The sequence below is a fragment of the Peromyscus maniculatus genome, chromosome 19 (genome assembly GCF_049852395.1).
Source record: "Peromyscus maniculatus bairdii isolate BWxNUB_F1_BW_parent chromosome 19, HU_Pman_BW_mat_3.1, whole genome shotgun sequence".
NCBI lineage: Eukaryota > Metazoa > Chordata > Mammalia > Rodentia > Cricetidae > Peromyscus > Peromyscus maniculatus.
The window spans coordinates 11,375,863-11,447,951 of NC_134870.1; the positions used below are offsets into that span (position 1 = coordinate 11,375,863).

General features: G+C 43.4%; 1 protein-coding gene and 1 long non-coding RNA gene across 3 annotated transcripts; both read left to right on the forward strand.

Moving 5' to 3' along the window:
* The first annotated feature begins 3,339 nt into the window (after window positions 1-3,339).
* Window positions 3,340-27,411, forward strand: Mep1b (meprin A subunit beta). Its single transcript, XM_076554792.1, has 15 exons — window positions 3,340-3,474; window positions 5,936-5,954; window positions 6,543-6,593; window positions 7,259-7,299; window positions 10,026-10,104; window positions 12,912-13,029; window positions 14,784-14,962; window positions 15,924-16,142; window positions 16,780-16,932; window positions 18,207-18,422; window positions 20,699-21,142; window positions 22,669-22,848; window positions 23,704-23,863; window positions 24,887-25,088; window positions 27,239-27,411. Exons 1-15 carry the CDS (start codon window positions 3,412-3,414, stop codon window positions 27,251-27,253), a joined length of 2,139 nt encoding a protein of 712 aa, XP_076410907.1. The 5' UTR covers window positions 3,340-3,411; the 3' UTR covers window positions 27,254-27,411.
* Window positions 27,412-52,998: 25,587 nt separating this feature from the next.
* Window positions 52,999-61,960, forward strand: LOC121824036 (uncharacterized). 2 transcript variants are annotated; one of them, XR_013045983.1, is made up of 4 exons: window positions 52,999-54,396; window positions 55,385-55,490; window positions 59,936-60,181; window positions 61,642-61,960. It is a non-coding gene; the product is annotated as an uncharacterized LOC121824036 (long non-coding RNA). The 2 variants fall into 2 exon arrangements; XR_006065775.2 differs by having other exon boundaries at window positions 52,999-53,311.
* Window positions 61,961-72,089: the final 10,129 nt, after the last annotated feature.

Here is a 72,089-nt window from a genome sequence, read left to right on the forward strand (position 1 = left end):
ACATGTGTACCTGGTGCCTGCAGAGGCCAGAAGAGGGCATCAGAGTCCCTGGAATTGGAATTACACACAATTGTGATTCTGCCTGTGAGGCACCTGGGTCCTTTGAAGAGGAGCCAGTCAGTGCTCTTAACTGCCAAGCCACCTCTCTCCAGCTCCCTCACTTTATTTTTCTTTAAGAGTCATTATTACTCCACAGAGGGGGTAGAAATTTCACTGCAGCCAGTGGAAAAAAAACTATTTTTTTTTTTTTGCATATGTCGTGTTGGGGATCAAACTCAGAGCCTTGTAAATGCTTGGCAAGGGCTCGGCTGCTGAAGTCCATCTCCAACCCCAAATAAACTATTTTGTGTCCAAGCTGAAAGTCCAGAGGTATTGGTGATGTCATCTATCCTCAGGCATCCTCAGAAAATTGTTCTTCCAGTTATCAACCTATGTAGTCTTGATATGGAAACATCCTTATTTCCATGTATGGGAGCCCTCAGGGGGTGGGTACATTCTCTGACATGTATGTATTGTTTTTGGCCTCACAGGAGTTATCCTCTTCTTTCCTAATACCTGCTTCTTTCTGTAATGTGGCTCCTTATGGCTCTAACCAGGAAGCAGGCTATGTAATTCAGGACTTAATAAACAATTACTATCGTATCAGGAAGACAGTGAGAGGTTGGTTCACGTGTGTGTGTGTGTGAGAGAGAGAGAGAGAGAGAGAGAGAGAGAGAGAGAGAGAGAGAGAGAGAGAGAACACTTGGGATCTAACCCTTGTGCATTCTAGGCAAGCACCCCACCACCAAGCTCCATCCAGCTCCATCCCCACCTTTTGGTTTGTTTTCTGGTACTGGGACTGAATCTAGGGGCTTTGCATACGGTTGGCAAGTACCGAGTAAGTCCATCTTATGATTTATTGTCACTATATATGTAGCTCAGGCTGGCTTTGAACTCATCATCCTTCTGCCTCAGCATCCCGAGGACTGGGATTATAGGAATGTACGTTGCTCCCAGCCCACACCTACTGTTTTAAAGTTTTCCATTTAAGCCTTCTCTTACTCTCAGAGGGTAGGGATGGCTTGATCATATTAAAAAAGTGTCCTCCTGGGCTGGGGAAATGGCTCAGTCAGTAAAGTGTTTGTTGTGTAAACATGAGGGCCTGAACGTGAATGCCTAGTGCCTATATAGAAGTCAAGCATGGCGGTACACATCTGCACATCTGTAACCACAGCACTGAGGGGACAGAAACAGGCAGATTCTTAGAGCTCACTGAATGGCCAGGCTAGCCAAATTGATGAACTCCAGGTTCAGTGACAGATCCTGTCTCGAGAAATAAGGTGAAGAGCATCAGCACTTGAAGTCAACCTCCAACCTCGATACTCCTGTATTCACACAATCACATACTCACATGGACATGTGCATCACACACACACACACACACACACACACACACACACACACACACACACACACGCACACGCACACATGCACGCACACGCGCGCGCGCACACACACACAAAGCGTCATCCTGAGTCCTTTGTCTAGGTGACATATCTTTTTGTAGCCCCCCCCTCCTTTTTTAGATTTATTTATTTGTTATGTATACAGTGTTCTGCCTATATATATGCTTGCAGGTCAGAAGACAGCACCAGATCTCATTACAGATGGTTGTGAGCCACCATGTGGTTGCTGGGAATTGAACTCAGGACCTCTGGAAGAGCTGCCAGTGCTCTTAACCGCTGAGCCATCTCTCCAGGCCCTTTGTAGCCTTTTAATCCACACAGAATGGACAAAAAGAACAAAGTAGAAAAGAGCAATGAAGCCAGGTGGTGGTGGCGGCGGCGGCGGCGGCGGCGGCGGCGGCGGCGGCGGCGGCGGCGGCGGCGCACGCCTTTAATCCCAGCACTTGGGAGGCAGAACCAGAAGGATCTCTGTGAGTTCGAGGCCAGCCTGGTCTACAGAGTGAGATCCAGGACAGGCACCAAAGCTACACAGAGAAGCCCTGTCTTTAACCCCTGCCCTCTCGCAAAAAAGAAAAAAGGGCAATGAAAAAAATAAAAAAATAATACTTCAAAATTATTATTCTGTATCAGGCAGATGAAACCCTGAGTTAGTACGTTGTCTCCAAAGAGTAGAAGTTATTCCAGGAAGAAAAGAAACTATAAGAAAGACTTGAGAGAGGGGTTAGAAACTTTTTATTAGAAGATCATTGGGCATAGCTTTTCCTTCAGCCCATCCCCCATGTGAGTTTTTCTTTGAGAACCTTCAGGAGTGAGACACTTCACTGTTTTGCTATTCCAAATCTGAATACTGAATATGTCCATTTCTAGATATGTCAACAGATCCTAGAATTTAATAAGCTGTAGACAGTCAGTAAAGTTTTATTAAATCAATGACTGGTAAGAGTCAGTGGGCAGAACTGGCTACATCAAAGCAACATAGGCTACATGGATGGAAGGCACTTCATAAATGTTCATTATTCGAACAAAGATATTCACTTTGGTATATGTATTTATTTTCATATATTCCAGGCTGGCCTCAAACTCACTATGTAGCCAAAATGAGCTTGAACTTAAGATCCCCCTGCCTTTACCTGTGTTACAGGTGTGCACTGTAGCTAGAGTTTTCCTGCCTTGCCCACAGTCAGGACAAATCTTTGTCACCCACCAGTCCCACAGCCGCTCAGACCCAACCAAGTAAACACAGAGACTTATATTGCTTGCAAACTGTATGGCCGTGGCAGGCTTCTTGCTAACTGTTCTTATAGCTTAAATTAAACCATTTCCATAAATCTATACCTTGCCACGTGGCTGGTGGCTTACCGGCGTCTTCACATGCTGCTGGTCATGGCGGCAGCTGGCAGTGTCTCTCTCTCCGCCTTCCGCTTCCCAGAATTCTCCTCTCTCCTTGTCCCACCTACTTCCTGCCTGGCCACTGGCCAATCAGTGTTTTATTTATTGACCAATCAGAGCAATTTGTCATACAGACCATCCCACAGCAGTGCACCATCATGTCTAGTTCATATGGGGGTGGGGATTGAACCCTGTGCCTCATGCATGCCAGACAAGTACTCTACCAACTCACCCATACCTCCAACCTAGTGTGTGTGTGTGTGTGTGTGTGTGTGTGTGTGTGTGTGTGTGTTTCTTTTTGATCAAGTGGTGTTTAGCAATGTTGGGGATCAGCATGTATACATTAGAGAATACATTTCAGTGACAGGTTTTAGCAGTTCAACGCTGGCACAGCAAAGAGGCATGTTAGTGAGCCTGGACTTTCTCTCCCTGATTGGGAGTTACTACAGCAACAAAATGACCTGGGAGATGGATCATTAACATTAGGATCAAAGGCCAGAAGTTATGATGTTTAGCTTTTAAAAGTCAGCTCTGCCATGAGTGTCACAGCTTGCACGTTGCAGCTGGAAGCCACAGTATGGATGCCTGGCATCGGCCTTGGTTCCTGCTTTTTGCCACATTTCTCCTGGTTTCTGGCTTGGTAAGAAAACAATCAGAAAAATTGGGCGTCTATTGATGTCATCATTGAGTGATAACAGTTTGCTCATGTTTTGTTTTATGTATTTCAAAATGTTCACCTTAAATGAGCATTTCTTTCTGGTGGCCAGTGGCCGGCAGGATATTGAGCATAAGAAGTCTCTCTGCCAGAGAGGTCCAGAGATTGTGACAGAAAACTAATTTTTCCTTTCAGTTTCACTGTTGTGTGACAGGTTTTCTTTGGATAAGACAGAGAATGTGAGTTTTGAAAGCCATTTTTATTGCCGAGCGACATACTGATTGCTATCAGAGTAACTTGGCCTGGGTGAAGACTGACAGACATCAGAGGCAATGTCCACACTTACAAAGCTTAACGATATTGGGATGTCTCTTCTGTATCTTCATCAATCTAAACCAGTCTGCCTGCAGTGACGGGCAGTTTGTACCCCAAGCTAATTCAAGGTCCCATACAAGATTTCTAGTGGCCAAGGAAACCCTTTAATTGGAACTTAAAATGTATTATATTGAGCTGACGGTGTACAGCTAGGGACTGGAGAAATACAGATGTGAGGTGCTGTTTCACATGTTTAACTGTGGCTCAGAGTAGCTAGCTGCTCGTAAATCGCTTTCTGCGTGTGCGCCGGCATCATCTGTGAATGTGTGCTGTGTGATTCCTGTATGAGAAAACTAGGGTGCTTGCTGTCAAAATGACGGGAACCATCTGACCAGATTGTCTCCATAGCTTGTCAAACATTTCAGAGTATTCTTTATTTCAGCTGTTAGCTTGTATCTGAAGGCAATTGTACTTTACACTTGTATGACTCAAGATTACATTTTTACAGCCTGTTTTTGCATGGTACCATATGACTCATGATATTCATCCAAAGCAGGTGGTTACAATGTCACACAGATCATTTGAGACCCAGCGTGGTGAACCAAATTGACTTAAGTTAGGGAACCCAGCACAATCCACACAGACTACCAGTTCCGCCAACTTCTGCCTTGATTAAGATTAAGGGATAACTGACTAAGAAACTTCTCAGAGGGCCTGGGGGAGATAGCCTTCAGTAAAGTGCTAGCCCATGCAGCCAAGAGGACTTGAGTCTGATTCCTCAAACACATCTAAAAAGCCAAGTGTGATGGCATGTGCTTGCAATGCCGGTGCTGAGCGGGCAGACACAGGGCTTCTTGAGGACGGTTGCTCAGCCATCCCAGCCTAATTGGTGAGCCCTGGGTCCTAGTGAGAGACTCTGTGTCAAAAGTAAGGTAGATGGCCCCTGAGGAATGACTCCTGTGGTTGATTTCTGGCCTCTATAAGCACCCCCCCCCCCCCCCGCTACACACACACACACACACACACACACACACACACACACACGCACCTGTGTATAACCTACCCCCAAAATAAATTTCTGATGTTGATTTCATTTTTTCTTTACTCATTGGGTACGTAACTCAGTAATGTGATTGACCATCCATTTGAAAATATATGTATTTTAGCCATATGGTAGTGGAGTATACCTTTAATCCCAGAATTTGGGAGGTAGAAGCAAGTGAATCTCTGAGTTCGAGGCCACCTGGGTCTATAGGACAGCAAGGGTTACACAGAGAACTTGTCTCAAAAACAAACAAACAAAAACAAAAAAGGAAAAGAGAAATGTATATATATAAAAATCACAAAATCTACTCATAGGTACTTTGCTTAGATATTTGGTATTGTTTTTTGAGCGTAGAGTCCTGGGAGGGACATGAAAGGCAACATAATTTTATTGAGGTATTGAGCAAAGTTACTAATTGGGAATAAAATTTTAGCTTTTCCAAGCATTGCCCCATGAGTCTTGTAGGAGATTTTATGTAAACTGAGTACTTACATGAGGGCTGGAGTCTTGTGCTTTGTCTCCTTTTCAAGCTTTGAAATTGATTTTTTTTTGTCTCTACCTTTAAACTCATTGAACAGGAAGGTTCGGTTTCTGTATGAAGTAAGAGTAATCTGTCTGGTTAAAATGTCAGAAAACTCCACTTGCCTGTCTGGGATATATGGAAGAAAACAGTATATCATATTAATAAAAAGAGCTGTCTGGCTGTGAATTAAATAGAACCACCATGGCTCATGCTTGCCACCCCAGTACTTGGGAGGCTGAGGCAGGAGGATTGTAGCAAGTTCCAGGTTAGACACGGGCTACAATGTGAGTTCCAGCTTGACTACAGAGAAACCCTGTGTTCAAAAATAAAAACAGGACTGGGGCCAGTGAAGTGGATTAGCAGGTGCCTCAGTGATCACCAACCTTGGTGATCTGAGTTCAGCCCTAGGAACACACACAGGACAAGTTCTCCTCTGTCCATCACACACGAACACCATATAAAGGAATGAATGAATGAATGAAAAATTCTTAAACATTATTATCAAAGGAATCTGAAATTGGAACAAAAACACCATAATATGTTTTTTTGTGTTTGTTTCCCAGCCGGCTCCAGGAAACTTTGGTGAGTCCATTTTGAGTTCTGCTCTAGACTGTAGTGGGAGTTCTGCGGTGAGTCAAAGAAACAGGGCACTGAGGGTGCACTGACGCCGAGCGGAAGGAAGGAAGGCGAGTGGAAGGCGAGTGGAAGAAGGCCTGCAGCAGTGACAGGAACTCTGATCAGACACTGGCTGCTGTCATTCACCAGGGACCACCCCAGGACCCATCTGCCCATCTGAAAAAGGAAAATACAAGACAGGCTGATACAGTGGCTTTCTGGGTTGAGCAATTTTAGACATTCATTTCCCATTTAGGCCCTTAGTCCCACCTTCCAAGCTGTGTTCACTGACATACAGAGTGACCAGTGTCTTATTCCTAAAGCCGTCCGACACTCAAGGGATGTGGAGAGGACAGAGCACACATTCGAACGTCCTCTGTCTAGTCCCCAATCTGGCTCACAGGAGGCTCTCAATCAATTCGGGTCCCAATCAATTAATCAATGCAAGTTAAATTAGAATCTGAGGCAACAACTTGTTTCCTTCTGATGGTTTTATTAATGAGATTCTTTTTCCTCTCATGAACATAATGTTCAATGTGTTCTTTGTTATTTCAGTCAAAGATATAGATGAGGGGCTCGATCGAGACATATTCGATATCAATGAAGGTTTGTGGATTTTTCTTCATTCTTTTTTATAACCATACTTAAATATTTTATTGTTTTGTGTGTCTGTGTGTGGGTATGAGACACACTACATGTGTGGAGGTCAGGGGACTCATGAGGGAGTGGGTTCTCTTTTCCCACCATATGGGTTCCCAGAGGTCAAATTCAGGTTGTCAAGGCTTGGTGGCAGGTGCCTTTTAATGCCTGAGCTGTCTTACAGGCCCCTCTTAATTTGTTTTGTTATTATGTTTTACTTATATATGATGATGGCTTTCACTATGGCATTTTCATGCATGTATATAAAGTATTTGATCATACTTGCCCTCCCTACCCACCTCCGATCTTCACCCTCTTCTCTACTGGTCCCTTTTCTAAGAACTTTCAGATTTTGTTTTTCCTCTTGTGGAGTGATGAGTGCTGTTAGAGTTCCTTACTAAAGCCTGGGTGAGGGATCGTTTACATGAGCATGGGCAACTTAACAATGGCTGTACCGCTGAAGAAAGTGTCTCTCCCACTCTAAGCAACCATTAAACTACAAGGATCTACTATAGATCCTTGGGGATGGACCTTGTGAGACCCTCTCCCTTTGGAATTTTCAAAACACCATCATTTATGTAGTGTGGGAACCCAATGTAATAAAATACGGATTATCTTAATTATTCTCTTAGATTTGGGACTGGACCTTTTTGAAGGAGACATCAAGCTCGAGGTGAGTTGCAATGATGCTTGCATGATGAATCGTGAGGGTCAACTGTGAGTGGCTGAGGATGAATGGGCACGGGCTGCTTGCTGAGACTCTGTTTCTGAAGATGCAGCAGCTGGCGGCGGCACTTATTCAGTTACCATGATGTCCTGAAAGGGCTCATATCTACATCTTTATCTTCCATCACTCGAGTTTCTGTGTGGTGAAGGCCACTATCACCTTAACTCGTGCGTGGTGCTCTGATTGACTTTCATGATTGCAGTAATAAGGAGAATTTTCATTTAAAAAGAGAGCTTCACTGGTTTAGTCTAGTTGAAGTAAAAAAAAAACCCTCCAATCTTTTTATCATAAGAAATAATAATGGGGCAGTGGTGGCGCAAGCCTTTAATCCCAGCACTCAGGAGGCAGAGGCAGGCGGATCTCTGTGAGTTCGAGGCCAGCCTGGTCTACAAAGTGAGTTTCAGGAAAGGTGCAAAGCTACACAGAGAAACCCTGTCTTGAAAAAAACAACAAAAAAGAAATAACAATGTAATAATAATGTTATTATTATTTCACTCCTCCCCCACATCGGCTATAAATAGTGATGTCAAGAAGGGTTCTCTCAATCAAGTTCCAAGAGTGCTGGTCCTCACCTAGCTGTCATGACACACAGATGAACATATGTGTAGAGATGTGTATGTAGATTAAGAGGGTTTAAAACTTCAGCATCTTGCTGGACATGGTGTCCTGTCACACACTTTTAATCCCAGCACTTGGGAGGCAGAGGCAGGTGGATCTCTGAATTTAAGGCCAGCCTGGTCTACATGTTAAGTTCTGGGACATCCAGGTCTACACAGTGAGGCCCTGTCTCAAAACAAAACAGACAAACAAACAAACAAAAGTTCAGTGCCTTAGGCACTTTTAAAAAGAAAATCAAGGTACGATTTTTCATTTATCAGATTTTTAAAAATTTAAGAACTTAATGTCCTTTTGTAGGTGTTAGAGTTAAACAGAGATACTCAATAATGTGTTTGTAATTCTTATGTTGGAGAAGTTTATGTAAACTTAAAATATGGAGAAATTGACAAAATCATTCATAATTTAAGACATGTACACCCTTGGACATAGACATTATCCAGTAGAGCTTTTTGACTTGCAAAATTCCACAGTTTCCCCAACACACTTCAACCATTCCCTTATACCTTACACATCAGAGGCTCACCTCCCAAACCCTCCTTGAAGAAGCAGAGCTGTGAGCTCGGCCTAGTGCTCTGCTAGGTGCCTGAAGCAGGAGATTCACAGGTTCAAAGCCTGCCTGGGCTATAGAGGAAGAACCAAGCTCAAGATAAAAATTCAGAGAGAAGCTGGGGGTACAGTGTAATACTGAGGCTCTTGCTGGGTTTGATCCCAATAGCACAAGAAGAAAGGGGGCAGAAGAGGAAGAGGAGAAGGGAGGGAAGGTGGAGGAAGAGAAGGGAGAGGAAGAGAAAAAAGAAGGAAGAGAAGAGGAAAAGAGAGAGAGAGGGTGGGAAGGAACCCGGAGGGGTGAAGGAAGGAGAAAGAGGGTGAAGGAGTCTGGGGTCGGGGAAGGAGAGAGAAAAGGAGAGGTGAAGAGGGAGGATGAGGAGAAGTGGGAGGCGGGGAGACAATAAGAGAATAGGAAGGGGGGAAGAGGAAACGGGGAGGGAGTTGCCATCGAAGGCTTTCTCCTGGTCCTGGACCTCTTCTCTCTCTGCTTCTCCATCTCACCCAGCCCGGGCTTCACACACCTCCTCGGTACCAAGGACTGGCAGTGGGTGACTCTAGTCCTGCCTTGGCCTAGGCCCGGGTTCCATTTGTACGCTGCATGTGAATGTCTCCAAGACGCTACAAATCTAAGGTGTCCTCCGACCCTCCCCACGAGAGCCCTCCCCTAGAGCCTTCCTCTCCAGCTGCCCAAAATTCCTTCATTTATTTTGCCTCAAGGAAATGCATAAAAACTTCAGGAGTCACCTTTGTGTCTAATCCATCCCCAACCTTTCCCAGCCCATTAGGAAGGAAACGCAATATTGGAAGGCTATTGGAACATACAAAGAACCAAATGGCAGGGCTTGAATTATGATTTGGTTTCGTTATCACTTTCCTTCTGTGTTTGTTTGTTTGTTTGTTTATTTATTTATTTATTTATTTATTTATTTATTTATTTATATGTGTGCGTGCATGTGCGCGCGCGCGCGCGCGCGCGTGTGTGTGTGTGTGTGTGTGTGTGTGTGTGTGTGTGTGTGCCTGCATGAGTTTATGTGTACTACATGCATGCAGTTGCCCACGGAAGCCAGAAGAGGTAACTGTATCCTCTAGAGTTACAGGCAGTTATGAGCTGCTGATGTGGGTGCTGGGAACTGAACTTAGATCATCTTAAAGGGCAGCAAGCAGTCTTAACTCTGGAGGTATCAACAGCCTATTCTTATCTGTTTTTAATATCTAAACATCTACCAGTATTTATAGTGTAGTTTCCAGCAACCTTTTATTAAGTATCATTTCTTCTTTAGCTTCATGTTAATTATAAAAATTAGTTACTTCTCTCTGTAAACTTTATTAAATTATGGTCAAAATCCAGACACATGCCCCATTGGTGTGAGTTAGCAAGAAGAACTGTAAACTCCACCTATTTCCAGATTGATTGTCGATTAGCTTTGTCTAGTTCGTTTATTTTATTGATTGTTGATTAGCTTTGTCTAGTTCATTTATTTTTTATTTATTTATTTTTTTGACAGGAACAAGGGAAGAATTCCATCATTGGAGACAACTATAGATGGCCACATACCATTCCATATGTTCTAGAAGATAGCTTGGGTTAGTACACACTTTGGAGCATCCACAGCTACTGTGTGTTCCTGAGATGATATATTAACGTCTGCCAGAATATGGCCTTGTGTGGTGTGAAGGCTTCTTGTTGTTGTTTCTCTGTGTGGCTATGCACATTTACTTAAAAAAATGAAGAATTAAAAGATCTTAAATAATTCAATCTGAATATATGTTGGGTTTTGACTAACATAAGATCAACTCAGTCAACCTTTATGGAGAGCTTACTTTGTGTGGAATGCTAAGGACATAAAGAATAGGGAGGCACTCTTGGTTTTAATAAGGTTTGTTCTAGATTTTACTACTACTTTTAATTCATATTCTCTTCCTCTCTCTCCTTCCCTCTCCCTGTCTCTCCCTCCCTCTTCCTCTCTCTCTTCCCTCTCTCTCTCCCTCCCTCCCTCTCTCTCCCTCCTTCTCCCTCCCTCTCCCTGTCTCTCCCTCCCTATTCCCCCCTCTCTCCCTTCCCCTCCCTTTCTCTCCACCCCCTCTCTGTGTGTCTGTGGATGTGAGTGTAGTGTCTGTGGGAGTCAGAGAAGAGCACTGGATCCCTGGAGCTGGAGTTACAGTCAGTTGTGAGCCACCTGACATGCACTGGAACTCAAGTTGGTTCCTCTGGAAGAGTAGCACATGCTCTTGACCACTAAGCCATCTGTCCAGCCCCAAGAGTCTGTATTTTAAAGCAGTATTTCCTCGTGTTTCGGTATTTATTTATTCCTTGCAGAGCTGATGATGGAACCCAGGGCCTTGGGCATGCTGGCAGATGGAATACCACTGACCACTCCCAGACCAAAAAGGATTTTTTAAAAAGATTCATTTTTATTACTTTTAGTTATGTGTATGTGTGCATGTCCGGTGAGTGAATACCACATGTGTGCAGTGTGGGCAGAGGCCAGAGGAGACACTGAATCCCCTGGAGCTGTTTGGAACCATTGTATAGGTTCCAGGAACCAAATTCCAGTCCTCTAAAAGAACAGTACAAGAGCTTAACCACTGAGCCACCTCCTCAGCCCTAAACTCAGAATAGCGTATAGATATGAGTAAAAACAACAAAATAACCAATCAAACAAACTTTTAGGAAATGACGTTGCTTTGCCAAGATTTTATTTTGCCAAGTCCAGACAGTAACAAGAGTCCACTATCTTTTTTCTTCTTAGGAAACAAATAATTCCTAGTTTAGTATTATATTATTAAAAGGTCAGAAGAGGGTTGGAGAGATGGTAAACATGAGGATGGAATTCAGATCTTCAGAACCCACGTAAATGCTGGCTGCGTGTGGGAGGCAGCTGTAATTTTATCCTCCTTGGAGATAAGGAACCCCAGAGCAAGCTGGCTGTGGAGACTAGCCATGTAAGAAAACTCTGAGTCTGATTGAGAGAGCTTCTCCTAATGACTAAGGTGGAAGAGCCATGGAGGATGAGTTCTGATGTCACCCTCAGACTCCACATGCTGTGCAGACATGTGTGTGTGCACCCATACAAGTGCAACCCACATGCACACAAGCATGCACACACACACAAGCCACACACACACACATGTGCACACACACCCAAAGGAAAAGGGTGGAGATAGTCAAAAGAATCTAATACAAAACTAAAAAAAGCTCTTCATATAGAAGAAATTTAGTTAGGAGCTAGGTGTAGTGGTGCACACCTGTAATGCCAGGGGTTCCTCTGGAAGGAAAGGCAGATGATTCTGAGTCCTGACCAGGAGAGAGAGAGAGAGAGAGAGAGAGAGAGAGAGAGAGAGAGAGAGAGAGAGAGAGAGAGAGAGAGAGAGAGAGAGAGAGGCAGAGGCAGACACTCAGAGAGACAGAGACACAGAGATACGGGGACAGACACAGACAGCGAGGCAGACAGAGAGAGATGACAGAGAGACACAGAGAACACAAACCAGCCTGGCTCAGCTGGGAAGAGCTCATTTTCCATGGACTGGCCAAGCAGTACCTCTGTCAAGCATCTGTTTGAAAAATGCCCTTTGGGGGAAATATGAAGAACAATGTCTCCCTAAGAATCAGGTATTTCATGGGCTGGGATGTAGCTCATGGTAGAGTGCTTGTCTGGCATGCACGCAGCCCTGGCACATCACACACATCAGGGCAATCCATAGATGACTGGCTTTTAGTGAGTGACCAAGAAAAAAGCATTGAGTGAGGGCATGGCCAAGGATGCAGCTCAGCCTTGGGGAAGAACTGTTTTAAAAACACGATAGGTTAAGAATTCAGCTTAGACTCTCCAGTTCAAATAAATAGATTTTTTTAAAATATCATTGTAATCATGGTGTTCTAAAATTTTCTGCTTCTTTAATTTACTGTATTGCATTTTTCATGTGGTAGTTTTTAAATTGTATTTTTATTTATTGTGTGAGTGTGCATGTACTACGGTGAGCACATAGAGTCAGAGGACCGCTCCACATGCAGGTCCAAAGAACTGCACCACTGTGTGCTGAGATCCTGGGATTTTCAGGAACTTCCTTCATCCTTGAGGTGACAAGGATTATCCACATGAGCCAGGTCAAGCTTTCTACAAATGACCCAAAGGTAGCCAAGGCCTGTGGTAGTAGAGACACATGGTAAATGGACAGATTAACTTGGTAGAGGTCTCTACGGTTTGTGGTACTTTTATACATATTCTGCCTGGCTCTCAGAAGGATGAAAATTCTCCTCTCTAAGCTTTACTAACAGGCCCCATTCACATCAAGCTCTAAGACAATCATGTGGTGGCCATGGCATCCTGCCTTATTTTAAAGATGTATTGGGTTTGAAAAAGAGATCTCAACGCACTTTTGTTTTCTGTCAGAAATGAATGCGAAAGGAGTTATTCTCAATGCCTTCGAGCGCTACCGCCTTAAAACATGCATTGACTTCAAGCCGTGGTCAGGAGAAGCTAACTATATATCAGTGTTCAAGGAGAGTGGGTAAGTTCCGGGGTTATCTGCTAAGGTTCTGAGGAGACTACTGTTCCCCAGGGCATTACACCACCGCAGCCATGGTTCAAGGTCTGGACCATCGGGCGGGGCCACAACTTCCTCTGCTATCTGTACAAAGTACCTTTAGACCTGATTTCTCTGGCCATAAAATAATGTTTTCACAGTAGCAGAGGGCCTGCCTAGTATCTGTAAGTCCCTGGGCTAGGGTCATAGTACTATGAAACCGGAAGAGTGGGAAGGAACAAGGAGGAGGAGGAGGAAGGGAGAGGAAAAAAAAATGAAGGAAGGAAGGGTGGCAGGCAGAAAGGGAGGGTGCATAAAGCGTCCGGTCTACACCCAGAAGATTCCCAAACCAATGGACGCTCTGAGCAAAATCTAGCCCTAATCAACATGAACCCACCTATTTGTTACTCATAAGCTAAAACATTTGTACAAAGAAGTAGTGGAGAAAGAAACTTTTCTTAGGAGCTATAGTAAGGGAAAGTACCGTAAGGAAAAGATGAAAGATAAATTTTAAGCACAAATAAGCAAAGACTAAACCTTGTACCTTTTGCATAATGAGTTAACTAGAAACTACCCAAGAGAACTTTAGCTAGGGAGAGAGGGAGGGAGGGAGAGAGGAAAGAAGGAAGGGGCAGTCAACCTGGTGCTGGAGAGATGTCTCAGCTGCTGAAATCCTCGCTGGGTAAACATGAAGACCACCTGGGTTCAGATCCCCAGCACCGTGTGAGAAAAAAACTGGGTGAGACCGCTTTTTACTCAGGGATGTAGGGGCAGATTCCTGTAGTTCACTGGCCAGCCAGCCTAACCAAATTGCTGAGATCATTCACACTCTGTGAGAGACCCTGTCTCAAAAGGTAATGTGCAGGGCAACTGGGGAAAACACTTTTCTGGCCTACACATGTATGCACACCTGCATAAACATGTATACCCAGATGTACATACAGTAAAATGAATAAGATAATAGAAAATGTTTTCATACACACAACCAGACTACCAATGTCAACATATAGCAAGTGTGAATGGACATGAATTTCATCTTGTTTACAACTGAATACTCTTTATTCTCCTTTCAAGTAAAATTGTATTGTAGATTGTATGTGAATTCATTTTAACTGAGAAAGTCTTATTGCTTGAAAGATGGCAGTGTCATTGACCTGAATACAGTGGTTCTGAGTGATTGCTGTCCCTATAAAACAGGATAAATGGAAATTGAGGAGATAACCCAACTGTTAAGAGCACTAGCCGCTCTTGCAGAGAAATAGCACTCCGTTCCCAGTATCCACACTGGGTGGCTCACCTGTGATTCCAGTTCAAGTGCGTCCAGCTCCCTCTCCTGACTTCTGAGGCATCCAAACACATGCTTATATCCAGACAGAAACACACACACACACACACACACACACACACACACACACACACACACAGAAACACTAAAATGACACCAAACAAAACAGCTTGTGGTGATGGACGTATCAACGCCCATTTAAAAAAAGGTTGCAATTCCCCTGATGAGCATCATGACTCGTCACTGTGGTGCACGGTGCCAAGGTCAAATCCCTGAAAATGATCTGTTCTGCAAAGTTTTTTTTTTTTTTTAATGCTGAGAGCAGTTCCGCGTCCAGGCACAACGAGGAAGGTCAGATACAGTTGAACAAGTGGCTAAGCTGTGATGCTCTGTCTTGTGACCACGGCATTCCTCTCACTAATACCCCGCCCCTGACCTGCAAACTCCCCATCAGGTGCTGGTCCTCAGTGGGAAACAGGCATGTGGGGAAGCAACAGCTGTCCATCGGGGCCAACTGCGACAAAATAGCGACGGTTCAGCACGAGTTCCTCCATGCCCTGGGCTTCTGGCATGAGCAGTCACGTGCTGACCGGGATGATTATGTCACTATCGTTTGGGACAGGATTCTGCCAGGTATGTTTCTCCTATAGCCTTCATTACAGGTCAAATTTCTGAGCAGGTTTGCATCGGGACCAGCCTGGCAATGGGTGCCTGTTCTTTGATACACTTCATTATGTCTGCAAATTCAGCTGATATCAAGTTACAATCAGTTGTCCAATAGCAGGATGCTAAGCAGTCCGGTGTCTTCTCTAAATGCATTCAATTTAATGTTTTAAAGTGATTGTCTTCAGAGCTTGTGATGGTTAAAAAAAAACTTTTTAAATTTACAATTACAACTATATATATTCATGGGCAACAAGGTGATATTTTGCTATGTGCACATTAATAAAATAGCACAATTATCTATCACCTCATTTAAAATAAACTTGGTCAGCCTGCCTGTCACCTCATGCAGCAAGTGTGTGTGTGTGTGTGTGTGTGTGTGTGTGTGTGTGTGTATGAGAAGGCACTTTGTTGATAAGACACCATCTTATTTAGAATTTTGTAATATACAATACACTATCATGAACTATAGTCAATGCGATTTAAATGCATGTACAGGAATCCCAGTAACCTTTGAGTCCTCAACTATGCCCATATTTTCTAATGACTCTTGTCCACGTTATCAACGCAGGGTCCCATCTTAGTATATCCCCTAAAGTCCCGCTTTTCACCCAATCTGCTGTGAGCATGTTAAACCTTCACCATTGCTGGGCGGTGACTCTCAATGTTTCCGTGGTTTTTTGTAGAACCTCCCTTTCCATTAGCAGTCGGTAGAACCTTAGACCTTTGGGTGGTTAGTTTGATTGTTTCTATCACAGTTGTGCATGAGACCAGGTTCAAAGACAGGAGTATCTGGAACACAAGACACTCAGTAGATAACATGTACAAAGTTTGCTCTATTACATTTTGTATTCTTCAGTTAACAGTGTTTAGTAAGAGCAGCTTAATTTTTATAAACATAAAATAATTAAAGTTTTAAAAATGCACGCAGGCAGAGAACACAATTTCAACATCTACGATGACAGTGTGTCGGACTCCCTGAACGTTCCCTATGACTACACCTCGGTAATGCACTACAGTAAAACAGCTTTCCGGAATGGGACAGAGCCGACCATTGTCACAAGGATCTCAGACTTTGAAGACGTGATTGGCCAAAGAATGGACTTCAGTGACTATGACCTGCTGAAGCTGAACCGGCTGTACAACTGCTGTATGTGATGGGTGCCTTGGAGTGACCTGTATTGCCCTCTGCCTTGATGGGAAAAGGGATGTTCTGGACACCTTTGGGCTTTCTGAGATTATGAAGTTTGATTTTTTTTTTTTTTTTTTAAAAAAAAGCAGAATAGCACCCAGGTCCCAATCTACTAGCTGTTTTCAGTACTTTTCTTCCTACAAAGTTTGCCTTGAGACTTAGAAAAGTAATCTGAGTCCTTGCAGAAATGTGCCCCGGGCAGATGTTTGAAGGTTTTACTATTTCCAATGCAGACTGTTTCTATATTCAAGCCTCTTTTAAGCTATAGTGGAATGTGCAGTTGTGCTGTGAGTCCAGTAACCTTTACTGTGGTGTTTAAGGCTTGACTAACAGGAGGAATCTCCACAAATTCCACAAATTACTCAGGTTTCTACAAATAGATGAGAAAAAAAGAGTTGGTGAACTGTGTATTCACACTCACAAAACTGAGTTCATATTGGGCTTGAGAAGTGTCTTCCAGCCAGCCGGTCCCACAGCCAGCTAGCTGTTCTCTTTTGAGTGACATTCCTCACAGTTCTGTGATCAGCTCAGGTTTTACACTTAGGTCATCATGTTGTATGAGCGCTCACATCCTTTTCCTTCCTTGCTTTCATAGCTTCTTCCTTGAGTTTCATGGACTCCTGCGACTTTGAGTTGGAGAATATCTGTGGCATGATCCAAAGTTCAGGGGATAGTGCTGACTGGCAGCGGGTTTCACAGGTCCTTGGAGGCCCAGAGAACGATCACTCCAATATGGGCCAGTGCAAAGGTAACAGTGGCTCTAGCCCTCTTGTTCAGTCTGATAGACTGGTGTTTCGTCTCCCTTTTCTCTGAGAATTATTATTGGTTTTAAAACAATCATTTTTTTTTTATTATTTCAAATTGTGTGTATGTGTGTGGGGTCAGGGAGTATGCACACGTGAGTGAAGGCACCCTTGGGTGGAGGGTATGCACATATGAGTGCAACGTCCCTTAGAGGCCCTTAGAGGCCAGAGGCGTTCGAGCCTCTGGAGTTCCAGGCAGTTGGGAGCTGTCTGACGTGATGCTGGGATGGAACTCTGGTCCTTTGCAGGAGACTTAGGTGCTCTTAACCACTGAGCCACCTCTCCATCTTCTCTGTCAGAATTATTAATGATAGCCCATTCAGTTTTTCCAAAGCAATGAGACTAATCCATAATAAAGGAGTGCCATTTCTCTGCTTTTATTCACTCAGGATGTTTTTCATTCTACAAATCATAGCTTGCTTCTGTGAGGGCTCCATCAGTATGTATACAGAGCAGGACAGGAAGGAGCCTCTTGGAAGGACTGTTATTTAAGGGACTGAATTGTCTTTTCTAGCACTTCACAGAATGTAGGAGACTCAGGAGCATCACTAGGCTGTGAGTTACTCAGTTCTAGAATCATAGTTGGATATAATTGTGTGTCCCAGGCACCAAAATACCTACAGTGAAGACAGGAAACTCCAGTTTAGGTGTTCTCAACTTCTTCCTGTTTCGGGAAGCTGTATTAAGAAAAAGGATGCCTGACTATGTCTCATTCACGAACTCCCTGATTGTAGAACTGTGTCTTAATGCCCAGAACAATGCCAGGCTCAACTTGTTTTCTGTAGGTATAACTGAGTACCCAAGACTGGGTACTTTATTTTTTTAAAATATTGTTTTCTTATGGTTTGGACCCTGACACTTGGAAGTTTAAGAGTGGGGTACCTGGTGTCTGCTTGTCAGCTTTAGAGGGACATTCTGCTGCATCATAGGGCAAGGGTCACGACATGATCACATAGACCATTCTGCCGACTCATGCCTCTTCTAATGAAGCCACAAATACTCAGGTGAGGGCCCCACACTCACGACTTCATGTTATCCTAGTCCCCTACGTTTGGAACTAAGCCCCACTGGGTTCCAAATGTCCTCAATGTGTGAGTCTGAAAGTTCTTTCCAGGGCACGAACTTTGGGGCCCCAGTGCTGGGAACTAAGCCCTCAAGAAAGCGGCCGTGTGCTCAGAGCTCTGTCATCTCTCTGTTTCTGCGCCTGTGCCCTGAACAGATTCCGGCTACTTCATGCATTTCAACACCAGCTCTGGAAATGCGGGGGCCACAGCCATGCTGGAGAGCAGAATACTGTACCCCAAGAGAGGGTTCCAGTGCTTGGAATTTTATCTCTACAACAGCGGAGGTGGAAGTGACCACGTGAAAATCTACACCCGGGAGTACTCTGCAGCCCATCCGGATGGCGTTCTAACCCTCCAGAGAGAAATAAACGGTACAGTAGCCCCACGCTTGCAGTTTGGATGCAGGCGAGGCATTCTCCTCAGTTAGTGTGGCAGCTTGCCGCAGAGCAGGGGCTGGTGACACATGGCTTTCAGATAGAACTCCATCTGTCTTATCTGGTAAGGAAGCTAAAAGGAGGGTCCTTTGTGTGGTCCTTTCTTAGGAAACATACCTGCTCTCTGGAACTGTGGATTTCAGTTTTACTGCTCAGCAGTAAAAATACACTGTGAGCTACGGGCATCATGGGGAGGGTTGATAGCTGAAAGAAACTAAACTATGGGATGGATAAAGGAAGGACTGGCCTCAGGGAGGACTGGGTTTGGTCCCAAACACTGTTGGGACCTCTCATTTTATCTCACTGCGACCTGCTCTTACCAAAGTGCTCTTCAAGTGGGAGAAGGAATCTATCTACCTTAGCTTAAGAAGTAAATCCCCGTGAAGGCGTCTGCTATGATACGGAATAAATGTCATGGTGGGGGCTATTTCTGGGGGAGGATGTGTCCACATTTCCCATCATCCAGGTATTGGAGAGGTGGGGTAACTGACCCCGTATTAAAGCAGACGGGGAAGGAAGGGATGTGGGCCGCTGTGTCGGTTACTGTCCTCAGTGTGAGGAGAGAATGCCTAACAAACGTAAGTTAAGGGAGGACTCACTTTGGACCACTGTTGGAGGGCACGGTCCACCATGGCTGGGGAGGCATGGCAGCCAGAGTGTGAGGCAGCTGGTCACACTCCATCTGCAGCCATGGAGCATCAAGACCAATGGCAGTGGTGGTCAGCTCATTTTCTTCTTTTGGTACAGTCCAGGACCCTAGCCTGTGCAATGGTGCTGTCCACATTTAGGATGATCTTTCCATTTCAATTGGCCTAGTCTAGAAAATCTCTCACAGCATCTGGTCTCCATGGTAGTTCTAAATCCCATCAAGTTAACATTCATGATTAACTACCACTGGCAAACAGACTACTCTTTCCTGTTTTACACATTGACCCCTTAATTTAATGGACAAAACCAAACACACTGTCAAGTGGGTCCACACTGCCCTAGACATCACAGCACCCCCATTCTTGAAAGCCTCGGAAATAGAGGTGCTGCTTGTGTTTGTGACCACCCATGCATAGGGAGGCTTTTAATTTCAAAAAAAAAATCTGCATGCATTGCACATATATATTCTATATTAAAACTATATATCTTACTCTTGTTAGTATGTATTATGCATCGATATGTATATTAAAGCAAATATTAAAACATGTATATGCCATTATCTGGGTTTGGGATGTCCCATGAACAATCTCTGGGTCTATCACAGAAAGATAGTAACACAGGATTCCCAGGAACCGGCTTATGAGCCCTTCTGGACTTCATGGGAAGGAAGGACCATAATGAAGCCAAACCTTCAAATGAAAGGTTTTTGTTCAGTCTGTAATCTACCCACAGACAGTAGCATTTTCTGTAATCCGAATGTTTATAATTTATTTCCGGGTAATTTCAATTCTCATTAAGTGCTGATATAGTCAGGTTTCCAGCCAGTGTTAACTGACAGTTTGACATAATTTTTGGCCCTGCTGTCCTGGGGGCTCGTGAGGACTTTTGGCATGCTGTTTCTCACTGGAGTAGGGGTGTATGGTAGCTTGACTTTGACTTCCCAGCTTACCAAAGGCACCGTACGACTGGGAGAGAGATTCCTCCTCTAATTTCCAGCTTAAATGAGCTGGAAAAGTCTCCCATATGCAGTGAGCTAGACATGCAGGAAGGAAGGAGGTGGATGGTAGGAAATGGGGGTTACTGCTGTCAGGGAAGTACTTAGAACCCTGAGTCACTAGGAGTGAACGGGATGTGCTTTCCTGGGTTTGCAGATTCCTGTTTAATACTGCTAAAATTGGTCTGAAATTTAAGCATCCTAGCTACGTTAGACATACATAAAGAAGTCTTTGTGTGAGTACCAGCAAATCACAGGTGTTAATATTGCTCAACTGTTAACCAACACAGAATGCCAGGTAACTTGTAAGCAGAATGTAGCACTCAGAGATTGGGTGCTTACCCATCTCTGAGAAAGGGTGAACTATCTGAGAAGCAGGTGTGTAAACATAAACTATCCCAAGGGATAGTCTAAGCTCAGCAATACTCTGGGATAAAGAAGTGAGAAAACTGTTCTTCACATCTGTAAGCATCAGTGGCTCAGGGACAATCATTGCGTTTGAAGGATAGAACTCTAACACTGGAATTCATGGTCATCATCAATCACCCTTGAACACTGACTCTCTCTGCAGAAATACCTACTGGGAGCTGGCAACTTTACTACGTAACATTGCAAGTGACTGAAAAGTTCCGAGTGGCATTTGAAGGGCTCAAAGGCCCTGGTTCATCATCGGGTGGTCTGTCAATCGATGACATCAATCTCTCGGAAACCAGGTGTCCTCATCACATCTGGCATATACAGAATTTCACACAGCTTCTCGGCAGCCAGAATGCAAATGTGTACAGCCCTCCGTTTTATTCTCCCGACGGCTATGCTTATCAGATTTACTTGACTCTGAATTCCTCGACCAATGTAGGGATTTATTTCCACCTGATCTCTGGTGCCAATGATGATCAATTACAATGGCCATGTCCTTGGCGACAAGCCACAATGACACTCTTGGATCAAAATCCTGACATCCGACAGCGTATGTCCAACCAGCAGAGTATAACTACAGACCCAACAATGACTGACGGTTTGTAGCTTGTTATTTTCCTCATGACTAGGGACATGATTATTGTTCAAGGAGGTCATTTGGGTGATTTGGGAGTGAGAGATTGCACAGTTGGTTACTTAGCGAATGTTCAGCTTTGAAGTGAAGACATTCAGCTTCAGTGGAAGATGCAGTCCCCAGGCAGAAGGCTATTAGAAATGTCAGCAAGGACCTAGACATTGGGAATTAATTATCCCTGAATTCTAGGTGTTGGCTAAGGAGTGTTGGCTTTAGAGGCTGGCATGCTTGGGTTCAAATCCAAGATTTGCTTCTCATTAGCTATGCGATCCTGAAGAAAAACCTTCTTGAAGCTGCCCTGCTGTCCTTGGCTGTTAAACCAAAGCAGGAACAATAATCCCATAGATTTGTTAAGAGAATTAGGAGAGGTCGATATGGAAGACTGTGGGGAGGGAGAGCCCCTCTAATGTTGAGTTTCTTTTGCCCATGCTGCCTTGGTCAGATTGTGGGAAACAATCAGCTCTTGAGATGAGGGCTTCCACTCAGAACAAGATGCTGGGACATTGGTGGCAACAGCGTGGAAGTGGATGGTGACATCTTATTAATGCATCTTAGAGCATTTACTGATGGTGACAGCATTCCAAGTCTGAAAAAGAATCATCACCCAGGGAGCCATGATCACACTTGGAATTTCAATAATCTTTTGTCCCTAGAAACTGACTACAGGGAAAAGTAGAATTATGGGAAGCTGAATATCGTCAAAGGAATTTTATAAATGGCAATGAGGGACCAAAGTGGCACACGAAAAACAGTGGCTGAATCTGATGGAGAAGAAACCGTAACAGAAACTGGAGGGTTTAAACACCCAGAATATTTCATTCTTTTCCAACATGTTCCTCTGGGTGACATTGAAATGCCACTAAGTTCAGTTTATGAGATAAATTCTTCTTTGTTCGTATTGAAAACTCTCAGTGACTCACTGCCTTAACTCAGTTAAAAGGACCGATTGCAACTCAGAAGGCTGGTGAGGCTTGATCCCACCAGACAGGAGGGATTTGTGACCGGCACTGTAAATAGGGGTGACATCCCCACCTGGTAGCTTTCCACTCATTGTCTAGAACAGCAATTCTCACTTGGTGGGTCTCAACCCTTTCGGGGCTTGGAAGGCCCTTTCACAGGGGTGGTTGCCTAAGACCATCAAAAAACACAGATATTTACATTATTATTCAAACAGTAGCAAAATTACAGGTATGAAGTAGCACTGAAAATAATTTTATGGTTAACATGACGCACTGTGTTAAGGGGTTGCAACATTAGGAGGGTTGAGAACCACAGTAGAGTTTGGTCCTCATTGACAAGCAATCTCATTTCCTGTAGGGCAGTGTGAAGGAGCAAGCTCCAGCGACTTGCCCAGGAATACATCATAGGTCAATAGTATCAATTAATTCTCTTCAGCCTCATCCTAATTGTGTTTCACTGCCTGCTCTTTCCTACCACTGAAAGCTATGATGATGCTAAACACGGCCCATTAATATAAATTGCTTTTTCAGATAATGGAGGCTATTTTTGGGACAGGCCTTCCAAGGTGGGAGTGGCGGCTTATTTCCCTAATGGAACTCAGTTTAGCAGAGGCCGAGGCTATGGAACCAACACCTTCATAACCCAGAAAAGGATGAAGAGCAGGGAGTTCATCAAAGGAGACGATGTTTACATCCTACTGACAGTTGAAGGTATAGGAAAAAATAGTTTTAAGTGAGCTTGCTCCTTGTTGTGGCCATTGGTTGTTCACTGTGTTCTTCTGGGTTTTGTTTTTAGATAAGTTATAGTATGTGGGAGGAACTGGATACACATGGGAATCTTTTTGTATGAATGACTAGAAATATGAAAATCGTTTAATTTGAAACTCGAAAGTGCCAGAGTTAAACATTTATTTGCTATATTATGGAGCAATGGTGGAAATCTTTAGGCTGGAAATCTCTGTTTTCTTACTTCCTCACACAGGAAACATACAACTCTGGCAGGAGATTAGTGAGTGTGCCCATCAGAGCTCCAGCTACCAGTCAAGCCTGGTGATTGTCACCCAGCTCCCTCCTTGGTGTGTGTGTGTGTGTGTGTGTGTGTGTGTGTGTGTGTGTGTGTAAGTGGGTATGTGTGTGAGAGAGCGTGTAAGTGTGTGTGTGTGTGTGTGTGTGTGTGTGTAAACCAGTGGACAACCATGGCTGCCTTAGGCACCACCGCCTTGGTTTTTGAGACAATCTCACTTTTACCTGGTAGACTGGCTGGCTGGTCTCGGAGCCCATTATCTGCCTGTCTCCATCTCTACAGTGCTGAGACTACAAGCATGCACCACCTCACAGGGCTTTTTTTTTTTTTTTTAAACACGGGTTCTGGAGAGTGAAGTCAAGTCCTCAGCCAATAGCCATCTCTCCACCTCAGCCTGATTCTTATTTGACTGCCCATGAATGGTGCTGGATCATGCACCAAGACTGCACACTTTTGTCACAAGTCTGAACTCCGAGTATTTGTGTACAATGACAAGCAATGCGAAAGCTGATTTCCACCATCCTCTCTCCTTCCCTCTGCAGACATATCTTACCTCAACTCTACATCGAATGTCCCAGACCTGGTCCCTACATCGAATGTCCCACACCCGGGCCCCACCTCGACCATCTCCAATGCCTGCTCAGAGGTTGAATGTCAGAACGGAGGCATCTGCACTGTCCACGAAGACAGAGCTGAGTGCAAGTGAGGACTCACTTGGGAGGTTCCGCTGTCTCGCTGTCTCATTAGCCATGTTCTTGTCCTGCTGGGAATTAGATGCTGATAATCCACATGGATGGCATTGATCAAATGTCTTAGTTAGGGTTCTCTATTGCTGTGAGGAAACACCATAACCAAAAGCAAGCTGCAAGCTGGGAAGGAAGGGTTTATTTGGCTTACACTTCCACATTGTAGTTCATCATTGAAGGAAGTCAGGACAGGAACTCAAACAGGGCAGGATCCTGGAGGCAGGAGCTGATGCAGAGGCCATGGAAGGGTGCTGCTTACTGACTTGCTCCTTATGGCTTGTTCAGCCTGCTTTCTTCTAGAACCCAGGATGGCACCACCCATAAGGGGCTGGACCTCCAACATCAATCACCAATAAGGAAAATGCCCTATAGGGTTGACTGCAGTCCAGTCTTATGGAGGCATTTTCTTAATTGAGGTTCCCTCCTCTCGGATGGCTTTAGCTTATGTCAAGCTGACATAAAACTATACAGCACAGTTACTCTTTTGAACTCCATCCAGGTCTTTGGCTAGCCACCATAACAATTATTTGTGAAGAAATAGTACACTCCCATCTAATTGCCTGAATTACATATCTTATTATATTACATGTCTTATAATATTACATACCTTATTAAGTCCTCACAGCAGTCCTGTCCTTGACTCTGCCAGTCCCCATTTTCTGGATGAAGATGCTGAAGTGCTGAGTCCTTAGCAAAGATGTGGCGCTCACGATGGTGGAGCAGATCCCCTCAGTTGGCCTTCTCCTCACCCCCCACCCCCAGCTGCTGTCTCAGTATCTGATTAGTTAAAATGCTGACCTTTGTCACTTGGTGCTAGTTTCATAGCTTCAGGCAGTGCAGGGTCAAATAGTTTTGTCCATCAGCGGCTATCAGTGGTCAAATGCGCTGGAGGTGACCAGGCCCTTCCACGATGAAGGCGTTCACAGTTGGGCGTCACCCGTCAACGATCCCATAAACGTCACCATACCTCTCCACGTAGGTGTCCCGCAGGAGAAGACTGGTGGTACATGGGGAAACGGTGCGAGAAGAGAGGGTCCACCCACGACACCATTGTCATTGCCGTTTCCTCCACCGTCACCGTGTTTGCCGTGATGCTGATCATCACAATTGTCAGCGTCTACTGCACCCGGAGGAAATATCGCAAGAAGGCTAGTGCAAATCCAGCCCTGGGTGTCCAGAATGTAAGTCAAGTGTAGTGTTTGGTTATTCAAACCCTATGGCTGGAAACACATGCAGAAGGGCCAGGAACTTTTACAGACGTCTTCGTCTTTGACCTTTTGTGTCTTGAGTTAACTGATTTGAGACTATTTTACTCTCATGTTCACTGCTGTAAATCAGTGAGTCTGAACTTGGGGTCCATAGAGGCTTCTTGGAGGGGCCTCATTATACTCTAGGAGTTTTATCTGGTTGTTCATGCTTTTCTGGGGTGATCCGCATAGCTGAACCACATAGCTGACTTTCCCTAGCAAAGGAGACACAGCTTATCAGTGTCTTTGTTCTGAGGGTCTTGAGGTGGCTGGGTTCAGGAAGAGGGTGGAAGTATGTTTGGGAGGCGTCTCCCTTAAAAAAAAAAAAGGCTCCAGTGAATTCTGGCTTCTTCTGCAGTAACTATCTCCAAGGCAATTTTCTCTTTTTCATTTGAAAGGTTTAAAGTTTTGCCTCAGATGAAACTTCTAAATGACAACAGATGTTTGAAACATCACCAGATCCAAACACGAGTCCCTAGACAGTATTTCTGAGGGCATATTTGGGTGAAGGCAGTTTACTGGGCAGTGTTTTGGGGACCACCTGTGATAGAGTGAGGGCAGCCGGACTGGGGAGGGGTGAGGCTGGGCTTTGGCACAGGTGCATCTGTGCTTGAGCTGTCCTCCAGGGAGCATGGGGACTGGGACAGACCCCCCTACCTACGTTTTACCTCGAAGGAAAGGGGCCAAGCCTTTGTAATCACCACATGAACGGCCAGCGCATGACGGCAGACGTAAGGCATGACATAAAACTGCCTAGATAATGGTCTTTGAGGGAGAACATTTCTTGAATGAAAGCTGGCACAATTGAGTACATGCTTGGGGTTCACTAGAGACCCCAGAGTTAGAGAGCAGGGTGGCACAGACCAACACCCAGTCTTACAGAAGAGCTCAAAGCAAAAGGTGTCATGGCTGAACATTGGCGCGAGAACCTGAGTCTTGCAATTCTGTTTAAGTCAGACTGAAGTGTCTGGAAGATGGCTAGTGAGGTGAATGGAAAAAAGAGCTCAGAATAAAAACATTTTGATGAGCTAAAGCAAGAGAGTATTTTCTTAAGAAGAGCTAGTACTTATTACATACCGTGTCTGAAGAGTTTAAGTGGAGAGCTTAGTACCGAGACACAATGTATACAACTCTCTTTCAATGTGTATCTAATCATCCAGCAATCGATTCCATCATGTATTTAAAATGGACATAAGCTGGGCATGGTGGCACACACCTTTAATCTCAGCACTTGGAAGGCAGAGGCAGGAGGGTCTAGTTTACATAGTGGTTCCAGGACTATATAGAGATCTTTGCCTCTTCAAAATACCTCTCCCCAAAAAGTACATGAAATGTATGTAAGCTGATTTTCTTTTGAAAAGCTTTTTTTCAGCTTGTTTTTTTTTAGTGATAGAGCAGCCAGTGTGGGACCTTGATGGGCTCCCTGTCTGAAGCTGTGTCTTGGGTCAGGCCCCCACAGTTAGGAAGGATGCACCGGACATGACTGGACAGTGCAAGAGAGATTGTGAGGTCTCGAACTGAGTCAGTACATATCAGAATTAACGATGGAAACATGATAAAAATGAAGAGATGATGCTAAGTCAATAGAGGGGAGCACTAGCCACATACCAGGGACATGGCAGGGGTTTTGAGTGGACACATATGCCGCTGTGATGTCACAGGGGGCACGGCCGGGATCCTGAGTGGATACACACACGGCCACGATGTCACCACAGCACTGCTCTGAGTCGTTCAGCACATTGCCAGGTGTGAGGTGTCCACTGCATTTTCTTCCATCTTTGCATTCCTCCCGTGTGTTCAGCAATAGCGGGTCTTGCAGATCAGGGTAGATCCTAAACTGGGGTGCTCACCCTTCTGAGGCCAGCATGAGCGCTCACCACACATTCCGTCTGAGAAACTCATTCCACAAAGGCCAGAACATCCTCCTGAGGCCAGAGCAGGCACTGCATGCCAGCTGGGAAGGCTCCCAGGAGGACTGTGGTGGGGGCGTGCCACTTGAGACCTGGACTGTTGCACAGTGACCCACTGAAGTGGCGGGTTTTATATTTAGGAGCTAGGTCATCAACTGTTCTCTCTTCTTTCAGCAATACACTTTTTGAATATTAACTCTACCAGACGGTCAGCAAGTGGGACGAAAAGGACTCTTCGTCATGGAAGAAAATTTCACCCAAGCCATATGACATTCACAGCATTCCAAATCGGACCATCTCTGTAAATAGCTGGATGTATAATAAATCATTATTTTGGTAAAAGTCAAATTGGTGGTCTCCCTCCCGCCCTTGCTTCTCTCAGCAGCTCAGGCCTCCCTAGGTTCACAATCCTGTCAGGAAAAGGGAGGAAACAGAGACAGCTTTCCAAGTTATTCTCTTCAGGAACAAAATGTTGGACCTCCCAGCAATTACCCAGAATCACCACAGAAAATACTCTGAGGGCATGACCCTGGGCCAGAGTTTCAGCTGCTTCAGTGTTGTCCTGTCCCAACGTAGGGAAGGACAGTGGGATGCGTTTCCAGGCTTCTCTCACATCTTCTTCCTAACTGGTTCCTTCCTTGTGTTCTCCTATAGTCTCTAGGGTATTTGAGCCTGCCTTAATCTAAAACTGAAGCCATCAGGAAAACCTGTAACTCAAAATTTGGAGATAGAGGAAGCTCAGGGGCTTTTACATTTTTAAGCATTACTAAGGACTGTTAAACCTGGGAATTGTGAGAGAAAAACCAGTCCCATAAATTTGAGCCAAATTTGAAGCAAGCTTTAATTAAATATTGGCCAGGTCCATCTCTGGGTTCCCAGAACATGGCCACAAGTCACATTTTGCAAAGTCTTCAAAAGGCAAAAACTGCAGAAGCACCATATTTTCCTTCAGGTCCAGTCAAGGTCAAGCATGTATCCTGCCATACTTCTTGCCTGTGTACCTCCTGCCTACATCCAATCCGGGGCAAGCATACATCTTGACATATTTCCTGCTCATGTACCTCTCATCCACCTGTCATCAAATACATCCAGTGCCATTGAATCAAACAAATTTGTTTTTTTTTTAAAGATTTTTTAAATTTATTATGTATACAGAGGAGGGTGCCAGATCTCATTACAGATGGTTGTGAGCCACCATGTGGTTGCTGGGAATTGAACTTAGGACCTCTGGAAGAGCAGTCAGTGCTCTTAACCTCTGAGCCATCTCTCCAACCGCCCCCCTTTTTTTCCTTTTTAAGACAGAGTTCCTCTGTGTAGCTTTGTGCCTTTCCTGGAACTCACTTGGTAGCCTAGGCTGGCCTCGAACTCACAGAGATCCACCTGGCTCTGCCTCCCAAGTGCTGGGATTAAAGGTGTGCGCCACCACCACCCGGCCAAACAAATTTGTTTAGGGAAGTTAAAACATATGGCTTGCTATCACCTATAAACAACAGCTTCCAACATTTCAGGAAGTATCCATCCTTGGGCTAGGGGCTTGCAGGTGACTGATGGGAGTAATCTTTTTTGTATACTGTGAAGATGTGTCTCTGTCCTTCCTCACCTGCCTAAGGCACCTTCTAATTGGTTTACTAAAGAGCTGAACAGCCAATAGCTAGGTAGGAGAGGATAGGTGGGACTTCCTAGCTGAGACAGGAACTCTGGAAAAGAGTCTGACACAGGAGGTGGACCAGCCAGAGGTGGGGGCAGTCAGATGTATGGTACTGAGGGGTGTTAACGAGCCATGTGGCAGATCATAAATATAATGTAGATTATATATAATGTATATATTATATATGATATATAATGTATATAATAAATATATTATAGATTAATATAAATGGGTTATTTTAAGTTTTAAGAGATAGTTGGGAACAAGCCTAAGGTAAGGCCAAGCTTTTATAATTAATAAAAAGTCTCTATGTCATTACTTAGGAGCTGGCCATCCAAAGAAAGTCCAACTATAGATTACAGGAATTTTTGTTTCATGGATCTCTTAGGCACAGTAATCAAAACTTAAAACATGACTTTGGCTCTCACAGGATCCCAAAGAACTTCTCTTCATGAATATTCACTGATCAATATTGGCATTTAGAGGAACTCACAGTGAGACCATTTTAAATTATGTCTTTGTTTATTAAGAAAGACAGGGACTGGAGAGATGCCTCAGTGGTTGAGCACCTGCTGTTTTGCCAGAGGACTTGAGTTGGGTTCCAGCACCCATACTGGGAGGCATACATCTACTTGTAACTTCAACTCTAGGAGACCTGACACCCTCTTTTGGCCTTTGTGGGTATCTACACATGTGTAGAACAAACACACAGACAACACATACACAAATTTTAAAAAAAGAATGAAGAATAAGAATAAATTCTGGGACTGGGTGTGGCACCTCACGCCTTTAATCCCAGTACTTTGGAGGCAGAGGCAGGTGGATTTCTGAGTTTGAGGCCAGCCTGGTCTACATAATGAGATCCTGTATCAAAAAACAAAACAAACAAAAAGAATGTGTTTTCCTGGGAGGTGTTTGCCTAATCTATATACATATACATATACGTATACGTATACGTATACGTATACGTATATGCATATGCATATGTATATGTATATGTATGTATATATATATGTATGTGTGTGTGTGTACCCTAGTTGAAGCCTCAGCACTTAAAAAAAAGCTCATTATAAGATAACGTTATACTTACGTCAGCTTACATTTCCTTCTGCAGATCTCTGATGTCTAGCTTAATAGAAGAAAGCTGATTTCTTGTTGTATTTCTACAAGCAGACTGTTGTGGTATTCTGTCTTGTAGAAGGACTTGAAGGCTTAACCTTGTAGAAATGTAGTACAAAGGGGATTTCCATCTGAAGAGCCTTTGCAATCAAATGTGGATATTTCTTAAAAGTTAAATGACTAATTTTAAAAAGGCTAGTTGCACTTAGAGTCTGAAACTACAGGGTCAATTTTTATACTCTGTCCAGTAAACTCCATGTACATTTCCTCTCCTCTCCTTTGCTCCCCTCCCCTCCCTCCCTCCATTCCTCCCTCACAGAGATTTGCCTACCTCTGCCTCCCAACTGTGGGATTAAAGGTATATGCCACTATGCTCAGTTCCATGTATGCTGTGGGATGTTCTGTATGGCAAATGTGTTGCTCTGATTGGTCAATAAATAAAACACTGATTGGCCAGTGGCTGGGCAGGAAGTATAGGCGGGACTAACATAGAGGAGAAAGAACAGGAAGGCAGAGGGAGTCACTGCCAGCCGCCACCAGGACAAGCCGCATGTGAAGATGCTGGTAAGCCACGAGCCATGTGGCAAGGTATAGATTTATCGAAATGGATTAATTTAAGCTATAAGAACAGTTAGCAAGAAGTCTGCCATGGCCATACAGTTTGTATGCAATATAAGTCTCTGTGTTTACTTGGTTGGGTTTGAGCGGCTGTGGGACTGGCAGGTGACAAAGATTTGTCCTGACTGTGGGCCAGGCATGAAAACTCTAGCTACACATGTATATTTTAAATGGGTTTCAATTGTGCATGACTTGATGACATGCTACACCACTCATTTAAAAAGTCCTGGTTAGGCGGTGCCTAAAAATCTTGAAATACTTCACTATACAATATCAGAACAGCAGAGAATATCACTGCTGATAACAAAAGTATCAGTTAAGTTTGATATGGTTCACATTTCCACCATCAGTAGATGAATGAATGAGTTTCTCTGAGCCCTTGCCCGCTTTGGGCTGTTGCCATCATCATCATCATCATCATCATCATCATCATCATCATCATCGCTTTGTATTTTTTTTAAGACAGTCTCACTATATAATCTGAGATGGCCTCGAACTTGACAATCCTCCGGCCTTCATTTCCAAGATGCTGGAATTATAGGCACATCCCACCACACCTTGCTTACAGACTTCCTTTTATAGAGTAGTTTTAGATTCATAACAAAATTAAGTGGACAATGCAGAGAATTCTCTCATCTACCATTCCCCAGGTATCATGGCCTTCCCTACCACCAATAGCTTAAATCAGAGGGGTCTCTTGTGACAATCAAAACCACATTACAACATCATATCATTGGAAGCTGTAGTTGTTGGCTTTTTACTCTTTACTCTTTTGGCTCTTTGGGGGCCTGCCACCCAGCTTCCAAATAAGCACACATGGGGTATTATTCTTTTTTTATGAATGCCTGGACTTAGCTTGGCTTGTTTCTATCTAGCTTTTCTTAAATTATCCCATTTACCTTTTGCCTCTGGGCTTTTATCTTTCTCTATTTCTGTATACCTTTCTTTCTTTCTCCATGGCTTGCTGTGTAGCTGGGTGGCTGGCCCTGGAGCCCTCCTCCTTCTTTTCTGGCTCCTTCTTCTCTCTGCTTCCTGATCCCTTTTTCTCCTTCTGTTTGTTCTCTCTGCCAGCCCCTCTTCTCCTTTCTTCTTCCTTGCTATTGGCCGTTCAGCTCCTTATTACACCATCAGGTGTTTTAGACAGGCAAAGTATCACAGCTTCACAGAGTTAAACAAATGCAACATAAAAGAATGCAACACATCTTTGCATCATTAAAGCAAATGTTCCACAGCATAAACAAATGTAACACATCTTTAATATTCTATAACAGGAATCCCACTCCATTCATTGTGTTCACATTTGTTGTTGCATAATCTTTCAGCTTCTAGAAATGCATGGTGTGTATATGCCCATCACCTGCAGAATAGTTTCAATTCTCTAACCCCCTTGGGAGCCACCTGTTCACCCTTCCCTCCCTTCTAGTCCCAACAAACCTGGGCCACTGTCTTCATCATCTTGTCCTGTTCTTTAATTTCAGCATCACTGATGTCTGTGAGGTCATGCTTTGTTGTCACTTTGGTTTGTATGTCCTTCTGTTCATGTTTTTATTCTTGCCACCTGCATATGAAATCTTAGTGTATTTTTGCTCATGCTCAAGTTGTCTTTTGTTGTTGTTCTGTTATTGCAGGGGGCCTTTATATTTTATAGCTACTATACTTTTGTCAGGTATTGCTTTAGAAAAGGATGTTCCCAAGCCAGGCATGGTGGCACCCCCGCTGCTCACTGGGACCAGATCTCCTCACACATGCCAGGCCAGTGCTCCACTGTTCAGTAACTTCTCCACTTCTCTAGTCCTTCTTTTCACTGCTTTATAGATTCATGCTGAGTGTGGTAAGGCATGGCTTAAATCCGAGCACTCTGGAGGCACAGGCAAGAGGAGCTGATTTACATAGCAAGTTCTAGGCCAGATGGGGTTACATGGTAAGACTTTGTCTCAACAAACAAGCAAACAACAACAAGAAAAAACTCAGCCAGGTTTTCCAAAACAAAAGTTTAGATGACGCACCCAATTTATTGCTCTGGGGTGAAGATTTTAAGATCACTGCCTATTGGTGAAATTATTTTGGCCACTCCACGTAGTTAAAAGGATATTTATTTAATGGCGTAACTCACAAATTAAGTAATAGGTAGGTCGCAGGGTCTGGGGAAGGTGTATCGCAGTCCAGCGGTGTTCTCTGGAGCTCTGCTCAGTCAACCTCCACCTTTCAGCGTCCCGGCACAGAGAAAGCACACAGAGAGCACTGGCCCATCCAGCTCTCAGGTCTCCAGGCGCCTCTCCTGGCCCCGCCTCGTAGGCATGACAGTTTCCAGAGTCTCAATGGGGGTTGGAACTTTCAGATCCAAGCTGGAATGGCTACCCACTACATCTCCCCCTTTTTGTCTAAATAAGAAGGTTCTAAACTAATACAAGACTATATGCAAAGGAATGGTTATCAAATATTGTCCAGGAATAATGAGGGATAATGACCTAGATAAGATGGAACTACAACCAATGCAAACAATATCAAGCAAGAAACACATACTAAAATCCAGAGAAGTATAGAGCATAGGTAAATGGCATGTTATAAAGATCATTCAAAGGTGTCCTATCCTAAAGAACCTGAATCTAATACTTAATATGTTCAATCTAAGATATTATATATACTAAGTTGTAACTATAACTGCTAGTCTTCAATCCCATCAAAGACCTGAGAAGGAACATAATGGTACCTGAGAAATGGTAGATGGATGCAAGCAACTTTTGGGAATCTTGCAAGAGTAGACCAAGACAGCTGGCAGCCTGGACAGTCACCTAATGTTTCTCAGCATTGTTGGTGCATTCAAATTGGCTACAGGCCTAGAGTATCTGACAGACCATTTTCAGAAGCAGGAATTCTGAAAGACCATCTTACCCTGTCTTGGCAGAGTATAGTGGTCACTTTCCTTGTGTCCCACTTGTCCAGAAAGGACAGCATTGCATTTGTACTGTCAGCCATCAAGGCAAGGGCAGTTCTTTGCCCAGTAGGCCATTCTGTGCCAAAAAGACAAACTTCCAAATGGAAATGTCTTAGAAGCCCAACATTCTCTCGGGATCAATTGGTGCAGCCAGGAGCAATTGTGTCTCACGTCAACAGAATTATAAGTTATTTAAATGCCATATTCTTTAGGTCTATGAAGTGTTTGAAGATTACCTGTCCATCTGACCTATGTATCTGTAAATCTGGATAACCTAACTAATGTAACTATAGAGATGACAGGCATAGGTGACTATAAATCTATAAGTCTTATTTACCGAAATAACCTACGGACTAAGGCTTCACGTAAACAAGGTAAACAGTCCATAAGTAAATGTATAGTGAAGAACGATGACTTCAAAATTGTGACAATACACAAGATATTTATAACAGAGGTAGGAATATATAGTGTGATATGCAATATGACATAATCTTAAATATATATCAATATACCAAATATCCTAAACAGAAGTAGAACATATATAAAGTATGACAGATATAAATTTACATTTGTATCAATATAAAAATGTTTCAAATAAGAGTAGAAATATATGTATATTATAACAAATATAGTTCTGTATTTGTATCAATATACAAATTATCTTAAACAGGAGTATAAAAATAGTTTACATTTGTATCAACATATAAGAATCCATAACAGTACAAATTACAGTGCAAATTATCTAAGGTTGCTATTTTACTAAATTTGTTTACTAGTATATACAATGATTTACCATCATATCTTATACCTACCCGTTCCATTTCTTCTCCCCCCCTTTTTTTACAATACTGAGTCTAATATTTTCTTCCACCCCCAACTCTATAACCATCATCCATAACCCTGAGAATTATGAAACCTAAAGGAGAAGGAGCATCATTTTCTTAGAATTGCTTCCTGCCGTTTAGGGGGTGATGTTATCTCTGTTGGGTACTGTGAGAAAGCTCAGATAGTTAAATCTCAGTTAGACTAACTGTAGGTTCTGCAGCAAGTTTTAGAGTAATGGGTAAGATTGTCTGAAATTCCAGCAAGAAGTGTAGTATGATGATGATTACCATGGCATCATTCTGGATTGGGTAGAGTTGTTGTTGTTGGGGCCCCATCTTCCTTCTGGAAACTTCTGAGATTGTTATTGGAAAAACTTATTTGTTATCAAAAATGGGAGGTTTGGATTTAAAGAGGACATAGCATGTAAGAAAAGATTCTGAGAAATCAAGAGTAAGCATGGGGAGAATTAGAATTTAGAAGACAATGGTCCCTTTTTATTGGTTTCCTTCTGTCTCACACCAGAGGGCTCTTCTGATACGGGACTGAAGAATCTCTCAAACTTTTCTCTTAGCAATATGCTTGGGTTTAGAGAAGGAGTGAGCCAATTCCATCTCCAAAGCCAGCTTGGCTTATAATTGAATTGGAACCACAACTTTTCTAGATTGATACAGAGATAGATATTAGACAGTGAGATTTTACCATGTGTAGATTGGTACCAATAGATTCTTCCTTTCTGCTGTAAACATCTGGATATCCAAGGCCTTATGAGTTTTGGAAGATGGGTATTTCCATTATCCTGGAAAGACAAAAACAGAACCCTACCCCACCCTTTGACTGTTAAATTTTTCTTACAACTTGTAGAGATGTCACATTGGTGGATGATCTTTTACTTCTCTTCATCAAGGGGTTTTTCCTGTTTGAATCAAGTTTTTATTAATTTTGTTGGTATCCATAGTTTTTCTTCTCCTGCAGAAACAAAGGCAAAACCCCTTCTCCAACATAGAACATATCCAGGTTTCCATTCTGAGGTCAGCACATCCTTGAAATAAACTGGTTGGTTTAGCTCAGGAGTTTTGTCTGTCGTCCAATGTCTCTCTGCAGCTGTTGTTCCTTTCTCATCAGCATTGAGAAAATTCAAGGTTAATAAAGCATGATGCAGTCTATTTCTAGGAGTCATTGTTACCTGTTGCTGTTTATTTAGCATATCCTTTAAAGTTCGATTGGATCTCTCTATGACTGCTTGGCCTGTGGGATTGTGTGGTATACCTGTAACATGCTTTATATTGTAATAAGCAAAGAATTGTCTCATTTAATTGGAGACATATGCTGGGGCATTGTCTGTCTTAATTTGTACAGGTATTTCCATGATGGCCATAATTTCTAATAGGTGTGTAATCACAGAATCAGCCTTTTCAGAACTCATAGGAGTTGCCCATTGAAATCCTGAATAGGTGTCAATGGTATGATGTACATACTTTAATCTTCCAAATTCTGCAAAATGAAACACATCCATCTGCCAAATTTCATTTCTTTGTATACCTTTTGGATTACTCCCTGCAGGTAATGGAGTTTGGTTATAGATGGAACAAGTAGGACATTTTTTCACAATATCCTTAGCCTGTTGCCAAGTGATGGAGAAATCCTTCTTCAAACCTTTGCTATTTACATGGTATTTCTTATGACATTCTGAGTCTTCTAGCACATTACCTATTAGTAACTGATCAATCTCATCATTACCTTGTGCTAATGGTCCTAGCAGACCTGTATGGGATCTGATATGTGTTATATATATAGGATGTTCCCTTTTTCTGATGATTTCCTGCAATTGTATGAATAATGAAGTTAATTCTGTATTATCAGGAATAAATTCAGCAGTTTCAATATGTAAAACAACTCTCTCTGCATATTGAGAGTCAGTGACTATATTGAGGGGTTCTGTGAAGTCCATCAGTACCATAAGAATGGCATACAGTTCTGCCTTTTGTACAGAGCTATATGGACTTTGTACCACTTTACTTAAGTCTCCTGATTTATATCCTGCTTTCCTCAGTCGGTAGAGCATGGGACTCTTAATCTCAGGGTCGTGGGTTCGTGCCCCACGTTGGGCGCCAGATATTGGTGAAATTATTTTGGCTACTCCACGTAGTTAAAAGGATATTTATTTAATGGCGTAACTCACAAATTAAGTAATAGGTAGGTCACAGGGTCTGGGGAAGGTGTATCGCAGTCCAGCGGTGTTCTCTGGAGCTCTGCTCAGTCAATCTCCACCTTTCAGCGTCCCAGCACAGAGAAAGCACACAGAGAGAGCACTGGCCCATCCAGCTCTCAGGTCTCCAGGTGCCTCCACTGGCCCCGCCTCGTAGGCCTGACAGTTGCCAGAGTCTCAATGGGGGTTGGAACTTTCAGATCCAAGCTGGAATGGCTACCCACTACAACTGCCTGGCTGCAGGCTGTGAACAGTTTCTAGTAAACAAAAATTCTTAAACTTTTTAGTGTTTTGTGAACAGTGATTTGTTGTTTGTTGGTTTTGAGAAGTCAGATTTAGGTAGATTTTCCCTTTTCACAGTGTAAGTAAATTTGTTGCAACTCTGTAGGTTTGGTCCTGGGTTTTGGCACCAAAATGTGAGTTTTGCAACTCTGGGGAAAGGTATCCTGACTACTTGAGGAGTCAGGCAACACCTTGAACTGCTTAGGACAACTCTGATGGGAGCTGCAAAGAGACAACTCAGCCCTGGAGGTAGAGGTATCCTGGACACCTGGAGCTGCTTAGGACAGCTCTGATGGCTGGAGCTGCAGAGAGACAGCTCAGCCATGGAAGGGAAGTTTTTCTGACTGCTTGGGAGAGTCAGGCCTGGAACTGCTTCAGCAGGAAAGGTATCCTGACTGTTTGGGAAAGTCAGGCCTGGAGCTGCCAGGACAGCTCTGCAGGGAAGGGTATCCTGACTGTTCAGGAGAGTCAAGCTATACCTGGTGTGATGGGGGACGGTCTCCCACAGGATATAGCAATTCTGCTCCTCTCCTGGAGAGTCACTACAGCTGAGCTTTGCTCAGTCCCCACTTAAGGGGACTTCGTAGCAGAGCTCTGCTTCTCGGGCCTAAGATGTTACTTCTTTTGCTTCACCCTGCAAAAGGGGAAGCCCCTGCAGAAATGTAGCAATCTCCTCTGGCTCCAGAGAAAAGTGTCACTTTTTTCAGCTCTCTATAGCTCTGTGCACTGAGGGATGTCTCAGCAAGGATCTTCTTTACCCAGTGAATGAAGATCTTCACACCCAAAACTCTTTTGAGAAAGAGATTTATTTGGTAAGAAAGAGTCCAGGAGAGTAGCTGCCTCTACCAGGGTGGAGAGAACAGTCCACAACTTACTAGATAGTGCAGTTTATATAGGATCTCTTGGGGGTGGAGTCAATCAGTGGTTGGTTAGTATTTTTCTGCCTAAGGATTGGCCAATTTTGTGGGCTAGGGACAGAGATGGCCCTGATTTCAGAGCCAAACTGTGTTTCTTTCACTGGCCTTTCTTGGCTTTTTGACACTTCCTCTAAGGCCAGGGCACATTTCTTTCGCTGACTCTGATTCTAGGGATGAAGAGTGTTTCTTTGGCACTAGTTTCAGAGTCAGGGCATATTTCCTTGGTTCTGGGTTTGGGGATAAAATGTTCATTTCTCTGGCTCAGACCCCAAACCCAGGCTGTGTTTCTTTCCCTGGTCCTGGGCCCCAGGGCCAGGGTTGTACTGTCCTGCTCTGTGATTGGTTGGTTTCACAAGTCAGTTGGCCAGGGGCAGAGATGACTTTGATTTGAGCCAAACTGTGTTTCTTTCATTGGTCTTATCTGAGCCATCTTTCCCTAGTTCAGGGCTCCAGGGTCAGGGTGGGTTTCTTTCTTTCTTTCTTTCTTTTTTTTTTGGTTTTTTGAGACAGGGTTTTTCTGTTTTTCTTTGCGCCTTTCCTGGAACTCCCTCTGTAGTACAGGCTGGCCTCAAACTCACAGAGATCTGCCTGCCTCTGCCTCCCGAGTGCTGGGATTAAAGGCGTGCACCACCACCACCTGGCCAGGGTGGGTTTCTTTAGCCAGCCCCTTTCTCCTACACACAGGACCAGGTTTCCAGCATCATCTGATGAAAGCCAGCCTCACTTGCACATGACTGAGTGTGTTCATTTGGATTTGTCATTGAGTTCTCAGTTCTGCTTTGCTGATATATGTGTCTGATCCTCTGTAATACAATATTCACAGTCTTGATTATAGAATAGCAGCAACTGATTGTCAGTGTCCCTTAGTCTCAGCTACAGTATTTGTATGGTGGCTATACAGTGTGTTTTAAAATAGGGTAGGTGAATTCTTCTCATTTTAATGTCTCAGGTGGTTTTGATTACATTCGTTCATTTTCCTTTCCAGATATATTTTAGAGTAATGTAGTCTGTAACTGAAAAAAATCTTGCTGGGACTTTGACAATAATTGTGTGAAATCTGGTTATAAATGTTAGGAGAACTTGCATTTTTTCTCTGCTGTCATTTAATCTATGATAATTGCATGCGTCTCTATCCTTAGTGTATTTTTAAATATGCTTTTTTCATCCTCACTATGTCCTGGCAGAGGTTCTGAACATGTTTTATTAGATTTATAGCTCTGTGTTTCTTTTTGGTGAGGCCATTCATGATTTCAAATTTCCACACATTCATGACTGGTATGAAGAGAGACCACACTGACTTTGTATGTCGAACCTGCGTGTAGTGACCTTGCTGTACAATCACTCCATCTGCATTTCTCCCTTCTGTCTGCATGCCCTTCTCTTATTTTTCCTGCCTTATTGGACTGAGTAGAACCCCTCTGCTGCTCTGAATATGGTGATGGAGGTGGAAACCGTGGCCTTGCTCTAGTCTAAGAAAACCTTCAGTCTCTTGTCATTTGCTATGATGGCATCTGTTTCTCTAGATTCTCTTTTACAAGCTGAGGAGGGTCACCTCTGCATTCATCTTTTTTATTTTTTTTAACATAATTTACTAACTCCTTGGGAATTACACATCATGCGCCCCAATCCCACTCATTTCCCAGTCCCTTCATATCCACCCCTCAGCCCTGTAGCATTCTCCCCAAAAAGAAAAATTTTAAAATATTGATTAAAAACCAAACAAAATGAACAAACAACAGCAACAACAAAACCCACTTTGCTCTTCCATCTTTCCTGCCGCTCCAGCACCTCTTCATTCATCTTAGTGGCATCAGGAGCCACACAGTATACATTTTTATCCTATCAGCTTTACTTGGAAATGTTCATTGCAATGAGTTGTTGGTCAGGATCAAGGCCTCTGGGTTCTGGTATACCATCTATACTGGACCCTCACCAAAACTCCTCTCAGATCTCCTGCTATTGCCCAGAGTCATGAAGATCGCGTGGCTATAGTTCCCCGGAGCAATCCCTTCATGCACTCTAGCAGGTCATAAATAGGGTAGATGTTGGATTGGGACAACTCAAAGCCCTGGATGTGGGCCTGGGTAGTAGCTCTTTTGGTCAGTCCGGGATGCTGGAACTGCCCCCTCAGGTGAGGAGCAGGGCCATCTCTCCAGAGTATGGGGCCAACTCTTCAACGAGGGGCGGGACCAGCTGCAGTGGCCATCAAGAGGCAAGGTTAACTCTCTCAGGGCCAGGGAAATGTGGTGCTGGTTCAGTTCAGCTCTCAGATTTCCACACACATGGTTCCTACTGCCCCCTGTGGTAATATGGGTCATGGAGATCAACACCGACTCCAGCTGCAGCAGGACCACAGACCTACACATGGCCCTCAGCACCAGCTCAGGCCCGTATGTTGTCATGGTCCCAGGTGGCAGCGTAGGCCACCCAGCTCAGCATGGCACCATTGGCAGCATGGCCTCAGACATCAATGTGGCTACAGGTGGCTGCCCAGACTTTGAGCATCTGTCCAGCCTTTGGTGGCAACTCGAGCCACAGACTTCAACACAGACCCTGGCAGTGATTGGGCAATGGACCCAGACATGGCCCTCAGCTGAATCTTGGGCCCAGATGTCATCATGGCCCTGGGTGGCAGTGCAGACCACTTGGTTTTTTTTCTTAAATTTATGTATACATATATATGCCTGTGTGAGTTTATGTGCATTGTCTAAGTGCAGTGCTCATAGAGGTCAGAAGATGGCATTGGATCTCCTGGAGCTTGAGGTGGTTGTGAGCCAACTAATGTGGGTGCTGGGAATTGAACAGTGGACCTCTGGAAGAAAAATTCTGTCTCTCAAGCCCTTGAACATTTTAAAAAAATAACGAATAGATATAGAGCCTTGTCAAGTTTGTTACTGCATTGGTGTATATGATCCAAAGATTTTTGTCTTTAGTTTGTCATTTAGTTTGGATTAAATTGATGAATTGGGAATACTAAATCACCTTTTTATCCTTAAAAAAAACTGCATTCAGTCATAGCCTGTGATTCTTTTTACATAATGATGAATTCTGTTTGCTTTTGTTTTATTAAGGATTTTTGCACCAATAAGTGTGGGACTTTATAAGCTGGCTGTGAAATAAACTCGGGACTGTCCGGCATTGACCAGCAGACCTCTCAACTCTTTTCTGTCTTCTTCATTGTCTCTTCAATCCTCACGCCTCTACCCAGCTACCCAGCTGACTGTCGGCAGACCCAATAAATAAGGATGTTGGTCTGTAGTTTTTCTGCCTGTGTTTCTGAACTATCAGTGTTCAGTTTAGACATCTAGGTGAGCCTTACAAATTAAACTGGGAAGTGCTCTCTCCTCCTGAAGAGATTATATACAATGTAGAGTTATACAGATCTACATAGAATTATATAGAGTTTCTTCCTATACATTTTAATTTAGAACATTTTTTTCATGCACCGGCATGTCTTCTGTTGTGCATATCACCTCTCCAGTCCCAGTACCCCTATACCCTCCCTTTACTCATGTAGGTTTAAAAATAGTAGGATATCCAATGAGAGCACATGGGCCCAGTCATCCTTCTTTGGGAAGGTTTAATTTTGCAGATTTAATTTTCTCAAGTTAGCGAGCCAGATGATCTATTTAACAAGTCCTCAAGGAATTGGCGTGTTTTCTCTAAGTTATCAGATTTATGTGTATATTGCTCTGGAGATATTTTTGTCTGTTTGCCTTTGGGTCACACACACACACACACACACACACACACACACACACACACACACACTCACACACACTGGCCCAGGAATTGATATGTAGCTGAGGATAACCTGGAGCTCCTGCTCCTCCTGCTTCTACTTCATAAAATTCTGGGTTACAAGTGTGCACCATGCCCAGCTCCCCTCCCCCTCTCTCCCTCTCTCCCTCTCTCTGTATTGTTATTGTGTTTTGGGTAGATGTCTAGGATCAGAATTGCTGGGCCATCTAATAAATTTGTGGTTAACTCTAGCAGGCTTTCTTGGACCACCAGCCCCCAAATCATTACATGGAGACTTATTATTAATCATGAATATTTGACCTTAGCTTATGCTCATTTCTTGCTATCTCTTGTAACTTAATTTAACCCATTTATCTTCATTTATGTTTTGCCTCAAGGCTTTTTACCTTTCTTTCATTTAGTATGTCCTACTTTCCTGCTTCCTCCTTGTCTGGTTGGCTGTTGGCTGCCCGGCTGATTGGTTCCTGGCATCTCCCTCTTCTTTCTCCTCCTTTTTCTTCTCCTCTCTTGAGCCTAAGTTAACTCCTCCTGCTCATTCTTTCTGTCCACCATCCCTGCCTATTCTCTCCTGCCCAGCTGTTGGCTGTTCAGCTTTTTTATTAAACCAATCACAATGACACATCTTCACACAATGTAAACCAATGTCCTGCAAAATATATCTGTCTGTCTGCCTGTATGTATGTATGTATGTATCATGAGTAACATGAACTCATGTGGAGATGTATTATACATGGGACAGGCAGGACTTGCTATCAGGAGAACTACAGATGACAGGACGTTGCCCTTGGAACTCTCAGATGATTGGCAAAAATCTGTTTTAGAAAGATCTAACTAACCACTGGCCATCTAGCCAGCTGTGAGATTTACGCCATGGCAGCCTGGGAGGTGGGAGCAGACCACATGAGATGGATAGTACATTAACTGTGGGAATCTAGAGGAGCATCCCTAGGGAGCCAATGCTTTGTGGGCAAAGAGGGCGAACTGTGCTCAAGTCCAGGCTCTGTTTGAGGAACCCTGGGTGTTATTTAATCTTCCTTGATCTTTTTGTGGTAAGTCATAGCTTGTCTTAACTTTCACCCATTGTGTGTGTGTGTAGTGTCCCAGGCAGGGCAGGGCACCCCACTGAGGGCCAGCCATGTCTGAGGAGTGGCAGATGGACTCCTTGTCTGGCCTTTCAGTACAACTTGTATGGAACTTATACAAAGGTCTTTGTGATCGCCAATTATTGAGCAGAGTCAAGCCAGGATAACGGGAAGGGATGGTATGATCTCCATGTGGGAAGAGAGGTGAAGCACCTGCTGGCTGTCTGGTGGAGACTGAGGACGGCCTCCGACAGGTCGTTTGCTTTGCTAAGGGGCTTACTTGAACTGCCAATTAGATGACTAGTCCTTAGACCTGGGGCCTTCCTTGTTTCTGCTTCTAACTGCTATTGTAGGATGTCACCCTGTGAGCACAGCAGCTGCCACCTTCATTATAATAGCAGTGCCTGCTCTAGCAGTGCCTGCTCACAGAGACCTCCAGGACTGGGGCTGGCTGGCTGTAGATGGTCCCTCATAGAAGAAGTGGGTGGAGAGGGTCATTGGACTTTTACCTGTGACTCAGATGTTCTTTCCTGCACCTGCCAAAGATTTGCATATAATCTTGCTCTATTTCCAAATAGCTTTGTGGTCTTGGGAGGTGCTGGGGTACATTGGTTGTGGAAGGTTAGCTGAAGTGAAGGACTCCGGCTATGAGGAGGTGGTCATAAGCACTGGGGTGAGACCTACCAGTGGTGTGGACACTATGGGGTCTCCCATGGGCCTGTAAATAAACCCCTTTTCATACTCTGTAAGTAAGCCTAATAAGCTCCCCAGTTTTCCAGGCAGAATTTGGTAGACTTGGACTTTGGTTGGTCGTTGGTGCCCTATAAAGAAGGGGTATACGTTTGCTTTTGTTTCCGCAGGGAAATAGTCCTCATAAGAGTCTTTGATTTCCTTAAGATCTAAGTTGAACATTAATGCTATAAAATCTTCTGTGCCCATTCTGATGGCGGTTCCCACAAGGATATCCTGAGGCCTTTCCGGCTGACCACTCATACATGTGTGCACACAGTACTTGGAGGGCTTAGGAACTCCAGATTCCCTTCTGGGCAGAGGAGAAAGAGCAAGGAAGGGGTAATATTTTACCTGTCCATTTGTTCTTTGTAGATATTTCCCGTGACTAAATTTGTTATGTGTAGATGTAACCAACCGTCTTATTAAATAAGAAACACAGAAACAATGTAAAAGAGAGAGCCGAGAAGTCAGAGCTCAGAGCTAAAATCTCACCCTTCCTCCTGCTGTCCCAGCTTCGCGAAAAGAGACCTACTTCCTGTCGGTTCGTTTTTTTATAGTATGTTGTTCTGCCTTCTCATTGGTTGTAAACCCAAACACATGACTGCTTCGTCACTGTCTGAATGTACAGCCCCCTAGGTCTTAAAGGCATATGTCTCCAATGCTGACTGTATCCCTGAACACACAGAGATCTTATGGGATTAAAGGCGTGTGCCACCACCGCCACACTCTTGCTATGGCTCTAATAGCTCTGACCCTGAACACACAGATATCTATGGGATTAAAGGCGTGTGCCACCACCGCCACACTCTTGCTATGGCTCTAATAGCTCTGACTCCCAGACAACTTTATTTATTAACATACAATCAAAATAATATTTCAGTACAATTAGATTACCACCACATTTCCCCTTTTCTATTTTAATAAAAAGAAAAAAAGCAAAAGGTTATAACAAACAAAAGAAAAACTATATACAAAAGTACAATAACTATATACAATATATACAAGTAATAAATACCTAAACAGGTATTTGACAAATCAGAGAAAATAATTCCATTATCTATCCTATTTTGGTAAATCCAAGATGTATCTAATGCGTTTTCTATCCTAATTAATTTTCAACTATAACTAACTAATCTTCAACCATAACTAACTAATCTTCAACTCCCTCAGAGACCCAAGAAGGGAATAATTAGCTAACAAAAATAAAAACAGGAAGTGCATGCAAGCAACTTCCAAAAAACTTTGTAAGTTGACAGAAACAGCCAGCTGCCTGGGCAGTCACCTGAGGTTTCTCCGCAGTGTTGGGGCATCATCATCTTCAGCCTATAGGCTTAGTGTATCTGACAGACTCATTTGTGAAGTAGGATGTACACAAGGTCAACAGTTCAACCTCACATTGGGTGAGAGCAGTCCACGTACCAGAAACACCTGAATTCCACTAGTGTCCTGTCATGATTCAGGATTTTAAATTCTGGAAATTGTTGACAGTTTTTTAATTCAGCTGTCCATTCTTCTTGGCTGTGTATATATGGCTTCATCTCAGCATCCCCTTCTTCTCCACATCCCTCTATTAAATGCCAGTCTACTTTTGAGAGGCATGAGCTTTCAGCTGCTGTTCCATTGTACAACAGAATCCATCGGCCCTCTGCCTGTTAAGCTGCCTTCGAAGAAAAGGGCACTGTACCTTTTCCAGATGCGAAGGCCACTTCAGGGATGGGGCCATATTGTCCTGGCCTCAGAAGATGCCTTTTGATAAAGCCATAACCACACTTGTTTTGGCAAGAATCAGTAGTCCCTTGTTTCGTGATCTGTCTGTCCATTTTGTCCTGTTGATTCGAGGATACTTTGTTGTCCAGTGGCTAACTTTTGCCAGAATGAAAGTTGACTCCATATGCAGTTTCTTCAATGCCCATATTTTCTCTAAAGTAGATTGGTACTGCCAGGAGCCGACATGTCTCAAAAAAGAAAAATTTTCTAAGTTATTAAAACATTGTAAATGCCATATTCTGTAGATCTCTGAAGGGTTTGAAGATGACCTGTCTAAAACATCTCTGCTCAATTTTTAAAACATATCTAATATGACTACAAGTTCTATTGTAATGTCTAACTACTAACTTTCATTTCTTTATATCCTAATAGTTGATAATAATAACATTCAAGGATCAAAAATTTGCATTACATTGTTAAATGAATGGTATAAATACAATTAGAAATATACATATAGCATTTTCTAACAATATCAATTTCAAATTTGTATACAATATAAAACAATCCAATCCAATGTAAAGTATTTAAAATTAGTAATTGTCTTTTTCTTTTCTTTCTTTCTTTTTTTTTTAACAAGAATCTTAAATCTAATCTCCTTTGCTTAGCCTTTTTCCTAACCCTTGACAATAACTTGTAACCAACTCCCCTAAACACTGAAAATTATCCCAGACCCAAAACCCATTAAAAAGACCAAAAAACCACCTGCCCCACACCACCTCTTTGGGAATGTGGGCGTCGTATTCTTAAAATTGCTTCCTGCTGGGTATGGGCGAAGTTTTCTTTATCCTGAAAGAAAAATTTTAGGTTAATTGTCAAATTCTAGGAGAGGTAACTATATCCTTCATTATCCAGTCTGTGTATAATGCCAAAGTTCAGGGTTTATCTCAAGTCCTTATTCAAGTAGTCTTTGAGACTGGATCATCTCAGCTAGTCATCTCAAAATTGCTCTGAGCACCTTGTAGTTCAAAGCTGATCTATGGATGATGTTTGTCAGCTTAATGATATTATTATTGTCCAAGTGGAATTGTTGTTGTTGTGGGGCCCCATCTTCTTTCTGGAGACTTCAGTTGATGTTAGGCCTGGCCATGATTTCCTGCAGAAAACTGATAAGAGACTCGAACACAAAAACATATATATGCAGCTAGCCTTTTTTCTAGAATTAGTTAGTACTCTATGTGACCATTCATATCTTAACAAAGTTTAAAATGTATATATATATTAATCTTGTAAATTTTGATATAAAATTTATACTTTGAGAAAAGTTTAAAGAATCAGAATAGAATCAAAGAGTTGAGATTAGTAATAGAATAGTCCCTTAATTAATTTTGCTTTTGTCCTGTACCATAGCAGAAGATGGCTCTTATTCTGGCATGATACAGGGAGTTTGCATTTTCCTTTTAACAACATGCTTGAGTTTAAAGAAGGAGAGAGCCATTCTCCAACTCCAAAGTCAGCTTTAAATTTTAATTGAACTGGGACTATTAGAAAACCAATAGTGTTAAATCTTTAGAGAAAAGCAGAAACAAACATTTAGGAAGACATAAAATTTTTTTTTAGATAATATATACCCATACACCGTTTCACTCTGTTTCTTGGGATAGATGATTTGTCCCTTTTCTTCAGTTGTCTCATTTGTCCAGTGTTCTTCAGATTCCTTAACCTTCATTCTCCTAAAAGACAAAAACAAAAACCTTTCCCCAAGACTAATTTTGGGGATGTTTCCTTTTGACAAGTTATTATCTGATTAAATGAAAAGGCATGTGTTATTGATACAAGTTAGTTTAAATTGGATGTTCATGCTGGTTAATGAACTATCACCTCCTCAATTAAGAGGTCTCTCTTGTTCAAATCGAACCTTTATCAATTTTGACGGTACCCACAGCTTATCTTCTCCTGTAGAAACAAAAGCAAAACCTCGTCCCCAATGTAATACATACCCTGGTTTCCATTCTGAGGTCAGCACATCCTTAAAGTATAGGCTGATTTAATTCTGTAGTTTTTTCTATTATCCAATGTCTCTCTGCAGCTGTTGTTCCTTTCTCATTGGCATTCAGAAAATTCAAAGTTAGAAGAGCATTATGCAGTCTATTTCTGGGGGTTTTTGTTACCCATTTCTGTTTATTTAGCATATCCTTTAGAGTTCTGTTTGATCTTTCTATAACTGCTTGACCTGTAGGATTATGTGGTATGCCTGTAATATGCTTTATATTGTAATAAGCAAAAAACTGTTTCATTTTAACAGAGACATATGATGGAGCATTGTCAGTTTTGATTTGTGCAGGTATACCCATGATGGCCATAACTTCTAGCAAATGAGTGATTACAGAATCAGCTTTTTCAGAACTCAAAGCAGTTGCCCATTGAAATCCTGAATAAGTATCGATAGTGTGGTGTACATATTTCAATTTTCCAAATTCTGCAAAGTGAAACACGTCCATCTGCCAGATCTCATTTCTCTTAGTACCCTTTGGGTTACATCCTGCTGGTAATGGCGTCTGATTGTAGAAGGAACAAGTAGGACATTTCTTTACTATTTCTTTGGCTTGTTGCCAGGTTATGGAAAAATCCTTTTTTAAACCTTTACTATTGACGTGATGTTTTTTATGAAATTCTGAGGCCTCCAGCACATTTCCTATCAATAATTTATCAATCTCATCATTGCCTTGTGCTAGAGGGCCTGGCAGACCAGTATGGGATCGAATGTGAGTTATATATAAAGGATGATTCCTTTTCCTGATTGTATCTTGTAATTGAATAAATAGTGAAGTTAATTCTGAAGCATCAGGGATAAATTCTGCAGTCTCAATATGTAACACCACTCTTTCAGCATACTGAGAGTCAGTTACTATGTTGAGAGGTTCTGAAAAATCCATTAATACCAACAGAATAGCATACAATTCTGATTTTTGAACTGAATTATACGGACTTTGAACCACTTTACTTAAATTTTCTGATTTGTAACTTGCCTTTCCTTCTTTGTTGGCATCTGTATAAAATGTACGAACTCCAGATATGGGTTTCTGCCGTACAATTCGAGGCAAGATCCAATCAGCTCTCTTTATAAGATCAATTCTATTGCTTTTGGGATATTTGCTGTTAATTTCTCCCAAAAAATTACTGCAAGCTCTTTGCCAAGGTTCACTTTCTGTCCATAATTTTTCAATGTCCTCCTTAGTTAATGGTACGACAATTTCTGCTGGGTCTATGCCTGCTAATTGACGAAGTCTCAGTTTTCCTTTGTAAATCAAGTCAGAGATTTTTTCCACATAAGTTTTTAATTTTTTATTTGGTTTATTTGGTAAAAATATCCATTCCAATATAATATCTTCCCTCTGCATTAATATTCCAGTAGGAGAACGCCTAGAAGGTAAAATAACCAAAATGCAATCCAGCTTTGGATCAATACGATTCACGTGTCCTTCATGCACTTTCTTTTGTACCAAGGCTAATTCTTTCTCAGCTTCAGGTGATAATTCTCTTGGACTATTTAAGTCCTTGTCACCTTCTAAGGTTTTGAACAAATTAGTCAGTTCATCATTTTTTACCCCAACAATAGTTCGTAGATGAGAAATATCTCCAAATAATCTTTGAAAGTCATTAAGAGTCTGTAGTTAGCCGGGCGGTGGTGGCGCACGCCTTTAATCCCAGCACTCGGGAGGCAGAGCCAGGTGGATCTCTGTGAGTTCGAGGCCAGCCTGGGCTACCAAGTGAGCTCCAGGAAAGGCACAAAGCTACACAGAGAAACCCTGTCTCGAAAAACCAAAAAAAAAAAAAAAAAAAAAAAAAAAAGAGTCTGTAGTCTATCTCTCCGAATTTGCACCTTTTGGGGTCCAATTTTTTGTAGCTCTATTTTATATCCTAAATAATTAATAGAATCTCCTCTTTGTATCTTTTCAGGAGCAATTTGTAATCCCCAGCAAGGCAAAATTTTCTTTACTTCTTCAAACATTACTTCTAAAGTATCTGCATTTGAGTCAGCTAGTAAAATATCGTCCATATAATGATAAATTATAGATTTAGGAAATTTTTTACGTATCACTTCCAATGGCTGTTGTACAAAATATTGGCACAGAGTTGGGCTATTCAACATTCCCTGTGGGAGGACCCTCCATTGAAATCTTTTAACCAGTTGAGAATTATTATAAGTAGGCACTGTAAAAGCAAATCTTTCTTTGTCTTTTTCTTGTAAGGGTATTGAAAAGAAACAGTCTTTTAAATCAATAACTATGAGAGGCCATCCTTTTGGTAACAGAGTAGGCAAAGGCATCCCAGATTGTAGAGAACCCATTGGCTGAATTACTTTGTTAATTGCCCTAAGGTCTGTTACCATTCTCCATTTACCAGATTTCTTTTTAATAACAAATACAGGAGAATTCCAAGGGCTGGTTGATTCTTCAATATGCTGAGCATTTAACTGTTCTTCTACCAGCTCTTCTAAAGCCTGGAGTTTCTCTGTTGTTAAAGGCCATTGCTGGACCCATACAGGCTTGTCTGTTAACCATTTTAAAGGTAGACCTGTTGGTGTCTTTGGAAGATCATCAGTTATTGTGCCCTGTTCTTGTATAATATGGATGGCTGGTGACCACTCATTAGAACAATATCTTCTAATATTTCTCTCAGTAACATGTGCTAGTTTATGATTTGTTTCTGAGATTGGAGGGATGTTAATCTGAGTATTCCATTGTTGCAACAAGTCTCGACCCCACAGGTTCATAGTTATGTTAGCCACATATGGTTTTAATTTTCCTCTCTGTCCTTCTGGACCTATACATTCGAGCCATCTTGCACTCTGTTTCACCTGAGATAATGTCCCAATTCCTAACAGTTGAACGTTTACCTCCTGAAGAGGCCAAGTTGGATGCCAAAATTCTGGTGCAATTATGGTAACGTCCGCACCTGTGTCTACCAGACCAGACAACAAAACACCATTTATTTTTATTGTTAATTTTGGTCTTTGTTCATTAATAGAAGTTTGCCAAAAAATTTTCTTTATGTTTTCTCCTGAATTTTCTATTCTCTCTGTTTCATCATCCTGACCAGCATGATTTATTCCAATAGGCATTTGGTTATTTAATCGCTCTCCAGTGCAGGCATTTCCTCTATGGCTGCAGGAAAGGTTTGAACTGGATTTGCACTGGGGGCCTGCCTGAGGCCCGTCTGGGAGTTTCCCGAAGACTGAGGCAAAGGATTACCCTGTCTGTCCTTTGTTGATCTACATTCGTTGGTCCAGTGTTTTCCCTTACCACACCTTCTGCATACTCCAGAAGGAAGGGGCATTCTGTTGCCATTGTTCCTTGAAGAAACATTGTTTCTTGGAATGACCTGTCTACAGTCCCTTTTCAAATGTCCTTGCTTTCCACATCCAAAACATCTAACACTCCTCAAACCTTTTGAAATTACTTCTCCTACCCATGTATCATCATGCTCATCAGCTTCAACATTAATTGTTTTTCTAATCCAATCTTCCATAGGTGCAGATCTTGCCCTTAATGGCCTGATTATTCTTTTGCATGCTGCATTCGCATTCTCAAAGGCCAAAGATTCAATTATTGCCTTACTAGCTTCTGAATCCGAGACCATTCTCTTTACTGCTGAAGCCAGTCTTTGTAAAAAATCTGTAAAAGACTCTTTTGGGCCTTGCATCACCTTTGTAAATGACTCAGATTTTTTTCCTGGTTCCTCAACTCTGTCCCATGCATTCAAGGCTGCCGTTCGACATAAAATTAGGGTTTGGACATCATATAAACATTGTGTTTGTGCTGAAGCATATTGGCCTTCGCCCATAAGCTGATCCTGGCAAACTTGTATTCCTTTATCCCTCCATTGTTTTTCTATGTTTTTAGCCTCCTCCTTAAACCAAGTCAGAAATTGAAGTCTCTGGCTGGGTTCCAGAACACCTTGTGCAAGGTCCCGCCAGTCCTGTGGTACTATCCTATTATATGTTGACCAAGTGTTTAACATTTGCTTTACATATGGGGAATGCATGCCATAAGATACTATTGCCTCCTTAAACCTTTTTAAATCCAACATTTCAATTGGAGCCCAAGTATTTTGTGTAGCCATTTGATCAGGCATCTGCTGTACGGTTACAGGATAAATTAAGGGTGACTGTGTGAAAACAGGCTTTCTTTCTGCAACCTTATGATCCCGACTTGAAACAACTTCACTGTTAATTTCTTCTGTCTGAATTTTTACAGGTTTAACAAGTTCTTCTAAAGCTGTTATCCTGGCACTTAAATTGACTATCTTTTTAAATATTAAAATGTGAATTATTATAGTGATAAGGTGCATAATTCCACCAATACTAATATTATATAGTTGTTCCATTGCCAGACTGCCTAAAATTTCAAACAAAAAACAATTTTCTTCCAATGTACACATAAAACCCATTTGTTTTTTAATGTGGAAAAAATTCTCTTTTAGATAGTTTCCTTTAAAATATCTGATATGTTATGACTTACCAAATCTGCGTAGAACAGTAGAAGTCCGAGGGGATTTTCAAAGCAGCCACCTAGTGTCCCAGGTGTAAATCCAGAGAGAGAGAGAGAGAGAGAGAGAGAGAGAGAGAGAGAGAGAGAGAGAGAAGAGAGAACGCACAAGAAAGCGTAGCCGGCTAAAGCTTAAATGCAGCCATGTGTTCCCTCTTGTGCCGAGTCAAGGCTTGGGTCTGGCTTCCTTAAGCTCCGACCACGTGCGTTGGCTTTACAGGCAGGGCCCTGTTCGGCAGGGCAGGTCTGAGTTGTTTGTAGCACCGGCTTTAGGCAAGCTGCTCACAGACCTAGGCCCGGGCTAGAAGTTGCTACCCGGACTAGGAAGCCGGCAGCTCAGACTAGGAAGCCGGCAGCTCGGACTAAGACGCCGGCCGCTTCCTGCCGCTTCCTCCGCCGCCTGCCACCGCCTGCCGCCCTTGCGGGAAAGCGGACCTGCCGTCAAGCCAAGCGGTTTTTAATGGATTCTTGTCACGTTGGGCGCCAGATGTAGATGTAACCAACCGTCTTATTAAATAAGAAACACAGAAACAATGTAAAAGAGAGAGCCGAGAAGTCAGAGCTCAGAGCTAAAATCTCACCCTTCCTCCTGCTGTCCCAGCTTCACGAAAAGAGACCTACTTCCTGTCGGTTCGTTTTTTTATAGTATGTTGTTCTGCCTTCTCATTGGTTGTAAACCCAAACACATGACTGCCTCGTCACTGTCTGAATGTACAGCCCCCTAGGTCTTAAAGGCATATGTCTCCAATGCTGACTGTATCCCTGAACACACAGAGATCTTATGGGATTAAAGGCGTGTGCCACCACCGCCACACTCTTGCTATGGCTCTAATAGCTCTGACCCTGGACACACAGATATCTATGGGATTAAAGGCGTGTGCCACCACCGCCACACTCTTGCTATGGCTCTAATAGCTCTGACTCCCAGACAACTTTATTTATTAACATACAATCAAAATAATATTTCAGTACAATTAGATTACCACCACAGTTATGCATTTCCAATAGCTACGCTGAGGACAGCTAAGCTGAGAAGGAGTTATAGTAAAGAAAGCTTATGTGGACATCCTTTACCAAATCTACATTCCAAGTATGTATAGATCAGATAACATGCAGAGTTAGCTAGCTAGCTACCTGATTTGTTTATTTGTTTGTTTGTTTGTTTGTTTTAAAAAGGGTCTTGCCACATAGCCCAGGCTAGCCCCAAATTCACCATCCTCCTGTCTCTGCCTCCCAAGTGCTGGTATTACAAGTGCTCCCACCACAGGTAGCTGCTGGCTTAAAGCAAGTGTTTTCATTTTCTGGTATTTCTAGTATGGTGTGCTCTTCTGGGGTTTACTCTGTTGATTACATAAAAAGATTTAACATCTGACCTCTTTCTGATAATTATCAAACAAAATATAACTCATTCCAGGTCCCATTGGAGTGACCCTCCCTTAGGTCCAAGGTGGCCCCTCCCTGAAAGTGACTCAGGGGTCCTCAGCCTCAATGACTGTGACTTGGTAAGTCCCAGAGAACCTAGGATTGTGACGTTTTTCATTCTCAACAGCCCTGGGAAACTCAAGAGCAACAGACAGGGTCATTACCAGGAACCAAGTGGACCACGCTGTTTCTGAGAAAGGCAGCCTCTGAAGCTTGGTAGAGTCATGATTGATTATTGCCTCTGAAAGCTTCCAGGCCAGGACCGGAGCAAATAGGAATCAGATGCTTAATATCAGAAAAGAGGAATTACCTTCTTAACTCGACACTCCACCACTTCAAGGAGCTCTGCTATTTTCTAATTGTTGCCGTTTGGAGACTTGCGCAGGCTAGCCTCTACCTAACAGGAATCCCGCTGCCTCAGCCTCTCAAGTGCTGGGATTACAGGTATGTGTCAGGCTGTAAACTCTCTCCTCTCTTCGTAGACAAGGACTTGCTCTGTCCTGTGTGAGCCCTGCACTTGGATTCCCCCAGCTAACCTTCCTGAATGCTGGGTTTATGGACCTGTGTGGACACTGCTGCCCGCGATGTCCCCCTAGCGGGCCACACCTTTCCTAGAGACTGAACCGGGGCTTTCTGAAGCCTGCTAGGCAAGCACGTACCACTGACACTGGGACTCTTTTCTCCGCTTCATCTCCCTCCGTGTGGCTTCTTTTGCTTGCTGCTGCCTCCGTGTTATTCTCTCCTTGGGTGTTAACCTCTTGGATCATTTTGTATAAGCAGGTATGGGGAAGGAAGAGCACAGTAAGGACCAGGCCCCCGACACCGGATGCTTTCATGAACGAACTCTCTTGGAATCCCTTGACGGGTGACATTTATAAACTGTGATATGCCAACCTGCTCACAGCCCACAAGAGAAAGGAACACGCCTCTGCAGGATTCACCTGCACAGGCCACTTTCTCCAGGTGTTAGAGGAGGCTTTTCTCTCCCAGCTAGTGACAGCCGGCACTGGGATTTCACGGGGGCTTTTAGACTCAGTCTATTCATTTAACCACTGCCGCCTGGCAGAGCTGTGAGAGGTGAGAGAGAAGTTGTGGCTGACTTTAAGGAAGCATTTCTGTGTGTGAGCACTTCTGGGTAGCCACAGGCATTCTGATAGAACCCAGAAAAGCGAGAAGAGAATGCGGAACAATGCAGTTCAAACGGAACTCTGGGTTGTAAAATTCAGAAACCTTTGGATCATAGATGAAGACTTTACAAGTTTGCACAAACAGGTGGACACTTTATGGACCGCAGATCTGAACTTTGGGAAGGCTGGGACCCACCCGTGCTGATAGGCAGCACAAATAGCTAAGTCATCAGGTCATCCTGAGTCCTGTCCTCTGCTCTCTCGTCTTGTCTCTCTCTATCAAAGAAGCTCCGTCTCGGAGGCAGGGCTGTGGCTGCTGGTGGGACCACACTGATGTCCCAACAGCTCTGCCATAAATAGAACCTGGTTCTTCTTCCCAGCTCCTGGTTGAAACTGTGTGGGGTAAGATGTGCTTGTCTTGGCTTAGGTTACGTGCATTTGTGAAAAGGGGTGTGGGGCTGAGTGGTATAGTTGGCTCACCTACACACCCTAGTGGCCAAGAAGGGGAACAGACACAATGCCCTTGGAAAAAATCACCGAGGAAATACTGCTTTGTAGGTTGTAAATAACTGATCTCGGAGTGGTTTTTAAATGATAGTTTAGGGGCTAGATCAGCCAATAAAATGCTGCATGTGAATGTGCAAGGGTCTGAGTTGGATCCCCATCTTAAGTACATTAAAAAACATCAAGTTGCAGAAATGGCTCAGCAGTTAAGAACTCTTGCTGCTTCCAGGAAAGGCACAAAGCTACACAGAGAAACCCTGTCTCGAAAAACCAAAAAAAAAAAAAAAAAAAAAAAAAAGAAAAAAAAAGAACTCTTGCTGCTCTTCCAGAGGACCTGAGTTCGGTTCCCAGCAGCTTACAAATGCCTGTAACTCCAGCTGGCCTCCAAGGCCCCCTGCACACACATTCATGTACACAGACATATGCACATAAATAAAAATAAAATAAATCCTAAACAAACAAACCTGGGTGCAGTGTACTTCCAGTCCTAGGGAGATGTAGGCTGGCAGATCTCTGGTGCTCACTGGCCAGCCAGCCTCGCTTAATTGGCGAGCCCTGGGCCAGCAGGAGACCCTGATCACAAAGCAACATGGATGGCAAACCAAGAATGACCCCAAGTTTGACCTCTGGCCTCCACATGTGTGCGTGCACACACACTGTCACCAGCAGGATCCCATCTGCACACACATTCACACCTGCGTGCTCCCACCTGTATATACACCCACACCTGTACACACACACACACACACACACACACACACACACACACACATATGCAGACACAAATAAAAATGATTTTTTTTTCACACTGCTATGCTACAAGAGATTCCATTCTTAACCTGCCACGGCACCTCACTAAGGTTTCATCTTTGTGTCAACACCACAGGCACCAGCGTGGGAATGGAAGGTGACTTTTCGGCCACCTGTTCTTCCCCTGGACGCCGTGAACCCTGACACCATGTCCTGGTGACCACTCTTCCTGAAGACATCAGGTAGAGAAAACAGCTAATGACTCGAAGTTGGCAACTGTGCAGGGCTCTTAAGACAGCACATATTAAAATTTATGGAAATCGAGAAATATGGCTTAATTTAGCATTAGCGACAGTTGAAGAGAAAGCTTGGGTTTTCTCTTTTGAAGGATTTAAGGAATCTCATGGTTGTTGAGAAGAAACATAGTTATCGGCAGAGTCAAAGAATCTATATTTCACTTTTTGTGGGTTTTACAATTTTACCATTTGGAAATTCAAAGGAATGTATAAAAATTACCAGATGCAATAGTTTCTAATTATAAACCTGAAGTGAATCTGTGAGATCTATCATTACTTATATATGTGAATACCATAGTGCTAAAATATGGAAGAATAGTGAGCCTTTTTTTGTTTTGTGCCAATATTGAATTGTTGAGAGTTAAGTCAGAAGATGCAATTTTAAAGAAGCTCATAAAACACATGAAAAATAGGAGGGAGAGAATGAATAGGGAAGTGGATGCCCTTGTCTGATGAGAATTTTGAATAAAGAAGACAGCAATTTTCAGCTAACTATACGATAGATTTACACATCGCTGATGACTTATCAATTGACTCAGAACCTAACACAAAGTAGAACTTGACAATTTGATAGTCACCCAGGGACTCAAGCACCAGGTATGAAATCATAAATAGGTATGTGTTTACGTTAAATTTCTCTCTGTCATATCTGAACTATTTTAGAAAGAGACCAACACGCTTCCATGCTGAGTTAAAAGAAGGTGGATTGGTTGGGGAGTCTGCTCCTTGCTCAATGTTCTGGATGAGTAAGAGACACCTGGGGAGAGGTGATGGCCGTGGGGGACGCTGCTCTGGTGGCCTCTGCAGCTGGGTCTGAACTTGTCCACAGACTTGGGTGCTGTGTACTCAGGCGTGCGTGCCAGGTGTCTTTGTCCTCTGTACACACATCTAAGGTGTAATTGTTTCATAATACATTGGCCTAAAAATGGCATTAGCTCAAGATTTGGGTGCAGGCTTGGCTCATATAGGGGTGGAAGGGATTGTCACTCCCTCCTGAAAGTCTAGGTCTTTAAAATCACTGCTCCTTTCTCCCATGTATGTGTCTGCTCAGGCAGGCACACACATACACATGCACATGCCACGGAGTGTGTGGAGAGATCAGAGGACACATCATCAGTGCTGGATCTTGCCTCTCACCTTGTATGCAGCAGGGTCGCTTGTTTCAGGTGCATACACCAGACTAGCTGTGGGTCTCCTCGCCTCTCCCTCTCTTAGCTCCCAGGGACCCACTGTCTCTGCTTCCCATCTCAGTCTAAGAGCTCTGTGATCACAGATGAACACTAATGATGTACTTGGGTTCTGGGGATCCAAACTCATACTTGGGTAGCAAATCCTTTCCCTCCTGAGCCATCTTCGTAGCCCACGGTTGAGGTCCAGGTTGTATGCTCTAGCCCCATGACCCTGAACTCATGATCCTAATGCCTCCACCTGCCATGTGCTGGGCTTAAAGGTGTGCGCCACCACACCTGATTTATGTGGTGCTGGGGATTGGACTGTGCACGTGTCAGGCAAACACATTAAAAATTGAGGAAAAATCCTCTCCCCCAAAGTGATATTTTCTTATTTTCTATTTCTTTTAAATTTCCTGAGTCTCAGGTAGATGAAGTGGAATGTGGCCAAGGGAGCCACCCAGTTTTGTTTTGTTTTTAATGTAATATTTGACACTTTCTTGCAGGTCTAGTCCCTCTCCATTATCCTCTTCTCCACCAGTCTTCCCGCTAAGTTCATGTCTGTGGTGTGTGTGTGTGTGTGTGTGTGTGTGTGTGTGTGTGTATGTGTGTGTGTGTGTGTAATTAGTTTAACTAGCGTTGCTCACCTGAGCATGGATGTGGGGTTATTTGCTGGCTTGTGGGTAACTTACCTGTGGCTATACCACTGGAGAAAGTGAGCCCACCTGCCAGCAGCTGTCTGCTGCCCTTCAGGAATGGGGTGCCCTGACAAACCCTTCCCCCATCCGTGATGGATTGTTGGGAGGGTATCTTGTGTAGGTCACCTTATGTTTTTGAGACAGGTTCTCACTGGGATCTGGGGCTCACCCAGGCTAGGCTGACGGGCCAGCAGACCCCAGGCACCCTGTCTCTACCTCCCCAGCACTGGGATTATTTGTTTGTTTTCCTTGTTGGTGCTTTGGAGTGAACTTTATGCCTTATAGTCTTTATGCTTGCATGGCAAGCATTTTACCAACTGAGTAATCTCCCCAGCCCTCCCTGGGCGTTCCTATCGTTTTATCAGAATCCTAATCTCTGTTTTTAAAGCAATAAACTCAAGGCCAGTGACATGGCTCAGTGGGTAAATCACCTGCCACCAAGACTTGCCCAGGACCCACATGGGCGGGAGGAGAAAACTGACTCCTGGAAGTTGTCCTCTGACCTCCACACATGTGTGCACGCCCGCATGAGAGAGAGAGAGAGAGAGAGAGAGAGAGAGAGAGAGAGAGAGAGAGAGAGAGAGAGAGAGAGAAATGAATAAATGTAAAATCCAACAGAAAGGACTTTGATATTCTTCAGAAAAAAATATATGTATATAAATAAAGGTTACTGGTATCTTTAGAAATGAAACTCTGCCTAAAACTTCTGTCTCTTCCTTCTGTTCCAACCTAAGTGTCCATCTGCTTTGCATTCCATGCAGCTCACTTTACACCTCTCCTGGTTTATTAGTCCCTGTCACTCACTCATCTCTTCTCTCTAATCAGCTGAATGGAAGGCTAGCCTAATAGCCAAATGGCTGGCCACTCCTCTGGCTCCCATGCAGCCTGATGGCTAGTTATTTTTAATTCTATCTTTATGTGGATTTATCTCCAGCAATAGCAGAGGATGCTCCTGTTTTGGGGCTCTGAGCAACAGGTGATCACCACAGAGGAGGAAGCAGGGATCAGCCCAGCTTGGGCAGTCTAGGGGGAGGGGCTTTACATAAGGTTCCATGGGCAGCACCCGTGGCCAGTGCCTCTGAACCCAAATGCAGCTCCTCTGATCTCAGTTCCACTTTGACTACTGGGGAACACACAGCGAAGAGGAACACTCTGCCTTTATACACTATAAGGCAGGGGCATGGCTCAGTGTAGAGCACTCGGCTCGCATATACAAGGCCCTGGCTCTCATCCCCAGCACCCCAACAAAAGAGCAGGAAGCCCGGCATGATGTGTGCATGCCTGTAATACCAGCACTTGGCAAAGATGAGGCAGGAGGATTGCTAAAGTTTGACACCAGACTGGGCTCTAAAAAGTGTTTTGGTCAGTGTTCTGTTATTGCAAAGAGACACCATGATCATAGCAACTCTTATAACAGAAGCATTTAATTGGGGCTGGCTTCTAGTTCAGAGGTTTAGTCCATTATCATCATGACAGGAAGCATGGCTGCACACGGCAGACATGGTGCTGGAGAAGTAGTTGAGAGTTCTATATCCGGATCTGCAGGCAGCAGGGAGAGAGAGAGAGAGAGAGAGAGAGAGAGAGAGAGAGAGAGAGAGAGAGAGAGAGAGAGAGAGAGAGAGAGACTTTTTGGAACCTCAAAGCCCATTCCCAGTGTCACACTTCAATAAGGCCACACCTCCTAATCCTTTGAAATAGTGCTGCTCTTCGGTGACCAAGTATTCAAATCTATGAGCTCCTGGGGGCCATTCTCATTCAGTCCAGCACAAAAGAGCACAGTACCTGACTTGATGCTGTGTGTGTGACACATAGCAAGGCTCTGACTCACAAAGCCAAGAAGCCAAAAATAAACAAAAAACAAGTTAAATAAGTTTTTTTTTTTTTTTGGTAGATAACCATTCAAGAACACACAGAAAGATGCTAGGTTTTAGTATTTTTGAAGGTTTTTTACTCATGTTTACATTCCTAATATCCATGACCTCTCCACCCCATTTCCCACACTGCCAGGTACCCCAAGTGCCTGGGGTGGCCTGTGTTTACAGCACTCAGCTGATTGGTACACAACAGAAGGCACGGTAAAAATAAACAGCACATGGCAAAGCGTGACTTTTTAGAAAGAATAATTAAAGCAGAGAAAGTATCTCATTTGAATTCTTAAATACGGTGATCAGGTTGTTGGCTTAAACAATACTCAAAGGAAGGGCTGGCGAGATGACTCGGTGGGTGAAGGTGTCTGCTCTCAACCCTGATGACCCGAGTTTACTCTTGGGACCCACCTGCAGGAATGGATGACCCAGCTCCCACAAGTGCTCCTCTACGCGCACCTCCATCCACACCCCGTAACTCCAGACACACAAAGAACTTTTTAGTAAAAACAATCAAACAGCATGGAAAGGGGACTTCTTCCTTCCTGCTACTTTCTGTGAGTGCCTCCCACTAGCTTCTGTTCATCCTTCTGTCTTGACATGTGACTCATTCCGGTGCACTGACTTCTGTACCTGTTTACCCTTTTCTCTTCCTCAAGCCCCTGGAGGACAACCTGGAGGATGATTTTAAAAAAACAAAACAAAACAGAACAAAACACAGCCGTCGCCTCAAGGAGAAGAAGAGATAGTTTATCCTGGAGTAACCATGGCCTTTGAACACAGACTCAGGTCCCCAATTCCATATTCCAACCTGGTGACAGATTCATGAGTGTTTATAGGAACAGAATGAAGGAAGCCATAAGTCAAGATGAGTTTTCAAGTACATTGGCAAAAACATCAGGCAGGTGAGTGGGTTACAGCGAGACGGGGCAATCTCTGCTGTAGGTCTCCCACGCCAGCAGATGACATCCTTAGCCTTTGTGCTGGTGGAAGCTAGGGGATGTTTGTAAAGTCCAAGAGGACCTACCTAATAGCCACAAGGATGTTAGGTCACACACACAGTTGGGTAATGCTGCAGAGAGCTGGAAAAAATTTTGGTTCTCATCCTCTAACAACCCAGCTGTCTATAGTCACAGGTTTTAATCTGTCAATCAGCTTGTAGAATGCTTAATGCAGATGTGCCCCTCACTTGGTAACCTCAGTCCACAGTGTCTCTGGCTTCCTGTTTTGTGAGCAGTAGCTGGTACCTGGCATGCAGTAAGTACTTCATTATTGCATGTTCAGTGAATATATGTGATTTGTTTCCACAACTAACCAGAATTAATCACGTGGACTTTTGTGTCCGTCCCACAGCCCACCAGAGTGCCCATCATTGAGGACTGAGTTACTGCAGGTAGAGATTCGACAGTCACAAGTTCTTAGAGGAAAGTGCCCCAAGGCTTCGATGATGAAGTTCAAGGGTGGCTTGGAAGACTGGTAATCAACCCAGCTAGAAAAGGATTCTGACCACAATTTCAGGCTGTTAGAATTTTCAGTAGATCAATTGTCAGATTTGGTGCAAGAAAATGTTGGGAGCAAGGGGCCAAGTGGGGGAATTAGGGGTACCTGGCTGATGTATAGGACATAACGTTTGTGCAAAAGGTCAAATGATGTCCTCACTGATAAAAGACATCTCCAATAGAAAGCAAGCACATCTTTATACTGGAATACGATGACACAGTAATTGTGCTACTTTGGCCTTTTGTTTTTCTGCTAATATTACATCACTGAACCACACAGGCATGGTGAGGAGGGGACAATAAAAATAAGTTATCAATGCACTATTAACTCAGCGTGCTCTTACCTATTAATAAGACATTGATGTCTCCTCTTAAGCGTGTCCCATTGAGAAGCACTTTCTCATTACCTCCAAGCGGCATACACAAAATGGCTTTTTTAATATACTCATGTCTGTGGATGCTTGGTGCTAAAGACTTGCTTAAATGGTCAAAGATATCCTATTTAAGAAACAGGAAACACTTACATAGCACATTATCAACATTAGAATAGAATCTCATTATCCATTAGCTGGTATTTGTGCGATTTACAACTCTCTTTAGATTGAGTTTTGCAGAATTTCATGATCTTTGCCACATCATCAGCTGAACACGTAGGTATGATGTCTTTGCTCATCAGTTTGACAATATTAGCCAAGATTATGGCTGGAGAAATCTTTTAAGAGATGCTTCTAATTAACTATTAAATAAATGCATGGATGACGTTATCTTCATAACAGATAAGCTACTTGGAAATTGCCTTCCATAAAACAGAATGAGTTAAATTTTTCTCTTTGTGTTTTTGTTAACCTCCTCTCAATCTTGGGCAGAACATTCTACAGTGTATTGTTTTTAGACTTCGATTCTCTTAAAAGTTTTCAAAGAAAAAAAGCTGGAAAGGGAAACTCTGAAATGGCCTTTGGGAATTAAAGATGCATCAAATGACTGCGATGTTCCTTCTGCCTAGAGGCAGATCCAGCAGAATGCATCTGCTTCTTCACACAGGGAGAGAAGACAACCTAACAGAGGCGAACCTTTCAAGCTGCAAAAAGTAAATCACCTTATAAATTAGAGAGGATTAGATATTCATGAAGCTAAAAACTTTTTTGTATCATTTTGAATGAGAAAAGACAAATAAAAATGAAAAAAAAAGCTAGAAGTAGCTGTCTGTGTCCTTTGAAAGCTGACATTATTTCATTGGATTGAAAACTAATTGTAGGCTTCAATTTTGGGCACAAAAATAAATTTTAAAGTAAGTAAGTACAGGTATTTCAACAAACTTCGGATTTAATAAATGTTAATCTTCCTTACAAAACAAAAACCCAAACACTAAAAGAATAATTTACTTTCATAAGCAGAATTTAAAATAAGTTTAAATCTACCAACTCAAAGACAAAAACATTGCTGACTATTTCGGGGGGGGGGGGGACGACGACGGACGGATGGACGGACGACAGACTGGGCCAATCCTGGGACACCATCAAGGTGGAAACATGACTTACCATCGTGTGGTTGTTGAGTTTCTTAAATTTACTGTTATGGAAGGGCATGGCCTTGTGGTACTGATGAGGGTGATACTGATCGGGCTGCCTGGTGAGGCGGCCGGCCATGCCGGGGAGGAAAAGGCTGATGGAAGGGTGGAGAAGGAAAAAAGAACTCACTTGCTTCATTTGAACCCACCAGGGCTGGAGAGATTGCTCAGTGGTTAAGAACACTTGCTCCTCTCCTAGAGGACCTGAGTTTGATTCCCAGAATCCTGTTAGATGGTTCACAACCTTCCTGTAACTCAATTCCAGGGGGTCCAATGCCTCTGCACTTGCACTCACACGTATATATTGGCCACACACACGCAATTTAAAATGTAAGATGAGTACGTTTTAAAAATCTACCAATACTGTCATTCACCCACTTATCAGCTTGTCCACCAACCAACCATGGACCGAGTGAGACATTAGCTGTGCAGGAGCACGAAGACCAGTCAGACCGATTCCTGACCTGAGAAAGAGAATCTAAAGGCCAGCTCATTCTTGTCAGGGAAAAGGTCAATGCTGATGTCTCATCAGGACAGAGACCCCTCCCCTCCCTCTGCTGGCTTGTAAGCTTCCTTTGCTTTTATTTTTCCTTTGAGATTCCATTTCCCTTTTCAAGAAAATAAAGTCTTGCTTTTGTTTCCGGAAGGCTATTTTATTCCTTCCTTACTGCCCCTAGGACTGTAAGCTTGTCCAAGTTAGGGAAAAGGAGAATAAATTATTCTAGGCTGAGAGGTCTTTTGTGGAGTTTATTCCATTTTTTTTAAACAATAAAGGTATGCAATATCTTGTTGTGTTCCATTCATGGGCTGTAGGGATGTCTTACTTTATTTTCTACTGTGACAAAACATTCTGACCAAAAGGCAGGGGAGGGTTTATTTGGCTTATACCTCTGGATCACAGTCCATTATTGAGGGAAGTCAAGGCAGGAACTCAAGCAGGGCAGGAACCTGGAGGAAGGCACTGAAATAGAGGCCTTGCAGGAGGAGTGTTGCTTAATTAATGGCTTGCTCAGTCTGCTTTCCTATTCAGCCCAGGGGTGGCATGGCCTACAGTGGGCTGTCATTAATCAAAAATAAATAAATAAATAAATAAATAAATAAATAAATAAATAAATAAATAAATAAATAAATAAATAAAATGTCCTACGAGCTTGTTACCAGGCAATCTAGTGGAGGGATTTTTCTCTATTGGAGTTCCCGCTTCCCTGATGAACCAGGCATGCATCATTTGATAAGAAAAAGAAAAAAAGAAAAAGAAAAAGAAAAAGAAAAAGAAAAGAAAAACCTAACCAGGACACAGTCCATCACTGATGGAAGCCACGGCAGGAACTCAGCAGGGCAGGAACCTGGAGGCAGGCACTGAAGCGAGACCATGTGGGAGCTGCTCACTGTCTCACTCAGCCTGCTTTCTCACACAGCTCAGGACCACTTGTCCAGGGGTGGCACCAGCAGTGGGCTGGGCTTTTAACATATGTCATTAATCAAGGATGTTCTCCCTACAGACATTCCCACGGGCCGATCTTTTTGTTTTGCTTTGTTTTTTGTTTGTTTGTTTTTGTTTTTTTGAGACAGGGTTTCTCTGTGTAGCTTTGGAGCCTTTCCTGGAACTTACTCTGTAGCCCAGGCTGGCCTCAAACTCACAGAGATCTGCCTCCTTCTGCCTCCTGAGTGCTGGGATTAAAGACGTGAGCCACTACTGCCCAGCCCCAAAGACCAGTCTTATGGAGGCAATTCCTCAACTGAAGTCCCCCTTTCTCAGATGACTCTAGTTTGTGTCAAGTTGACAGAAAACCATTCATCCAACCAACCAACCAACCAACCAACCAACCAACCAGCCAGCCAGCTAAACAGCCAGCCAACCAACCAGCCAACCAACCAACCATCCAGACAACCAACCAACTAACCAACCACAAACACAAAGCCACCCAGCACAGGCAATAAGGGTCAGCAGTAAAAGTATAGTTTATGCTGAAAGTGACAGGACAGGGAAAAGGGAATGTAAGACTCTGCATGCCATATCCCTAGAGCTATGGGTAAAGAAATTGGCTTTGTTATATTTGCTTCTGCGTTGGTCTTGTGGGAAAGTATGTATTTTCATCTGGTTTTTTGTTGTTGTAACATAATACCAAGGACTGAGTAACATATAAAGAACAGAAGTTAATTTTGGTTCATGATTCTCAGACTGAAGTATCCAAGAGCATGGCTGCAGAATCTTCTTGGTTTCTTGTAGGCAGAATTTCTGTGTCCTAATAGTCACTGTATCAAATAGCTACACAGAGACTTAATATTAATTATAAATGATTGGCCAATAGCTTAGGCTTGTCTCCACCCAGCTCTTATAACTTAAATGAACCCATTAATTTCTATTAATCTATGTGCTGCTCCAAGGCTTGTTTACCTCATCTATGAACTTCCCATATGGTTTCGTCCGTGTCTGGCTTGAGACTCCTCAGACTCTACCCTTCTTCTTCCCAGAATTCTCTCTGCCTCCAAAATCCTGCCTAGCTATTGGCCAACCAGCTTTTTATTAACGAGAGAAACACATCTTTGCAGTGTACAGAAGGATTTCAGGTGAGAGTTTCATGATGCTCATGGTGGAAAGAGGAAGGTGTGTGTGTGTGTGTACAGTCTTTGCCACACACTTTGGCCTCCATGAACTGAACTGCTCAGCTGTGCCTTCTCAACCATGATGGACTGAAACCTTCTGAAAGTGTGAGCCCAACAAACCTTTCGTCCTTCAAGTTGTTCCTGGCAGTATTGTTACAGCAGTGTTCAAGTAATGAGTCCTTTGTGGTCACAAATTATCTCCTAGTTGTGGGCATGGGTTTAAATCCCAGAATCCCAAGTAAATTTCCTGAAGGGATTGGCGGGAGCTATAAACTCAGGTCCTGGTGTTCTCCAGGACACATGGCAGGTGGCTATGTGCTCTTTGGAAGCTTTCACTAATCTTTGGGGACATCTTGTAAAATTTCAGTCAGGCAACTGGGCACTTACTGTGGACCAGATCAGAACTGTATGTTCAGCATATATAAAGGAATAAACATGATTCTCGTCTCTAAGATATTTTGATCATTCTTCTAAAAGAATCATTTAAAATTCTTTCCCTACCCACTATGAGAGCAAAGTGAGGCTAATTTCCCCTTTCATTACCTCTGATGTAAACCATCTGGTACATACATCCTGCTCGAGACCACTCCTGAGAGACCCTTATGGAGTATATGTTGATAAAGGTCCCATTTCATCCCTGTATTTAGAAGTTCAGGGTCTTGCAGGGATTCTGGCCTGAGGAAAGTCCATTTGGGCAGCTATAACAAAATGCCATAGACTGGATTATTTATGATGGTCTTGGAAGCTAGGAGTCCACAAACAGAAGACAGTTGTCTAGTGAAGGCCTGTGTTCTCACAGATAGTGCCTTCTTATCATGTCTTCACATGGAGAATGAGGCTAGTTAGCTCTCTTTTTCTTTTTTAAAAAAAGATTTTATTTTCAATTGTGTGGGGGTGGGATGGGGTGGGGGAGTTATGCATGTGAGTGTAGGTGTTAGACGTAGCACAAATCCTAATTGGTCTTAATAAAAACCCGGAGCCAGATATTGGGGTAAATCCTGAAAGATCAGAGAAGCAGAGCAGCCAGCCACTAGAGTTCTTACCACTACTGAATCCTCAGCCTGAAAGAGCCTGAGCTCCTTTCTCTTCCCGCCTTATATTCCTCTCTCTGCTCAGCCATATCACTTCCTGTCTCCACCTCCCTAGTGCTGGGATTAAAGGCATGTGTGCCTCCCAAGTACTGGGAGCAAAGGCATGAGATGCCAAGTGCTGGGATTAAAGGTGTGAGCCACTACTGCCTGGCCTAAGCAGTGGCTGGCTTTGCCCTCTGATCTTCAGGGAAGCTTTATTTGTTGCAGGATACACAAAATAGCACCACAGTTAGTGGAAGCCAGAAGAAGGCATTGGATCTTCATGAGCTGGAGTTACATGAAGTTGTAAGCAGCCTGGTGTGCATTGTAGAAACTGAGCTTTGGTCCTCTGAAAGAAAAGTATGGTTTCTTAACTGATGAGCCATCTCTCCAGCCCAGGATGTCTTTCTATAAGTGCACTAATCCTATTTACAGAGGTTCCATCCTCATGACCTAAACACTTCCCCAAGGCCCATCTGCTAATTATCATGATTTTGGGGATCAAGTTTGGACATATGAGCAGGGGCAATGGTGACAGTGTGTGTGTGTGTGTGTGGGGGGGACTAACATAAGGGTGCACTATAATTTATCAGCTAATTCACATATTTTTATACCTAGGAACCATGGGAATGCTGCCATGAAGTTGAATTTTGACTTCTCCGTGTTATATCCGGAGAAGGGGGTTAAAGCTTGTGAGACTCACCGGTTTGTGGGGTCAGGGGAGGATCCCACACGTTTCACACATCAGCGGCCACAGTGGGTCAGCCCAGTGCCAGCATTGCTTCCCCAGCTGTACCAGGGCTGGTCCATTCCTCTGCATCGCCCCAGTGGCATTTCATACAGTTCCTATCACTTCCTGCGTGAATTACTCCCTTACTTGGCTCCTCAGCATCCAGGGTTAGCAAAGTCTACTTTCAGCTCACTTTCCACTGTCCATTTGTGGAGACCCTCCACGTTCCTGTGCGTCACGCAGGGACCATCGTGGAAGGGCTCCATCGACTGGTTCATTTTTCAGTGGTCTTTACCTTTACACTCTACTCCTGCTGGATGGGTTATGAGACTCAGCTCTGCTCTCTTCAGTCTCTAGGACTTCAGGAATCCTGTGTTATTCCTTGAACCTTCTCCTCCTCTCCTCCTCTTCCTAATTCCTACTTATCACATAGGCTTAGAAGCTACTCCTTCCAAGAGACATTCTCTGAGCCCCAAGACACAGTGAAGTTTTCTACCTCTGAGTTCTCCAAGAGCCATACCCCCCCCCCATAAAAGCATAGATGTGGGATGTGAGGTCACAAAGACTGGCTTTGGATCAGTTATACCCCACACTTTTCGGGAGGTGTGGGGAATCTGCTCCCACCTTTTTTCCCCAGGGCACTCTTGAGGAGTGAGGGATGAGAGATTTAGATAGAAACATAGAGGGGAGAGAGAAAGAGAGAAAGATAGAAACACAGGATAGCCTTGGGAGGGCCTGGATCCTTATCTACCGGTCCCTCTGTCTCTTCTGAGGGGCTTTTTAAAGGACTGCCAAGGGGCAGGGCAAAAGACCTCTTGCTAGATCAAAGCACACCGCACATCCAAGACAGTACACATTGTCAAGCAATCCTCTAATGCAGCTCTGCTGGATAAAGCAAGCTCAGATCTCACTAGGAAACCTTTGTGGGCCTCCACAGGGGGGGGGGGGTTGAATTTTTGTTCTTTGTTTTTGAGACAGGGTCTCACCAAGGAATTCTGGGTGTCCTGGAGATCACTATGTAGACCAGGCTGACCTTGACCTTACTCCTGCCTCAGCCCCCTAAGTGCTAGTATTAAAGGTGTGCACCACCTTGCCTGGCCAATCACCCTTCACAGATGTAGTTTCTTTGTCTATAAAAATGGAAGAACAAAGTAACACAAGCAGCTGCTTATTATTTTGCTGTAAATTAAATGAGATAATGCAAGTGACTTTCTATGTTTTGGTGAATGAAAAAGCATACAATAAATTGCTTTTCATACTATTGTCCCAAAGGTCTGCAAGCCACAAGTATACAGGCTTGCCTGACAAATACCTTTATCCTCTGAGCCATCCTGCTGGCCATGGAATAAACATCTTAAAATTTCACTTATTTACTTAATTTATGACCAGGGATTGAACTCAGAGGTCTAGGCATGCTAAGCACACTGTACCATTGAGCTACATTCTCACCCAGTATACTTAAAAAAAAGTATTCTAAAGTAATGATTAAAATAAATACACTAAATACATAAACAAATAGCAAACTTTTTTTTTTTTTTTTTTTTTTTTTTGGTTTTTCGAGACAGGGTTTCTCTGTGTAGCTTTGCGCCTTTCCTGGCACTCACTTGGTAGCCCAGGCTGGCCTCGAACTCACAGAGATCTGCCTGGCTCTGCCTCCCAAGTGCTGGGATTAAAGGCGTGCGCCACCACCGCCCGGCACAAATAGCAAACTTTTAATCAAGTCTTATGTATTCTGTCTTACGATACTTTCATGTGACTTGCATGCAGCAAGCCTGTTTATCAGCATCACCATGGACACAGGCGTGATGTTGGAGTTAGGATGATTCGGACATCATTTGGCAAGAGGAACTTTTGGGTTCTGTGATAATGTTATGAGCCCAACTTCATATGCATTCTGTCACTGACCAGAAGATTGTTCCATGGCATGTGAATGTATTTGGGAATGAAGGTGGACATTTTCCCTAACTGACCCCAACCAGTGGCAAGGTCTGCCCATTTATTTGTTAAAGTCTTATTTTGGCCTGGATCTTATTTTGCCTAGAAGTAGAAGCTCTCACTGAGGACAGCCTACTTCTCTTGGCAATTGGTTCCTGGTATTTTTTTCCTTTGGCTTCCTTCATTCTCTTGACCAAAAGTTTAGCGCATTCTGCAGCCTTCTGGTTTCTCTGTGTGCCTTGTTTCTTCAGAGCAATGTGTTGATGTTCATATTGCAGGACACGTGGAGGACAGGGCTGCTTTGGTCCTGGGCTTCTCAGCTTCTTTGTTTAAGGGCTTTCTGTCAACATCATCTTCTTTAGAGAGACTGGACAGGTTTTGGATACTGCTCACCCTTTGGGGTCTCAAAAATCAACAAGGCCCAGTAGTGCCTGTCAGTTCAGGAAGACCCTTCTCTCTTTCTTAAAACAGCCAAGCTGAGAACACTAACACCGATACCCACAATGCATCCAAGACTTGTGCTATCCCTCTCCAGTTCTTAGCAATTGGGAGGCAGAGGCAGTCAGGTCTCTGAGTTTGTGTCTAGCCTGGTCTACAGAGTGAGTTCCAGGACAGATAGGGCTACAAAGAGAAACCCTATCTTGAAAAACAAAATAACAAAACAAAACAGGAAAGGTAGCGGAACAAGCCGGGGGAGCAAACCGGTAAACAGTGTCTGCTCCACGTCTCCGCTTCAGTGTCTGCTCCACGCTTCTGCCTGGGCTGCGTCTGTGATGGACCGCCGTCGCCTGCAAGGCAAAAAAACGCGCCTCTCCCCAAGTTGGTCTTGGTCAGCGGAAAGCTGACCAAGGAGGTCACGTGAGAAAGGAGCATGACCTCAGCAGCCCGCAGTGTGAGCTGTGGTTCTTCCTCCCAGGGAAGTCAGATTCCTCCATGACCCTCATTCCCAAATCATCAGAGTTGGAAAAAACTAGCTAAGGGTCACTGAGAAAACATGAATCACCAATCACACCATTTAAAGACAGAAACCTAAACTAAAAAAAAAAATGGTTGGTAGTCTACTAGATTTATAAAAGTCACTCATCTCTGTAAGAGTTGTTCAGTTTTTTTATTACCTGTATATTTTTTTTTTATTAAAAAGATTTTTTTTTTAAAATTTCTAGTTGTCTGCATTATGTGGATATACACATGTGAGTGCAGGCTGGTGGAGGGCAGAAGGGGGCATCAGATCCCTGGAGCAAGAAGGCCCTGTGACAAACCAGCTTTGTGCTTTGAAATGATCCTTGGCTTGTCATTAATGTCTTATCAGGAACTGGCTGGTGCCATCCTGGGGCAGTCATGGGTGGAAGCGCCCGCCACCTAGCGGTCATATTTGGTATTACAGCTTCTCTCCCTTGGTTTCCTTCATAAGCTATTTTTAGTAGATAGCTTGGACACAGCCAGATGAAGTGTGTGTACCAGTTATCTGAAATCCGTTTACATTTTTACATTTCATCTGTCATATTTAATATCTCCACTGAGCCATCGCTTTGGATGAAGGAGAAGATGTGCTCAGAGTCTCTTTAAAGAAAAAAAGAATTTTGACTTGTGTATATGTGTCTACTGTGGAAGCCAGGAGGGTGTTGGGTGCCCTGGAGCTAGCTAGTTACAGGTGGTGTGAGCTGCCGATGTGCGTACTGGGAACTGAACTCAAGTTGTCTGGGGCAGTAGCAAGCACTTCTATTTGCTCAGCCCAGAGTTTGTTTTATAAGCAGAGGTTTTTCTTTTTCTTTTCCTTTCTTTTTGGACACAGGGTCTTGGTGTGCAGTACAGGTTGGTATTGAACTCACAAAAATCCTCCTGCCTCAGCCTCTCAAGTGCTGGGATTACAGGTGTGCCCTACCAAGCCCAGCAGGCGGTTGCCTCAATTCTATCTAGCATCACCTGGGGAGGATCAGTTGAGGACTGCCTTCTGGTTGATTTTCAGCCTTAGGACAGAAGACAGAGGACCAGAGCAGGGTATGCCACCCACACATCTCAAAGCCACCCGCCATTTGTGGAAGTTAACAGCTGTGGAACCTGGAGACAACTGTAAGGACAACAAGATGGAAACGCAAGTTCGAATTCTATCCTTCATTTTATTATAGCCCACGTGTGCTCTGGAGGGATAACAGAGTGCGGGCTTTATTTTTTATGAAGTTAAGAGAGTGGGTTTCCAAAGTCCCATGTGTTTTAACGCTCTGTTGTGCCACGTCTCCTGGTCACTGTGTCTTGGAGGACACAGACCTGTTACCCTGCCCCCCCACTGCCTCTGGCCTGAGAACACCTGAACATTCCACCACATGCACTGTCTTTCAATTGCCTGTATCTCTTGAAGCTGATATTTGCGGCCACCCGTGGAACACACTGCTCTTGGTTCGTTTTTACATCCATCACTAAGGGGCAGTCACTGGCTCAAGTTGTAAGAAAAATGTACGTGTAAGAAATTCTCGCTGCATCTATCAGCGGTCATGACATAAACTCAACCTGGGGTCGCCAAACAAGTGTGTCTCACTTTCTTATAGTCTGCTCTTCTGTTTTACAGTGTGAGCATCTCTGATGCCAATCTTTTGCCTTTGATTTTGGGGGAGGGGGGGCTAAAGATTGAACTGAGGGCTCTCTCTCACTGAGCTGCATCCCCTGCACCTCATCTGAGGCAACTTCATCCCGTTATTCTGTGACTGATGTCTTGATCTTCATGTCACAGTCACCGGCCACATTCAACATCTGCTCCAGAATCCTCGGACTTTGAAGACTCCGGAGGCCAAGGAACGGGCAGCTCGCAAGGCGTGGATACACGCAGGTTGCTCTCCTATTACAAAGAGCATAATGTACACAGCCTGGGGATGCTGCCTAATAATTCCCAAAGCATACCGATGAATTCCCCAAGCAAGGAGAGGCCAAGGTGAGCAGGCATCATAAGCGGAAGCCAACTGGGCAAAAGTAGGCTGCATCCTGTACTTAACATTTTCAGTAGATAACGAATTCTCTAACAAGTTACATGGGGATCAAAGGACAGATGATGCTAACACAACTTATTTCTAGTTTCAAATTTCTTAGCCATATCCAGTTTGTGAAGTGTCCCAGAATACCTGAGGTAGGACCTCGACTATGGAAGTGTTTTTTTTTTTTTTTTTTAACCACGTGTACAGTTCTTCTAGTGCCCAGCTCTGGGAGAGTGGGACTAAAGGCTTAGGAAATGGTGGCATGGATGCCTCTGGGACTTGTCTGATTGAGAAATAGGATGCTGGGAAGTGATTTCATGATAAGTTGAGAACAAGAACTCCAACCAAACTCTGTCATCCTCCAGGCTCCCTGTGAGACTTCCTGCCACAGCAGGGTGAACATGCCTGCCTCTTCTCCGGCACCCAGGGGCACTCCTCTGGG

Coding starts and splice junctions, on each gene's coding strand:
- Mep1b (XM_076554792.1), top strand. CDS start 3,412: ATGGATGCCTGGCATCGGCCTTGGTTCCTGCTTTTTGCCACATTTCTC. Junction 10,105..12,911: donor TGTTCTAGAAGATAGCTTGG/GTTAGTACACAC, acceptor GTTTTCTGTCAG/AAATGAATGCGAAAGGAGTT. Junction 14,963..15,923: donor TTGGGACAGGATTCTGCCAG/GTATGTTTCTCC, acceptor AAATGCACGCAG/GCAGAGAACACAATTTCAAC.